General features: G+C 43.4%; 1 protein-coding gene across 2 annotated transcripts; it reads right to left on the reverse strand.

Annotated features, from left to right (window-relative positions):
* Nucleotides 1-2,021: 2,021 nt before the first annotated feature.
* Nucleotides 2,022-46,632, reverse strand: ELL2 (elongation factor for RNA polymerase II 2). Of its 2 annotated transcripts, none has more exons than XM_040541120.1 (12): nucleotides 46,438-46,632; nucleotides 36,423-36,470; nucleotides 22,055-22,176; nucleotides 18,744-18,907; nucleotides 16,211-16,470; nucleotides 13,328-13,452; nucleotides 13,092-13,185; nucleotides 11,163-11,739; nucleotides 8,914-8,983; nucleotides 6,593-6,764; nucleotides 5,446-5,490; nucleotides 2,022-5,317 (listed from the first exon to the last, which is right to left on the reverse strand). In XM_040541120.1, exons 1-12 carry the CDS (start codon nucleotides 46,564-46,566, stop codon nucleotides 5,201-5,203), a joined length of 1,923 nt encoding a protein of 640 aa, XP_040397054.1. In that variant the 5' UTR covers nucleotides 46,567-46,632; the 3' UTR covers nucleotides 2,022-5,200. The 2 variants fall into 2 exon arrangements, with proteins under 2 accessions (XP_040397054.1, XP_040397053.1); XM_040541119.1 differs by having other exon boundaries at nucleotides 11,157-11,739; nucleotides 46,438-46,624.
* Nucleotides 46,633-72,089: the final 25,457 nt, after the last annotated feature.

The following is a 72,089-nucleotide window of genomic DNA, read 5'->3' on the forward strand; positions in this document are numbered from 1 at the left end:
CCTCCTCTTCTCCCCATACCCTGCTGCAAAGGCCAGGGAAAGTGTGTAGGGTCTGTTAACCTCACCCCATCCCTGCTGAGAAACCGGCAGGCTGCTGGTCTGGGTGCACCTTGGGCACTGCCAGGGGCTTGCAGGGGTCTTGGGACTCAGCTTCTTGCACACCGGGGGGCTCCACCATGTGCGAGCAGCACGGGGAAGGTGGATCTGCCTGGGTTTGGGGTTTGTGACTGAGGGAAGAAGGCCAGGTGCTTCTTAATTGGAAAGACTTTTCATGCAATCTGGACATTTACCTAGTGAAGTCGAGGTGAAGACGAACACACAAAGTTGTCAGCGGTCTTTGTTCAGGATGAAGGCTGGAGTGCTGGCTGCAGGCAGTGTGTGTAACCAGCAATCACATTGATTCTTTTAAACATCCAGTCATGCTCAGGTAACTAGCAAAAATAGCTGAAAGAGGCTGAACCATGGCAGCCCCATTATCTGAGCAAGGCAGAGAAGCTCAATTTCGTACATGAGATATTTATAAAGACCATGGTGTCTTTTTACGTACGTACATGCTGCTTCCTGTGATGAAGGCCTTATCAGTGTCTTACGATCTAGCTGTTTTCTGACACTACAATTATTCTCCAAGCAATGAATTGAGGCAGTTGGAGCACCAAAGAAAGCCGGAGCTGGCGCAGGCTGTGTTTATCAAGCTGCCAGAAAATCCACTGCTTTTCTGCCAGCCCAACGTGCGACACGCACACCCTGACCACGCTCTGCGAGGAAAGCTCTGCTCTGCACCTCGGAGCACCCCGGCTGGGGTCGGTGTGGGTCAGAGAGGTGCTGACACCTGCAGTATGATGCCCAGAGAGCAATTTCATCTTTTCTTAACATTGCATTTTTAACCTGGTGTCAGGGTTATTAACGGAGATGCCTTCAGCATCTTAAAGCTGATGACAACTGATCCGCAGGCCCCAGCTCAGCATCCCATCAGTGACAGATCCAGAGCACGACTCCCAGCTCCCCGATGCATTACTGAGCGCCAAGCCAAGGCACAGCCCTGGTGATGCTCCTAGGCTTACCACTGCACCAGAAGTCCTCCTGCATAAGGCTCCATCCGCATGGAAAACATGACTACGTCTGTATGTGTCATCAAAATTTAAGCTTTTACACACGGTAAATGTAACTTACTGGGTTGGTAACTTTTCAAAGTGAGAACTTCAGAAGTGTTTAGGTTTTAGGGTTTCAAAGAGTGTGTGGTTTCTGGAGGGGTGTTGTCTTGTTTTTGGTTCGGTGTCAAAATGACAGCCAGAAATGCACAGGACTACTACACGTGCAGAATTTACACATTCAAAAAGCAGTTTAAGGGCACAGTGAAACGTGAGCCAGAGTAAAGATATCTGCTTCTAAACCCTTCATTTATGCATCAGGTTTGCATTTGTAACCAACAATTACCTGTGGGGAGCAACACAAGCATCCAGTACTAACAGTTACTGACCAACAGGCAAGGAAGCTCTAGAGCCTGAAATTCAGCCAACAGTGAGGAGACCTGGGAGAACGCTGCCACCTCACCTGTGGCCATGCAGTGCTGGGAAAAAAGCCCTGTGGCCTTTGACAGTTTTCCAGATGCTCTATTTTTCTGGACCCGAGTGTTTTGCGAGGATGGTGTACTGTGCTTTGTAATGCAGAAGCAGAGACAGGAGTAGGAATAACAGCCACTGCAATTTGGCATGTGAACATTTTGCTCTTTCAGGTTAGGAATTGCTCTCAGCATCACAAAATAAGGATCAAGGGTCATCTCCAGCTGAGGAAAGGGAAGAGAAAGAGGCCAGATGTTAAGCTTGGGTGAAAGAAGAGACTAGCTAGAAGCAGAAGACAACTGGAGCAGGGTGCTCAGTTGAGGCTGGCACAATGCAGCTCCTGCTCTCCACCACCATTTTTCTCACTTCCATGCCCCTCAGCAGCAGGACATGGTGGCAAGGTGACGGGCCACCCACACCCCAGGAGAGCCACCCCCAGACAAGGACAGGCCCACACCTCAGTGTTGCAAAGTCAACATTTTATTGAACCTAAGTTGATGCAGAACAGAGGGGCAACAACGGCTCAAGTGTTCATTGACAGAACGCCCCCCAGGGTCTTTCATGTACAGTTTTAATACAGTTGGTACAGAAACGATTGAAAAAGTTTTAGAATACTCTCCAATTCAGCAAGGGGGATTCACAGCCCTGCTGTAAGCCTTCATGTTCCCAGATGCTGTCCTCCTTTGGACAATTCCATATCCTTGCCCAGAAGGCAGCTATGGAATTGCTGCCCACATCCCTCTCCCCTCAGGTACACAAACAGAGGGAAGCAAAACTTATGAAAAGAATCATACTTCAAAGCAGCCATAGATCTTCACATGAATCAACATTTACATATCCAGAAAGACTGGTTGTAACATCACTATTTTAGAAAAGCTAACATATGAGCAAAGTTACAATATCGACACCTTAACCTGAATTCTGTTTAAAACCTGTTGAAGCAACTTTGCCTCTATGACTTACCCATGTGTTTCACAAAACACTTGCAAAATATTTTATTATTACTTTTTGGTAACTGACAAGGTCAAATGAAGGCTCGGAAGCAGTCAACAGTGATCTGCTTCCTGTGATAGTTTGGAGATACTGTTTTGAGACAGTTTTCTTTGGGCATAGATTCCCTCCCCCAAACCATAGCAAGACTGGAACACAGTCGTCCTCCGATTTTTTTCAGTCATCTGGACAGGCTGATGCCTCCCTCTTGACTACACGTTTTTTCAAGCTGCGGTGAGATCCAGCTTCCAAGCAGGAGCACATACAGCTGCCCCTTCTCTACATCAACTGTTTGCTCTGGGCTTGCTGTAACCCCAGCCAGGATGACACCATCTGCAGTGCTTGTTCCTCGGAACGAGCTGGACACTTGCATGGGACAGGCAATACAGTCACAGGCCCAGCTTCAGTGGGTTCTCTGTATCTGACGAACAGGAACAACAGCTCAAGGGAAACAAGAGATATGTATTGCAAAACAGTGCTGTAAATCTGCATAGGCTGTTGGGTATACTTGCAAGGCTTAAGAAATGCTCAATGCAAATGGGCAAAACCTTCAATTAAGGTCTTTACAGTAGCTTGTCAGGTCTCATGATTATACACAGTGGACCTCTCAAGTACATTAATCCCCAGCAACAGATACACAGGCTGTAAACCAGAAGATGCATGCAAATACAGATCAATCTTTTTCTCATAAAAGGAGAAAAAATAGTTAACGACACTGGGTCTCAGTTACACAGTGGTAGCACTACAAATGGTAACAACACAGCTGTAGAGCAGCACTGCATGTACCACAGCGGCAGCTAAAGTCAGATCTGTGCATACAGTTTATATAAAGAGCACTGCCAGGGTGGGTCCCGATACCAGAAGCTTCCCCTTACTTTAATCTGAGCAGTTGCTTTGTTTCTGGGTTGAAATGGAGCCATCCGGTGCAGCTACAGTGCAGTTAGCAGCCCCTGCACTCAGACCTGGGCACTGCTGTGTGCATGCTCAAGATCAAGCTCCATCTTTGGGCCCAGAGGAATGCAGCTCTTGACAGGAAGCAAGAGGTCTCCCCTTCACTTTGCCATTTGAAATGTGCAGTATAAGCCAAGGGACTCAGAGCCAACTTGGTCTCAAAATACGTAACAGAAGTATAGTGTTCATGCAAGAGAAGGGAGGATGCCTCTTGCACACTATTTCATCTTCACAAATGGAAGGTATCTGAACCCACAAATTTAAGGCAAAAATTCATATCCCCATTTACCTGAATGCATATTTTCTGACAAATCTCAAACATTTTCTGGTTTACAGTGACACACAACATTTTTATTTATTTATTTTTTATGCTGGAGATAAAGTTTATTGAAGATACTACCACAATTTTGGCAAATATTCCAAAACCAGATTTGTAAACATAATGCTTCCCTTTTCAATTGGCAGCATTTTGAAAAGACAAAAACAATAAAACAAAGATTTTGCTCTATTTTGACCAGATAACCTGTGTTTTCACATGACAAAGCAAGCAATAGTTTAAATCAAAATAAACCAAAAACTGCATGAAATGAAAGTTTGTGCTGTTTGGTGATCACAGTATTTCATAGTTAAATACATCTGTTTGTTACATTCCTGGCACCCAGGACAAAAATCTTTAAATATACATTTCATGTAGGCAATAGCTTCTTTGCATATCTCTCTTCAAAAAATACTTTATAGCAGTATATAAATAGGTAACCTACATGCTTAATTTTATATTCTTGCCCCAAAACTATATATCTGTTTAATTTTTGTAAAGTATCAATTTTCCCAACATTAATAAAGCTGGCAAACTATTGAAATGAAAATGTTTTCATCTTCCATAATAGAAGTAGCAATTTTATAGGAAAAAACCTACAGCAACACTCGTCAGTTGTTTTAACCTGAGCGTTTGGCCTACTTAGAGTAGCAGCTTTTTTTTTTTTTTAATTTTTATTCCCCATCACGCATGCTCACACCCACACATTCTTGCACGCACACAGTACAGGCACACACTTTCAGACACTGGTAGGCCACGTAGTGCTTCCCAGGTGCTGCAGCGAAGTGGGAAGCAGTGTAGCTAATAATTTAACTACACTAAATACACACAAGCAAACACCTTAAGGCAACCATTGCAATGGGGGTTTGAGTTGCAGTGATGAGTTTCTGTTGTAACAAGTATGGGCTGTATATAGCACTTATATACATGCCTCTTTAACCCTCCAAAACAATGTGATTTTTTTTTTTTAATTTTTTTGTGCAAATTTCTAAACCTTCTACCATTTAAGGCAAAGAGTTTGCATTAACAAGAAAGGTCAGAAAAATAGCCTTATATTTATCCAAAAGTACTTCAGTTTGCTACAATATTTTCTTAAAATGTGCACAACTTCATAGTAGATGTTGTGCTGGGATCCCAGCACCTACTAATAAGATGGATTTCAATAGACAAACTAAGTCTTGAAGAAAAGAAGGGACCAGAAAAAGCAGCTTCAAATATGCATATAAGCAACACCAACAACAACAGAAGTAGTCAACTCAAGTATACTAATACTGAAACTTTTGTAATGCAAAAGTTCTAGCCTCTTAGAATCTTAGAGCAACTCATCTGGAATTTTAAATAAATAAGCTTCTGTTCATTCACATGTTCTGGTCCAAGCAGAAGACTAGTGCCATGACTCTGCTTGCCGTTGGTCAAATTCACCTATAAGTCTTTTAATATGAGACAGCTTGTTATGTAGATATTCACATCTATATTTCTCTTCATGGTAGTTGGGACTAGACTGCAAATATAAAAAGAAAATTAGGGCATGAAAATATTTCTGAGTTTAGTATTTCACATCCTTTGCTTAAAAATGGCCTCAAGCCCATCTCAGCAATTTCTAACTCCCACAGACCTTGTTATACATACCTGTTGTATCTTTCGATACTCTTCTAGGACTTCCTCGTGAAGGATCTTCAAGAAAAAAAAAGCGAAGACAATAATGAAGAACTTTTCACTGCTATTAGAAAATGTAACTACGTAAAGCAGTAAAAATGCAGTTTTATTCAAGATATTTTCTTATCCAAGAGCCATCCCTCCCCTGTACTGCAAAAAACCAACCAGACCAACAAACCTAGGAAACAGCCCAGATCTGCAATTAAACCTGTAAATAAGCAACAAGAAGAGAATGTGTTTGAAGATTCCCTTTGTGAAGTCATTCATGCCACTGTAAAATACTTGTGTTCACAGACAGCTCAGTTGGGTGGAGTCTTCAATTAAGGACTACACAACTCCTTGCAGGGTTTTGTGAAGCTACAAAAGTCAAGAGCTAGTCCACACGGAGTCAGACCACGTATGTGAGTTCTGCAAGGTTTCTCTCATTTGTCTGACCGAGCAGTACCAACTATTTTAAAACACTCCTCCTACTCACAAATACATTTGCAATCTGTCAAAAAAGCTTATAAAAGGTAGCCTGATACTACCAAGAACCCTCAGCATACACACAGAATTAAAGAATACTGGTACTGAACAGCTGAAATTTGCATGTCCAAATGTCATCCCAGGCTCAAAAACTGGAATGCTGTGTTTTTAGTACCCTTCTTTGCTAAAATTTTCAACTAGGGTTTGGGCCAACCACCTAGAAGCTGAATATGTTTGTCGCTGTAGGTCCTTTTACGTACATGTAGTTAAATACATATTCCTTCAAATAACAGAAAACAGCTGGTCAGCAAAGCCCAGGGATTATAGCTGCTGTTCTCTGTATTTCTGTGCTTCTCCCTCATCAATGTAGCAGCATGTCACTGGGACACTGTGGGGCAGTTAGCAAAGCCACTGCCGATCTGGTAACTCCAGCTATACGACCAGTCACTTGGTCTCTCCTGAATACTGAACTTTTAAAACCTTGTCAATACAATTTAATGGATTACTACACTGAAGCATCTGCCTGTGCTGAGAATGTGGACTTTTGGAAGAGATGAGAGAAAAGAGAAACAAACGTGTGTGGTTTTTTATTTTTTTATTTACCTATTACCTTTTATTACTCTTTAATATTTATTTATTTATTTATTTTATTTACCTGATATTCCTTAGACCCTGGAGAAAGCTGTTTCCTTTGTGCATCAAGCTTCATGAATCTCCTGGTGATATTCTCCATCCGAGCATGCAAATTCCTGTATTCATCATACTCGGCATTGAAGTCATCCTTGTAACTCTGGCGTTGCTCATACGAGACTATAGCTATGTATTTTCTAATGGAAAAAAACAAGTGTGTGTATAAGTGTACACCAAAGCCATTTCATAGTATCAGACAGACGTTGTGAGGAAAGGATTAACTGCTGCACTCTGCCCTTCTTTACCTCCTCTGCGAGGAAAGACTTAACTGTTCTCCTAGAAGCTAGGAACTGATTGCTTTGTGCCTGCCTAGAGCTGCAAACACAGACCTGGGCACTTCTGCAGGATGTACTAGGAGCAACAAGCTGATTATATGACAAAACACCAGAAGTGCTGTTTTGAGAAACTTCAATTCCAGAAAAGAGCAAGGTCTCAGGGAGACAACAACAAAGGACTGGAGCAAACCTAAGGCTCACACCTGTCCTGCTGTGCCTGGCAATAACAGAGAATGACCAGCGGACTCAGGACTGGTGTAACAATGTGACTGGATGTGTTTGGATAGAACAGAACAGAATTCAGAGACCAAGTCCCACTGCCTGACCACTTCAGGACTAACTGAATGGCAAGTGTCAATTCAAGTCAAGCTTTGGCTTTTCTTGTTTTCTCCATGCAGATGTGAGCTGCTGCTCTCCACTCTCCCTGTGAAGCCTGACTTTGTTTACAGAGGACATGTATTTTCTTTTTCTGCCCTAGTTCAAGGAGCTCCCTGTTCAGCCAGGCTGGTTTTCTGCCCCACTTGTTTGACTTGCCACACACCGGGATTGCCTGCAACTGGGCTTTTAAAAGGTGGTTCTTCAAAAGCAACCAGCTCTGATGGACTCCTAAACCCTCTAGAGCTGATTTCCAGGGATGCTGCTGACTAGTTCCCTGAGTAGTTTAAAGTTTGCTCTCCTATAATCCAGGCTGGCAACTCTGCTGACCTTTTTCTGCTTATATCAAAAATTTTAAGCAACTAATTCCTCATCACTCTGGCCAAGACAAACACCTACCCTCACCTGCTCCACAGGGCCTTCTCTATTCTCAACAGATCTATGAGGACACCCCCTTCCTAGCTGGCTAAGTGTTTGAATTCTCAGCCCAGAACAGGAAGCATTAAACTGCTGCCCCACAGTGTCAGAGCTACCCTCAGACTGCCCACAATGCATCACTGCATTAAATATGCAGAAGCTATTTCTGTGTTACAATGTAAAGAATAATCCTCTTATAGAAAATTATTTTTAATATTTTAATAAAGCATTTAGGCGACCTACTGATTCTGCTATTATGCCATTTCAAAGCAAGTTCTTCAGTACTTCTTATTGCAATGAGGTACAAAAATTTTCACTATATAGCAAGTGAATTTTAATTTTTGGGCATCTGACGTGACAATCTGCTACGGAGCTAAAATTAAACTCAATTGGGAAGTCTTTCTTCATTTGTAAAGACTGCAGTACCCCAATCATTGCAGATACGCAACATTTCATATACAAGTTTAGCGACTTCGTACTTTTTTTTTGTAGTCATAATTAAGAAGCTAGAATTTGAATGGAGGTTTCTTGACCATCTCTAGGCCCCCGTTTTATAATTTTGTGGTGAAATTGGGTATTTTGCTGTAGCTTCCAATTAATCAGTGGTCATTTACATGTAAGCTTAAGCAATAACTTTGATAGTTAATTCTGCTAGTTCGCATTTGTTGGTGTGTGTATACAATTTACTTTGCAATGCTGGACTTTAAATTTGCTAGTTTTCCCTCCCCACCTTCCCAGCTTAGATGTACTTTAGATGTCCTAAGTAGTGAAAATACAGGAAACATGTTCAAACTTCACGTACTGAGTAATTTAGCATTCAAACTTCCTTCTGGATTGCCTCACTCCTAAACAGAAAGCAGCACATGTTCATATGCCTTTTCATTTTGGTCTTCAGGAAGAGTGAAATTATTATATTTTTTTTTAGTCTAAACCATATTAAAATTGTTCTTAATACTTCTTCCCCCTCAAAACAGTTAAGGGACAGCCTTAGATTTCGAAACTTACAGGTATGCAAATAGGGCAGCTGGTTGACTTAAATCAAAATGTAATTTTAGAGTAATCGCATGTTCCTTTAGAGGAAATTGTCATTTTAAAGGAATTTGTCATTACCGTAAAATTACATTTTGGTAATTTTTCAGTTTTGTAGCTAAACTAGAGTTTTTACGGAAGTAGTTGAAAAACCATCTGTAAGTGGTATGACTATTATTATTTTACTCACATGAAATAGTCTGGTAGTTCACTTGTCGATGAAGGAGGATCTGTGGAGGCAGTGGAATTTTCTTTAACTCCTGTGGAAAAGCAGAATTTTGATGCTCATGATAAACAGCTTTTTAATAGAGCTAAACAGTACCAACCTGATGGACTGGAAAAAAAATCCTTTAGAGTTTTATTCTCACAGTGAATTACTGGTAATAAGCTCTACGCGTTAATAATAGTGCTCACACGACCTTCTCCACAGTAGGCAGCACCGGAGTTTACAAAAAGGGCATGGCTACTTTATTCCACAGGGTCTGCATGACCAAACTATTACTCAGAGGTCAACTTTTCTTATTTCAAGACATGATGTGGCATCTGCACAGCAATTCAAATTAGGCAGCAACAGATGTAGTCGCACAATAGAACAGAGTTTGATATATACCAACATCCAGGCTTCTGAGGATGGCAGTAAAGAGAGCAGAAAGCTGAAGTTCTTTTCATGCCACGTTTTTGTCCCTCCTTCCCTACCCATTTTGGATATCCAAAGTTGGATTAAATTTCAGCACTCTTCTAGACAGGAAAGTCAAGAGCATTGTATACGGGTTACTGGCATTCAGGCTTCAATAACCTGCAACAAAGACTTGTTCATCAATTAACGTGGCAATACCAGGGTTGAAAGTTATTTGCACTTGTAAATTGCTCTTTTGCTCTTTTAGATGGCATTGTGAAAACATAGCACATTCAACCTCCAGTACTTCTTTTTAAAGAAATGTTTCAAGACATTTGTCTTTTTGACAAATAAGAAAAATAGCTGGAACAGAAAGTAAGGTTCAGTATCTTTGTAATCTGCCTTCTTTTCATTTGGGGTTTGTTGGGAAGCTTAAAAAACATACAATTCTTTATGGTAATCACTATCTTACATCACTGCTGTTTAAGCACAGTATTTCTGCCAAAGCTCAGCCATTTTTACCAAGCTGTAAGCTATCTGAACAAAGTCACAGGAAAAGACAACTTACATGGGTTCTACTGGATTAGTTTTAATATTAAAATTATCACAGGGTATAAGCAGGAAGTGTGGTAAAAAATAGTATAAGAATAAAATTTGAGAAAAATGCAAACAGTAATATTAATAACCTCAGCATATAAAATACTATTTCTGTGAGCAATTTGGCTGTGAGCATTTCACTTCCAAAAGCTCAAGCATTATTTGTTTAAATGGCTAGAGCCATCTGAAAGTTTCAACATAACCATCAACTTGAAGGTTAATATGGATCCTTACTTCCGTAGTCATTCAGAATTATGTTACTGGTACCTGGAGAAAGATGTTCACATGTCTGTAAAGTCAAGCATGAATTATTTTCAAGGCAATTCCATGTCACATGTGGGCAACTGGGCAGTACGTCCAGGGTAAATGCGAAAAGACCGTCTCAAAGCACACTTATCTACACACACAATCCTTCAGAGGAGCACCCTGCATGCTCTGAAGATTCCTTTGGGCTGTGATAGGCAAGGGCCAAACCCGACTTCTAATTTGCTGAAGTAGTAGGTTCTGTGGCTAAAATGGAGAAGAGCTTACAGCACTGTTCAAACCAAAATTCTAGTAAACCATTTTCCAGTTTACATAGGTTTTAGACAACCCAACAAAAGGTAGAGTACCTTGAACTTTGTCTTGTAATACCTGATTAAATACATTTATTTCTGATCCATGTCTTTCAGTAAATACATATTTCAGTAAATAGTATGCAATACGTACATGTGACAAGCTTCTCTAATCATATGTTATTAGAGCACAGGCTTTAAAACCTGCTGATTAAAAAAGTAAAGTAAATTTCAGTGAACTGTCAGTTTCATGGAATTCAAGTTAAAAAAATTATTACTTGTGTTTTTCTAGCACCTAGCCCTTCCTTTTAAAGGGTTACAGTTCAACAGGAATCCATATAATATTTCTTTGTTCTAACCATTTCAGTAATGCAGAGTGAGAATTCTTAAAAATATGCCTAACTTTAGGTAAGGTTCCAGCAGAACAACCTCAGCATCTGTTTTGGGGCTTTTCTTTTTTTTAAAGCTAAAAGATAAAGTGTAATGCAATGGCAGACAAAAAATATGATTTCCTAATTCATGATCATAAGTTCGGGGTAACGGGAAGGGACTTAATATAGAGCAAGTGGAGGAAACAGACCATTCACCTTTCCAGCCCCCGTTTTTACCAGCACCTTTTCACAACAGTTACCCATGTAATGTTTAGGAAAAGCAGCGTATGGATACCTTCACCTGACTCCAAACTGGAGGCGTTTTTCAGCTTGGCAGTTTCTTCTTTTCTAAGGTCCTTCTCCTTTTCGCCTGCACTCCTAGTGTCCTGCTTTTTGATTTGGTCCTTCTCCTTATGCTTTTTGGCCTTCTTCTTGGATTTTTTGTACAATGCTGTGCCGTTCTCGCCTGCCGGCACGGTATGATGCTCCAACGGACCGTCAGCAGGCGCTGGGGTTCCTGAGGGAGTCCGAGAGGTATATTTTTCTTGCTGGTCCTCAAAGATGCTACTGCTGTTTTGGCTGATGCTGTCTACGGGCAGATCTTGGGTCCCGCGCCCCTCAGGGGTGGTGGGGGAACTGGAGCTGGCGGTCTGGGGTGGGTTGGAGGCAGGCAGGTGCGCGGCAGGCAGGGGCAGCGGGGCGGGCGCCGCGGCAGCTGGTGGTGGGGCCGGGGCTGCCGGTGGTGGGGCCGGGGCTGCCTTCTCGCTGGGGGCAGGAGGTTGGGTGCCAAAGGATGGCTGGACTCGGTGGGTGAGGTGAGAGATCCTCGGCTTCTTGTTCATCAGAGGGTCGATGAAATCAGAATCCAAGAGGCGTTTCTGAAAAATAAAATGGATTATCAGAATTCAGTTTTGCTGCCGGTCCAGACAAAAGCATCTCAGAACAGGCAGATCTTGAACACGCATCCCACACCTAAAACAATGACTGCCAAGCAAGAAATTGATGCAGCTAAACACGTAGCTTGTTTACACTTAGCTTTTAATCTTACGGCTTTGCAAGACTTCGTCCAAGCCTACAGCTAAGGCTGTAGAAGGCTGCAGCCAGATGAGGAGGTCAGGTCCCTGTGCACTGAGGCCGAGGGTCTCCTGCAGCTGCCACACCTCCTGGCCACAGCAGCTCTGAGCAGCGCTAAAATATCTTAACCATGAGAGACTTCAAGTCCTCTCCCATTTATCGTTATGCACACACAAGCTCACGTAACCAAATTCCTTCAAGTTTTGATTGCACTTACTAACATGCAGTTTCAGTCACAAAAAGAGTTGTGCTTTTCCGTAAAGCGATGTGTTTTGTATGGAGTTTTTTTTAAGCACTTTCTAAAGAGTTTGTATTGTCCTGTTTTACTTTTTAGAGAAACAGGACGTAAGTATGTTAAGTTTGAAAAGGCTGGGAGAAGGCTGATGTACCTCCCGCTGATCCAGACCTGCCCTTTACCCTGAACCACAACAAGTATTTAAACGATGCCAGGAAGAAGAAAAACATTCCCTCAAACAGTAGATCGCTATTGTAATTTGTCCTTATTCTAGACTTTTCTGAGCATTATATTTAAAGAGCAGCACAAGGATGTTCGTACAGGTTTGATGTATTGTAAGTACCATATCACAAAGAACCCTGAATGCATGCAATTGTGTAACAAATATTTATATAAATATATATAAACAATGTATGTATGATTTTCAGAAGACCTTCCCACACACCAAGATAACCAAGTTGTGTGTCAATACAAAATTATTAAGTATTTAATCAGAAAGTATGCGACTGCAACAATAATGGGTAGCCAAGAAGTTCAGCCTCTACAGGCAAGCTTAGCTCCTGCAAGGTCAACATGCTATTGACAACGACATGCTAGGCTGATGCCTCAACTATTCAAACACTACATGGATAGCTTCTGTGAGATCTAGGCTTATTTACAAGATAACATGTATTCAGAAACTGTTTTTTTCCTGAAGATTTTAATAAACATAGCAGCTCGTGAGCTATGTGAGCATAAGGTTTAAAGTCTTTGACAGTGCAACCATCTTAAAAAAAATGTAATTGCCCAAGTAGAAATAAGTGCTTCAGTTTTTCGTATGAGAAAGACAATACTAGCGCTTTGCATTACAGCTTTTACTCCAACATAAAAGCCAGTTAAATCATAATACATTGTAAATAATGTTAAAAAGCCACAAAATACCTGGGAAGGAGAAGCTGATGCAGCATCTTTATTTGAAGTTACAGGAGATTCCAAATGACTGGTGCTGGTGGTATTCTGCGATGAATTTACTCTTCTGTAAGATTTACCCATATTTCAGGTTACAAGGCAAACACATCCATGCCATAATTCTTTCATTACTGGAAAAGCACACACTCCTCATTTCCCAGATTAAAGTTTCTAAAACTTATTTTCCTTCCCCTAGAGACTGAACTTACCTAGAAAGTATTAATTCCAATGACTGTTTATCAACTTCATTGTATCCAGGCCAGTCTTTTTGAATGTCTTTAAATACATAATCCTTCAGAGTGTAAGAGTTATCCTTGGGATTCAAGTTGGCTACCTACAGGCAGACGTTAATAAAAGAAAAAAAAGTTCATTATACTTAAACACAAACCACAGTAGTACAGCAGAGCTAAATCATCACTGAAAACAAAATCAAGCACCAGACTTCTAGGTTTTAGAGGTGAAGATCAAGTCGTTCTCATGTAATGAGCACCGATCCTCAAAAACATGGTCAATTTTGGATACATGAAACATGCTCATGAAAATCTCTCTGCGCCACATAACCCTGTTTGAATTTAATACAGCACTAAGAACCATGGCAAGCTGTGTCAAAACTGCCCAGTCTTCACTGGTACAGTATGTGGACAGGCCTGATTTGTAATATTGTTTTCTGTTAAGGAGCAGAGAACGCACATCCCCAGGTGCAGATTCAGAGCTGTTCCACTTCAGGAGGACACAGGCTGTTCCTGTGTCTGACACCACTGCACTGCAGTTGCGGAGCACAGCTGTTCCTGGGCAAGCATCTCCATCACCACCTCAACGACCGCAGCACGAGCAAGAGCAGCTTGTGTGTCATCACTTGCCTGGTAAACAGAATGGTGTTTCTTTTCCCCAGTGACTGCGCTGCAAGGAACTACAGCTTTCTGTTGAAGAGGCTTACAGGATAACCGCACTTTTTCTTTTACTACAAAGATGGATTATTCTGCCACACAAAAGGCTTACAGATGAAAAAAGGTAACTGTGGTAACAGTTGTGGTATGTGGTAACATATCTAACAAGTTCTATTTTAAAACCAAGATTTAGTGCTAAAGGACAGATGTACAGATGTACTCTTCCTCTTGCAGGCACATGATTCATCACAGCAAGTCACTGTCGTAAGAAAGTCACGTGCCTCTGCAAATAAGGTGTTAAAATATCTTCCCTAAGAAAAACGCAAAGTATACTCAAAAATTTCAAGTTAACTAGCAAAACTTCAGGACCACTGCCACCCAAATTGCTGTTTCAGACTTCCTCCTCTGACACCTGCTCCAAATTTCTGAGAAAACAAAGAAAAACAGCATTGGTCCATTTGCCTGATACAAAATGTTCAATTGCTCTGTGAAAAACCATCACCAGTTTCTGCAGCTTTCACTATTTTCTTCAGCCTGGTGTTCACTAAAATACGTAAATGCTGATGCTCAAAGAAAAAGGATTTAAATGTGTTAGTGGATTAAGCATGCTTTATTTTCTGATGTACTTTCTGATATATTCTCAGACCTGAGTTTATTTTTTTTATTCTTTAATACACTATAAATAAATACTACTAATTTGTGTCTGTGTTCGAGTGTCCCCTGCTTAAAAATAAGTAAAAGTATCCAAGACACCCAGAAACTAAACCATTTGTTAAAAATTGAATTAAAGCTATATTCTCAGAGAATGAAATCTGTGAATGTTAGATCTTAGCAAGTTTAGGCTCCAGATATTAGATTCCTCTAAAACTGATTACAAAGATAAGAAAAATTTGAGCAAGGTTTTTCATGGTGTAGTGCTGCTAAGATGATCATTTTTGAATGCAAACTAGTACCTTCAGGCAATTCACACTACATATAGGAAAGAGACTCTAAAAGTCTCTTGTAAATGTTGCCAAAAATAATGGGATAGCAGAATTTTTTTTTTTTTTTAGTCTAGAGAGCTGAGCTTCTGGACTTTTAAAATCAACTTAAAATATAAAATTAACTATTTAAATTCATATGTAAGAATGCAGCTTTTGTTAAATTGCACATCTTCAAGGTGAAAAACTACCACTGCTTTGGGCGAACAAAGCAACAATACCTTACGTATTTGAGCAACCAGTGTTTAAAATTCAGTGTAGGAACAACCAAAACTGCAGAAATATTAAATTTTCCTCACTGTAGTAGTTTTCAAAACTATCCTAGATAGACAGAAAATGCTCCTAGCTTACACTTGCATATACTTGCATAACTCAGTCACAGTCTATGGGCACCAGTAGTATTAAAAAAATAAAGTCAGCATCCACTGCATATTATTATATCCTAATGAGCCTTCTCTGAACTGTTTGAGTAGAAAATGTATCACTCTTGACCACAGAATTTACAAGTTTCACCTTGTAAAACACTGTAGGCTTACTGGTGATTTTGATGAACATGATGAAGAAACAAGCAGAACTTAACTCAGAGGAGCACTGGAAAAGCTACTGCATAAGAAAAAAGCCTGCAAGAATGATAAAAGCAGAATTCATATGATAGCAAAGAAAACCTTTGCTCCAATGAGGACCACTACCTTTCCCATTTACTGATGGCTGAGACACCCCTCAACGGATAGCAGTTCTAACAGGCCACAAGAGGAGCCAACATACCATGTACAGGCCACCAACTACATGCACATGAAACACTAACCTACTTGATTACTGACTTCTCCCCATAAACTCATCACAACAAATATTAAGTACTATGATGATCTATTTCAAGCAACTGAGAGAAAGTAAATTCAGTTACTCTCAATTAGCTGGTTCAGCAGCCCAAGCAACATAGAAGCATGGGGAAAAAAGGCAGTAGGAGCAACAAAGCTAAAAAAAGTGAATTGCTGCCTACCATCCTAGAAAAACAAAACTACCCCCCAGATCTTTCAGTCTTTCCTTCCATCACCTTGGCTTGCATTTTGAGCACCCTCCATAGTGCCTTTTGAAACACTTAAATGATGAGAAGATTATTTAAGGTGTTTATTATTTTTCTCATTTAAATATGGGAGTAACGTATCCCTAAATCATGATTAAAAGAACAGCAGGAGGAAAAAAATGCTGGCAACCATAATCTGACCTGCTGCAGAATAGCTGCAAGGGAATTCTTGTCCTTCTGGTTGACACCATCTCTCTGCAAGCGAGCAAGTAACTCTGGTTTCTTGTAAGCCTTCAGTGCCAGTAAGTGAATCACCCTGTCCCTGTACGGTCGCTGAGAAACAGTATTGTTTGTATGAGTCTTCCGTATTGTATTTGCTGGGTTTATGGGTGTCGACCTCTTCCTCTCAGGTGCAGCATCTGGAACACTTTGTGGTGCTTTTCTGATCTGTACTCTTTTTCCTAAATTAAGGATAAAACGAAAAAAAGTGTTACCAGGGATGTCCAAAGTAGCCAAGGAAATTGATTTTAAAGAGATTTCTAAAAATGTATTTACTTAGCATTTTAAGATCTACTGGCATATTCAGAGAGTAAAGATGCACCAGGTTCAGAATTAAAATATTATTCAATACAATAAAAATCAGGTAAATGAGTCATAGGAAAATTTATAGATTTATTTATATAGGTGCTGCTTTTATTATTTTTTCAGTTTTATAGCTTAAGCTCTGAAGAGTGCCTAGGAAGACAAGTCTAGAGAAACAACTGCACCACTGATTAAAGAAACTACCAGCACTTGGTGTTCATCACCTGAGTTACTCATTCTAAACAGAAATCTTCTCCCCCTCTTATTATGTAAGCCAATATACATGTCACCAAGTTTGGCAGAAAACAATATATCAAGAACCTAACAGTTCTTGGGACTATGCCAGAGAAGTTTAAAGAGAAAGCCTGCTCAGCATTTTGGATCAAACTACAAAGAGGCACGTTTCTCAACTGGAGGAACAACGCGAGTGCTTGCAAACAGTGCATCCAGAATGTAAAAGTAACAGCGCCCAACCTGGATCTGAGCTTTCCAGAAAAAGCCCTCAACTTCTCTACTCAGTTTTTAAATAACACCTGCTATAGAACAGAAAGAAAATATAAAACATAAAATTATTGTAGTAAAAAATGTTGTGATCCACCAAAGGATGTGAGGCATTTTTCTGAAGCTAACAAGTCATGTTTGGTACATGAGGGAGGCTAATGAGTATGTGTCAGAACATCTGAAGCTCCACCTCTCCTCCATCAGACATGCTTGGAATTCAAGAAATTTCTGGAGTCACAGGGGAGAGACCAGTACATAGCTGTGCTTATTACTGCTATCCCCAGGAACTGTAAAAATGTATTTCCAGTGCAGGCCAAACCTTTATGATCTTTCTGCCCTTGGTCTTTGCCCTTCTGGTTGTCAATAACAAACCTAACCACACAAACACACGTGGTTACATTTTCAGAGCAGCATGAACTTGCCAGTTGTCTACTGAATGCATTACAAGTGTTGTGACAAGGTAAAACCAATTTAGATGCGCGCCTCCTGGCACAGCAGATAGTGGAAGTTGCATTCAGACAAGCACCTGCTTAAGTCACATCTCTGAATCACTTAAAAACAATCAGCCAGAAACATAACCACCCATTACCATGAGTGACAACCCCAGCTCCCTAGCTGTACTGTATGCAGAGTGCTGAAAGCCACCCTCACTGCTCTAGCAGCACCCAGCCTGTCCTACCTGGGCTTCGCCTGTGCCAGCCTGAAACAGGAACACTCCCAAACCCTGTCATTCTGCTGCTGCCCATCCTCAGGCCCCATTTACTTAACTTAAAGCGTTCGCTCGGGGTCTGTTTAAGCAGCCAGAGTCACACGGATGATGTGCAGGTAGAACGGTGCTTCTCCAAGCAGAAGGTGTTGCAGCTCTCACCCTGCATTATGGACAACCCACCTGGCGCCCCTGTCCCAGTGGGAACCCGTGCCCTGCCCGACACCCACAGCGTGGAGGCTGCCAGTGCTTTGTTTTGCACTTCTAGGAACGCTCTGCAGGCACAGGAGTCAATCGTCTTCACTCTTCTTGGGGAAACTGTGCTCAGTGCAGTGCAGTAACACACAGTGCCACCTGAGAGCTTTTTGTTCTGTGCACAACTACAAAATCCACAGGCAGATGCCAACATTATTTGACTTGAGAGGTGTTTTTTTAATGGAAAAACAGTCTTAAGGTAACAGTTGCTCAATCATGGTGAAGACAAAATAAATTAAATCTAATTAGCATCAGCATGTGTGAAAAGCATTTTTTTCCAAAGTAAGCTTATGAATCTGTACAAGAGGCTTCCGCAGTGTTGCTTTTTTTATGTTACAAATTCAGGTGATGGTTTAGTGCAGTATTTAGATATTCAAGATTGCTGTTACAAAACAAAAACATTAGTTACTAAAACAGAGAATGTAAGTGCATGGGAAGTTAAAAACCCTCAGATCAACAGTCAAAATTTCAACCAGCCCAGCAATATGGGAACAAGGAAGGAAAGGCTGGCAGGTTTTTGGGAGGTCAAAAATAAAAAGCTAACTTCTGAATGCAGCAACAGGAGATTTTAAATCTGTGATGTGAGAGCGAGCCACCTAGAACTAAGACTTGCCAACAGCATGCCAAAAGAAATAGTTACTGAATTGGAAAACTTACAGACATCTAGTAGAAAACAAAATACAACCATACCTAAATATGGTCCACCAGGCTTAATAACCTTTGCACTTCGATTGCGTGATTCCTCTTCTGCTTGGGTCATGCGCTCTCTGGTCATCTGATAGGAATCATTTGTTGCACATACTGTAATTTTATTCTGTACAAATCCCAGGCAACTCAGTTGCAAGGCTCCAGAACTACAAAAACATTGAAAAAAAATGAGCCCAAGCACTATTTCAAGTCCAGAAGTATGGTTGTATTAGAAACTTAAAAACCTGTGTTAACAGGCAGAGAAAAATGTTTTTCACTTCTGACAGCTAGCTGATACATGTTTCAAATAATCTCTGCACACCCAACACCCAAATTTTATCCATGTTACCTGTCAATATAATCACAATGTTCTCATATAACCACATTTGAGGGGCAAACTCACGATAGTATGAGTGGCTGTACTAAAAACGACAGCAAAGTACTCAAATTACTATGTGAACTGAAGTAGTTACATGGGCATCCTAAAAGCTACGTGCACATTATGCCTTACAGGCCTTCTGAGTAATGCTCAGCACCTAGTTAAGCACAAATTTGAAAGTCGCCAGCTTCCTCTGCCTGCCCAAGTCCAAAACCTTGCTCGTGACTGCCCAAGTGGCCCTGAGGTTCAAGAAAGCAAAGCCAGACCTCCCCTCAAAGCCTGTATGCTAGCTGCCACCCCAAACTGCTTCCTTCTGAGGTTCTCCTCCTTTTTTGCCAACCCCGTGTATTTGACAGCAATGAGCAGTGCTGTTGGTTTAACTCTGAGGATTTGTATTTTATAAGGGACACTTAAAACAAAGCCCTGCACAACAGAACAAATGGGAGGGCAGGCATGGTATCTCCTCAGTAAAGCTCAGATGGGCATCAGGTTTCTGAAGGGGCCCGGTCCTCTGGGATGCAAGTGCCTTGTGTTTGTACTGGCTGCAGACATCGGCAGCGGCTCACTGACGGAGCTGCTGGCAGAAGCTGCAAAATAGGTGAAGAGCAGCGTTTCCCCAGAACCGTCTTCCTGTTTCCCCTGGATCAGTTTAAATGCACTCACACTCATCCAGATGAGCACGTCCATGGCCTAACAGCAACTTAATTTAACCTTAGTGATTACTGCTGTGAACAAGTATTTTGTGCAGCAGAGCACTCATTCTGACCAGAAAGAGGCCGACAGACTAACCTAGCCCGAAACACTTTGAACAACCCTAAAACGCCCCAGTTAAGGTTCCAAAAAGAGAGGTTGAGCAACATTCAGCATCTAGCTTCTCAGCTTACCAGGTCGTTTCTGACAGTCACAAGACTGGACAAAGCCAAGCCACTGAAAACTGTTTCAGAATAATACAGCTTCAGTTTCGTCCAACTGGAGCCCAGAGCTATTGGAATTATTTCTTGCTCCCAAAAACAGCACACGTACAACAGAAAGAGATTGTTCTTGCCGTCCAGAGCGCAAGCTCTACGCATTGCACATTTCCTTTATCCATCACAGGGACTCAGCGATCTAAGAAGGACCAGCATGAGCACCGAAGCATCGTGCGCCGCCCAGTGCATGTGGCTTGCTGTCACTTCCCAGGACTGCAGCAGCCACACAAAGTTCAAGAAGAGAAAGGGCCCCACTGGGCAAGTCATCTGCACAGAACAGCTCCCATAGCAGCTCGCCCCAAAATATTCCAAAGACAAAGAGATGGGGCACAGCTCAGACCTCAGAGAAAAGGCTTATACTATGGGAGCAGCTAAGCACTGACCAAGACACCATGCAATTCCCCTCCTTGGACTATTTTCTGAATTTGAGCAAGTTTTGAAGCCAGACCTGCCTTGAGCAGAAGGTCCCTTCTGTATTATTTTTAAATGATTCTACATAAAATACTCCAACTAACTGAGAGCTGACTACAAAAGAACTCACAAAAACTAATTCAAACAAGCTTTCAAAACAGATTGGCAGAACCGCATTAAAACTACTTAGGCATGTTATTCAGACCTAAAGCAGCTTAAATTTAATCTTTCCTATAAAATGAATTCAGTTCAATTTAACAGAAACTGCTCCTTCCCGAACAAAGGGGCCACAGAGATGCTCAGTGAAACACTTGAGTCAGACTTGAGGACCGCTACACATTAGGCTTGCCTGCACAAGGACCCCGAAGCAATTTCTATCAGGAGCATGAGCTGTCTTCCACAATGGCCCTCTTGAAGGCCACTTGCAGGTTTTCTAATCAGGAGCTGGCAGCAGCCTCAGCGCACCAGGCACACAGAACTTCTATCGGACAGAAGAGGGGAGAGGAAGCAGGACTCAACCCTGCTGCTTACTTTGTGCCAGCCTCAGCCACTGTCTGGCCCCTTTCAGACACAGCTTAAATGGGGGAGGGGGGGAAATCCACCGAAAGGCACCACCCCAGGCACCCCAGGTCTGCCACTGAAGCATTCAGCTCTCAGCAGTCCTACCAGCTGCATGAGTTCACAGAAAGGCTGCACTGCAGTAGGAGAGAACTAGCACAGTAAGTGAAAATGTTCGGAGATCTTCTGCTAGGCAGAGCGCTATTCAGTCAGCTCATGTTCATACTGCTGGTAAATTCTCCACCTAGACAAACCCCAATTTCCAAGGTGAGTGCAGAAGCCTTTCTGCGACCAGAACAGGATCAGCCCCTTTCGGAGATGCACACAGGGCTGTCTGCTATCAGCTTCCCAGCTCAGCACAGGCTCTGCTGGCAGCTTCCTACGAATGCGTGGGGACATGCAGTGGTTCTGCACCACCGACCCCACCAGCACCACACTGAATGCCTTCTTCTAGGGCCTGAGGCTAGCCTGGTGTGAGAACACGGTGCTTGCTGGGCTGTTAGCTAGACCCTAACACTGTTCACTTTGACTCAAACGAACCAGGACAAGGCGCTGCTGTATTACATTTGGGTTCTGAAATGTGGTGGTCATGCAGCTACGGGTAGGTCACTGAGTTATGTGGTTCTTAAAATAAGACAACTATCCATCATGGCTGGCCTCCTAGCAGGCTGCCAGCTATAATCATATTTACATATGGTTGGAGAATGGACCTGGTCTAGCTTGGATGATACTGAACTCCAAATGCTTTTAAAAATAGCTCTAAGGGGTGAGAAAGCACTCAAAAGGCTACTCTTTTTAAAAGCAAGACCTAAAGAATTCTATGTAAAAGCAAGTATTTATAATGAGCAAAAAATCATGCTACTGCTAGGAATCTTTTTTTTTTTTTTTACTGCAGCTCATCACTAAGAGCGTGCCTCTGTTAAAGGTTTTTGCTATATGCTCAAAGCCACAGAATCTACTTAAATTTGCCATGAAAGAAAATGTTAAGTAAAACTTACCTTGAGACAGTTTGCTGGACACAGTCAAAGCTTCCCTGAGGGTTATCTTTGCCAACATTTGACAAGTAGAAGTTAAATGTATGCACTTCATTTGGGAGATCAACTTTGGGTATTTTAACAAGCTAAAAGGAAAAAAAAAGTTTATGTAAAGACTTCAATCTACACTCCTTTGCTTGTGATTAGCTACAGTCATAAGAGTCTTCATAGGATTTACTTCTCAATGAGAAAACGCATTTCAAAAATTTTAGTATGACGTCAGTGACATCACTAAAAAGTCTGATCTGGCATAATTCTCCCTCCAAAAGCAGCACAGGCTATGTGCTGCTGTTGTAACTGTACCAGAAAAGCTACAGTCAGTCGTTTGGCACCTAATTCAGCAAGACATACAAGCAGCAAGTAGTCCTTTCCAATTAAGTGGAATTACTACGCATGTACTTAGCTTTAAATGCAAGTGCCTGAGCACAGCCAAACAGGCTGAAGCTCGGCTAACTCAACAGAGCAAAGCAATGTGCACAGCCCAGCTCTGTGATTTACCTGGTCCTCACGAAGCACATACAGCATTCAGCTACAAGAAACAGCGACACATGAATTGTAAAACTTCTACGGATATCAAAGGTGAATTTCAACTCCAACAGACACTAAAAGCTCTTTTGCTCAGTTCTAGAACATTTGCATAAATACGAGATGTAAATAGTTGTTGGTAAACTCAGTCAGATATAATAAAACTTGATTTCCTTGGCTGAGCTAATCACTTAGCACAGGATGTGACGCACTGTACCAGAGCTGAAAAATATAAGTGTGAGGAATCACTAAAATGTTTATTGGCATAAGCACATTTGAAAAATGTGCTGCTTTACAAACAAAACCCTGAAGCACAAAAAAAGACCGCCATCCAAATACTTTGTTCTGAGGGTAAAATTAGGCTGCATAATGTCTAAAAAGCTGTTCTGAAATTTGCTTGAATTTTTAATGGAATATTAAGTAAAAGTGACAAGAAAAGGTATTTAGAAGTGATATTCGACAGCCTTAAATCTTTCTCTTATCATTTTGCTTGTGAATTTGGCTAGTCTTTGTAAAAATCAATGTCATTTTGCACAAAGTACTAATATAAAACTAGAAGACTCCAATAGTATTTATATTTTAATCATTAACATTGGGAGAGTTTAGCAACAGCTCGGGGCAATTGCTGGATAAGGAGAAAGACAATTTACCCGAACATTATTCTTTTACTTAAGCCTCAAGTAGCTGTATTCCTAAAAGAGCAATTTATGCATTTGCAATAAGAATAAAAATAAAGTAAGTTACCAGATCCATCATCATGGGTCATGCGTGCTACCTTACCTTTCAGCTATTACAAAGGTTACTAGAGAGTAACCATCAGTCTGAAAAGATCACAGGGATGCCAGTGACACTAAGATTCACCTACATTCTCTAAAACTAACCACCACTGATTGAACGTTTCAGCTTAATGATTTTACAATATATACAGCAGGTGTGTATGCATGGAATTGATAGGACTGTAAGCAGCGGACTGAGGATTCAACCCATCGAAGAAGAAGATGTTTTGTAGCCCGATGTAGTTTCTGGAAAAACAACAAATATCAATCTAAGGCTGCCAGTCAAGAAATACAACCACACATATTGAAGTAGATAATTGTTGCTGTGTATGCTTTCAATTAATTATCGAAGCTTTGGGGATCTTATTTTTGTGTTGATCAGCTGAAAGAATGTATATCCATGCAATCGCCTTAACAATTAATATCTATAACCAGAATATTTTTCTTTAAAAGGCTGGATGAATTACTGTGGATATTAAGTCATAGAACAGTCAAATGTTTTGATGTGATAATGTGAAGATGGAACTTGGCCTAAGAGTACGTTTAAAAACATGTTTGTTGCTCTTCCACTCCCTTCAGTGAAGCCTTATTTCTCCTAATGAAAGAAGACATTGACAAGGTATGGAGAAACATACAAATCTGCCTCCTTGCAGGCAGAAACATAACAGGCTGATCACCAAAAATGTTTTACCATTTGAGCAAACTTAAATACACATCCTGAACTTATCAAGGCTTCCTGCAGCTCCCCATCCTGCCCAGCTTTGTAAGAAAAGCACCAATGATGATGAGGGAACCAGCTGTTATCACCACTGTGACAGGTGTCTTCTCACCAGAAAGTAAAAGATCTAGAAGTTAACTTTCATCCTCACATTTTCAAAATAGGTTTTTCAAAAACTTTGCAAGAACTAGGTGATCACTCCTCAGGCATGCCCTGAGTTAAGATAGAGGAATTCAGCATTGTGGGAGAATACTTCTGTGCTTGGATATTTCAAAAAATGGCAGTGCAACTAATCTGAGAATAAAAAATTGTTTCATCTTCAGTTCCAAAATTATTGAATTTGTAATGCAGCGGATACAAGGCTCTCATTTTTGTCGTTTTCCTTAAGAAGTTCTTACTAGTTACAAATAGGAGGCATTTTTACAGAACTCAGAACAACAGTTAGTGGTGAGAGGGGCTGCTAATTGAGTTCAATGCCGTGTTTCTTACTATTTGCAGCTGAATCCAGGAAACTGAAGGACCCAGCAGATGCTTTAGCAGCCTCTGAAAAGGACTCATTCAGAGTATCCACAAAGTCAAAAGCTTTGTCCCTTAAACAAGGGAAATTACTGCAGAAAGTCTGTTGTATTTCAGATAAGCCAGTTCAATAAACTTTGAAAAAGCTCTGAGGGAAAGAAAATGCATTTTAAGTTACATCAAATGCAAATAAATCAGATAAGCCGATTTTCCATATTATGCTTCAAAAGTGAAAGCCCAAAAATTTAGGAAACAGAACAAAGTATAAGTATTGAATCTGCAGGTAATACAAAGCTGGCAGGGACAAAATACCTGAGGATGGAGTCAAAGTAGTCTTGAAAAACAGGAGAGCGACTCTGAAAATGGGCGCATGCTGCCATTCAAAAGCAGCTGTGCAAGGAACCTCATTTTAGAGCAGAAACATGGGGACCAGCCAGCTGCAGGAGCAGCTCCACAGAAAACGTGCAAACACAAAAACTGCAAGAGGAAGCAGCAGCTCGAACTGCAGCACAGTGGCCTGTGCCCTGCACCCGGGAGCTGCCTCTCTTGATCCTCTTTCCGGCTCTTCAGAGATTGCTGCTGCTTCTGCAATTACTCCATTAACTTGCTGACAACTTCTAGGTTTTCAAAAACTACTGTCACCCCAAATGCTTAAGATCAAGTTTTATTGCTGTTGGCATATTTGCCATTTCCTTCTGTATCTTGCAAGACAAAATAACACTTTAAATTAGTTTGACTCATCAGTTTCTGCAAATAAGCCCCCTGTTTTGAATAAACCAGCCAGCTTTTACACTATAAATATATACCATATAGTTCTGAAAATTTCAATAGGCTGTTCAAGACTTTTTGGTTTAATCAGAATTAAGATACTGCATTCAGCTTCTGAGAAGCAGAGTAGCCACAAGTTTGTTTTTCCTATTTGAGCTATACTTGTAGAAGCAGGTCAAGGATCCTTTATTAATAAAGCACATATTGCAACTGCATTAATCCGTGACAGAAAATAAACTTTTATTCATATCAGGAAGCTGCACTGCAAGCCAGTTGTTAGTGCTTTTATTCAGAAAAGCTGCTTTATATTTGTATTCCACCTTCCACACATACAGAGCATCCCAGCTTGTAGGTGGCGGGCACCACCTTGAAAGCAATTTGCTATATCCTCCCACGGCAAAGAAGAGTATTTCTAACAGCAAACACCCACCCTGGCACAATGCATTAGTCATAGCTGATCTGTGCTCTTCCCCTAGAATGGGGTAAGTCCTTGCTGCAGACCTAGTTTATCCCTGCCAGCAGACAGACAGATGGAGCAATGAAAGACGATGAGAAAGCCCTGAAGAGAAGCTGCATATATGCACACCTTAACCAAAGAATCACTCTGGTTGTGTCTAGACAAGGAAACAAGGTCACCTTGAAAACAGGTGCATACGAGCGCTGTTCAAAACAACTTCTCCCCCTCACTTAGGCACTAACCTAGTGAAATGAACCATGTGTCTTCCCCCGAACATTGCCCCAGTTTCAGGCATGTTAACAAACTCATCTGAATTGCCATGTCTGTAGTCTGTATACTTCCCAGGATACGTACCAGCACGTGAAGACAGAGAATCATTTTTCTCCTAGCAGATTTCTCATGCACCCAAGCACATTTATCCTCGTTCACACACCTTTCCCTATTTCACATGGGAAGCCCATTGTGCAGAACATCTCCACAACCAGACAGTGCATCAATATAGCCAGCTACGATAACACTACTCCATTTCTCCCACGTCATTTCACATCTAGCACACACAACTCACGTCCCTGTGTCCTGGTTTTGAATGGGATAGAGTTAATTTTCCTCCTGGTGGATGGTATGGTGCAGTGTTTTGTATTTAAGATGAGAACAATGCTGGTAACACACCGATCTTTAGCTGTTGCAGAGCAGTGCTTGCACTAAGCCAACGACTTCCCAGCTTCTCACACTGCTCTGCCAGCGAGGGGCTGGGGAGGACAGAGCCAGGACAGCTGCCCCCAGCTGCCAGAGGGATGTCCCATACCATGGGGCATTGTGCGGGACAATTATATGTGAGGGCTGGCCAGGGGGCTGCTGCTGCTCGGGGTCTGGTTGGGCATTGCTTGGCTGGTGATGAGCAATTGCATTGTGCACCTCTTGTTTTGTGTATTTATTCCCCCTCCCAGTTCTTTAGGAAAGAATAGACAGTTTAATAGGAAAAACTATTTTTCTTTCCTATTAAACTGTCTTCATCTCAGCCCACAAATTTTACTCCCCCCCCACAGTTCTCACCCCCATCCCACTGCAGGGGAGCAAGCAAGTAGCTGCGTGGTGCTCAGCTGCCTGCCAGGTTAAACCTCAACACCCTGCACAGCCTTAAGGCACCGGCTCATTTCTGGCTGACATCCAGCTCAGGTCTGGCTTAAAAGTTGCCTCAGCTGCTCTCTCATAGACTATTTATCAGTTGTGGATGTAGCTAAGACCAGCACTGGTCTACTTCAGAAGGTAACTTATGCTTTATAAATCCTTTCCTGCATAACACCTATTCCTGCCTAAAATTCCCAGCACACCCGTGACGCTAAGAGTTTCACCCACACGTTGCTTCTCCTGCATGGCCAGTAGACAACACTGGGAGCATGCAGACACTGCAGGAAAACAAGAAGCTAACATCACAGAATTGCAGGGGTTGGAAGGAATCTCTGGAGATCATCAAGTCCAGCCCCCTGCTAAAAGCAGGTTCCCTACAATAGGTTGGGCAGGAAAGCCCTCAGGCAGGTCTTGAGTATCTCCAGAGAAGGAGGCTCCACAACCTCTGGGCAGTCTGCTCCAGCACTCTGTCACCCTCACTGTAAATAGGTTTTACCTGTGTTTGTGTGGAACATTGTGTGTTTTTTTTTGGCTATTACCCCTTGTCCCATGGCTGCACACCACTGAAAGGAGCTTGGGCCCGTCCATTTGCCTCCCGTACTTTAGATATTTATAAACATTGATCAGATCCCCTTTCAGCCTTCTCTTCTCCAGGCTGAACGGACTCAGGTCTCTCAGCCTCTCCTCGTACAGGAGATGCTCTGGGCCCTTATGCAGCTTCTGTATAGGGAGGCCAATACTTAATAGTTTTTCCCACCAGGTTTGACTGAATTTTCCTGCTCTCTAATGATCAGCTGTATGTTTCAAACCCTTCCCTTCTCATGCTTCCATTCTGCTTTACTTTGGAGCTGTCTCCTCACACTGTTTTATCACCTGTGCCATCACCCCCATTCTTCCCGGTTAAAGAAGAAGGAAAAGTCTTTAATGAATGCAATGATTAACAGGCTTTGTGGAAGGTAACACGTGAAAAAAGGTGGCCATAAGCCATCACAAAAGAATTATTACCCAGTTCTGGGAACCGAGTAATTTCTTGTTTAGCCTACAGAATTTGTATTACTTCAACAGAAGCACATAGAAGTCTAAGTATTAATGTCAAACATCTCTCTAGGCTAACAGAGATGCAAAAAGCCTCAGTTTTCTAGATCCTTTTCTAGATCCACACTGAAGAGACAGGAGTGGCTGAGCAGATCATTCTTAACTGATGGCAGCTGCAGGAAATTTGCTCCTTCTGCCCCGCACTAAGTTTACATAAAGAAAATTATTTCATCTGTTAGCATACAATTCACAGACAAATTTAATTATCTCACAGAATTTCTCTCACTCATAGATTTTTCAAATGAGTTATGCTAGTGCTTTCAAGTACTGCAGCATGGACAAGTCACAGGGGGCATTGCACCTAATCTGAACACATCAGATGCCTTGGTTCTGTCACCAAAAGGAAAAAAAATAAAGATTGTTACTGGTGCCTGAACCTCCAGTGCTGATGTGATCTCTTAGGATATTCATATGAGGAAAGACTGTAACACTGTTCGTGCCCATTTAATGCAGTAAGGTGTACTCTTATAATGATGAGAAGCCAGATAAATGTGCTGCCACCGAGAAGCACAGCCCCACCATCACACATTCCTCCTGCCTCCCTTGGGACAGCCCTGGTATTGTGCCTGAGCCAGTCCTGCACAGATGCAGAGACACAGCCCTGCAGAAACCTACAGACAGATAAAAACAGAAGTTTTCTTCTAGGCTAGCTTTATGAACCACCCCACTGCAGCAACAGAACTTGCAGAGGGGCCTTCCTTTCCTAGAGCATCAGTAGCTACAACACAGAACAACTGCTGCATCAGAGGGCAAAAAGAAGTGCCGCTAAGTACAGTAGTGCATAAAACAGTAAGACCAAACCTATTCATCTCTACACAGTGGGAGTTACCAAGATGCCAGCTTGGATATGCTAGAGGAAATTCCAGTAAGGAAGATCTGAGTTGGTACAGGGCTCTCTTGAAATGAAAAGAAAAAAACACCCCTCACACTTTCAGCACAGGACAGAGAAAACAAAAATGGAAGAACAGACATTCTGTAGAGGTTTATTCCCAACATTGTTATGCTGCTGAAATTTGAGATTTTATCGTAAAGTGGTGAGGCTTTCTTGATGCAAGCAGTTTGGAAGCAAAAAGGGAGGTAAAGAGCACTTTTAAGTCTTCTAAAATGAAAATAAGCTTCCGTGTCCAAGAGACAAAAATCAGGAATCAAAGCCAACTCTGACAATGTCAACCCACTAGTCTGCGTGACCTGAAAAAAGCCATGCAGATGGCTGTCACCAGAAGGGCGCTCTGTGGCACACAACAGACACCCTGTTTCCATCTCCTTCCTTTACCCCACTGCTGGAGCTCAAAGCCCACATCTGCAAAACCTCACGCATCCCCACACTGGTCTCAAGTGTACCTGAGGAGGCTTGTGTGCCCCAACCCAGCCCCACTGTCATCGCCTACCAGGCTGGAGCACTCAACACCAATGTCAAGAGCTCTTGACCCTCTGTAGCCTACTTTAAAAAATTATTTTAAAATGTCTGTGCCCTCAAATTGGCTTGCAACTTCGTACCATTCAATGGGTTTAGTAATAGAGGACATCCACTAGAACAACTCATACCCTTGACTTTAATCCCTTCCTCTTCATAATTGATTTCTGGATCTATCATTATCCTCTCTCGCTCCGAGACATCATCCTCATTGGGTCTCTAATGTAAGAGCAGTTTTCAGAATTTTCTCTGAACACTCCTGCGCAGGCTCCCTGTTTCCAAAAAGGACTGCAAATTTTTTTGGCTCATAGCTTTTCTTAATTTCAGTCCTCTTTTGCATCATTCCTGACAATGCCGCACACTTGAGAGTACCCTGAATTCCGGGCAGGCATATTGTGCTCTCCAAGCCTGACTCATTTCATCTCATTTGCTCCTGAATACATCTACCCACTCTCTCCCTCTTGTTCTCCCACAGCCGGCATCATGTCATACTGGTTGAGGGCATTCGCAGCGCCTCTATTTTTGGATGCCGCTGCTCAGCAGATGTTCAAGTCCCCTCTTCTCTCTGTTCCTTCTCAAAACCATCCCAACCCGACCACTCTGACCAGCTCTGCTCCCCCAAGTCATCACCTACTTTCACGGTAACGTTTTGCAGCCCACGAGCCTGGACTGAGATGTGCTCCCTGTCCCACGCACCAACGCTCAGCTCAGCCCGAGAGCCTCTCCCAGATCCACGACAGGATCGTGGCATTCAACGAGCAGCGGCTGCAGAAGCCAGGTTCCTACTCTGTGTGACAGGTAGTGCATTTGGGTAAATGCATTTCCTTAGCTGCCCACCCAGCTGAAAGTTACCCACAGCTCTTCTTGACTGACACTTCATTTGCTGGGAGGCGGCACATGCAGTGATGTGCTTCTGTTCAGCAGGGAGGCTCTTCTAGACTGTACCAATTCCTGTTTTACAAATCCCGCAAGGGATGGATTTTGCTATGGCATCTTCTGGCTCTTGACTACAGCAGCTTTTGCCCAGGCATCCCTGCCCCACACTGACAACATTGCTCATTCAATTGTGTTAATACAGGTGTCCAGCCTGAACCTCCAAGGAGACGAAGGCATTCCAGAAACCTGCTTGACAATGTTGAAGCCTCAAAAACTCCTCCTAAACATGAAAACTATTTTAGCATTGGCTTCTATTGCTTTTGTTTTAATATTCAGAATCCTTCTTTTTGCCAAATGCTGTGTCCTTCAAGGACCAAACCTCATCCTCCTCCTTTGTTAGAGCCAGACTAGAGAACATCCCTGATCAATGCCCCTTTCTAAAGGGAGATTAAGATGCCTAAGCCTCTCTCAAATAACATAATTAGGCATGGCTGCCTTGCAAACAAATTTAAGTGTCTTACTACATAAAATTTGTAAAAACGCTCCATTTGAAATGCATTTCACCAATTACACTGATCTGTAGACAATGGAGTAACCTACAGGGAGAAAACTTCCTTCTAGTTTCAGCCTCGTCTCCTCCCTTCCTTCCCAATGCTCTGGCCTTTTTTCTAAAAGCATAGTGTTCACTCCCCAAGGTGCCTGCCATTTGCCTGTACAGGTCTCGGCACTACGGACAGTGCTGTTTTCACCCAGACAGATCATGACACCAACCAGCTACAGGATAGTTCTCCTCCAATGGGGACTGCAAACCACCGCGGGCTGCTGGCAGAGTGCTGCAGCTGTGGAACGGCACGCTTTAGCTCTGTGACCTTTCTGTGCTGTTGACAGGGGTGCCTACAGCCCTTTCTCCCCTCTGACAGCCGCGCATCTCTTCCCAGAAGGATATATGCTTCTGGCTAGCAGTACAAGAGGAGGCAGTTCTGCAGGAAAGAGCAGTAACAAGCACTCACTGACACATTTTGGGCTTTCTTGGCCAGGGCAAGGTGGACAAGCAGTGTGAAGGGGGATAACACAAAGTAATTACAGTTGGAGAGAGGACCAAAGGCAGGTAACTACTGTCCCCAGACTAGGGCCAGAGGACACATTTCAGGGAAAAACAAGCAAGTAAGAATACCACCACGCTGACTCATCTGTAAGGACACCACAGAAGTAATACACTGTAAAAACTTGTAGAAGAGCAGGCATTTTATATTGTTTTTAGAAACGTGTTTTTATGCAAAAGAATAAACCACAATTCCTGCAACATACAGAAGAGTATAAAAGATTCATTTTAAACTGCAATGGATAGTTGAAACTAAACAGGTCTAAGATACCTTTTGGTAAATTTTTAGCAGACACTGCACAGCTGTTTTGTTTCCAACTTAAATTTCCAAGAAGGTGACGAAAACAGCATTATTTTTGCTGCATGTTATACTAATCCTGTTCTGCATCTGGCTGCCTGTAGCTTCCCCAAAAAATGCATCCCTCTCTTCCCACCCCAAAGTTTAGCACTGTTGTTTCCACACACAGTCCCACTCCCACCAAAACAAAGGCTCTTGCCCAGCTAGAGGTTGGTTCATTAACTGGATGCATCGGTCCCAAAAAGTTGTACCCCGGACATTCTCAGAGACCTAGCTGGTGTCTCTTGCTCGCTGTAAAACACAACAAGCAGACTGGGAGCTGAGCAGCACTTCAGCATTTAGATGGAAAGGAGTGCTTTGGTTTAGTTAGCTGATACCACAGCAAGAATATTTCCCTTATTATTAAGTCTTCTGGAAACCATCAGAGTGGCAGTGATACATATGAAATCAAGTATCATTTGACAAAAACACTGAAAATGTTAGTCTAGAAAGATATATGAATGAACATAATCAGGTCTTTTCAGACAAAGGCATTAATTTCTCAAGAGCCACTAATGCTATAAGCTAAAGGACTGAGCTCCACAGAAAAAAAATAATTTTACTCTGCAGAGCATATGAAGCAGTTGATCCAGTTACAAGCCAACTTCAGCATACTGCTCAGCTCCCCAAACCGGACAACTGGTTTTATAAACTCCGTGGGAAAGGACAAGCATCGCTGTGCCTACCCCTCAGCAGACAGAAGCTGAAGCACAGACGCGCTGAAGGCACGTGCACTGCTGCAAGAAACTGGGCAAGCTGTCAGTTTTTTATACAGTGTGCTTGCCACAAATTTTGTGTCTAAGTAAGAGGCAAATTAGCACATTACAAGACATGGCAGAGAAAGTTAAAGATGCAGGAGTGAAACCACACGAGGAAGGCATGCCTGTTTAAAGCTTACTGTGGACTGTATACTGGAGTAGAAACAGCAGAGTTGTATTTTCTTTTGTTTTTAAACTTATCCCTACTGCATCACAGTGAAAAGTCAGTTGGCAATACTGGAATTCCCCAGGGATATTGCATATAGAACAACATAGCTTCTACATTACCCAGACTGACAACACGTAAACCAAAATGTTTAATTACAAAGTATTTCCTGAAAGCTAATCTCTGCCATCAGAATGACCCACGTCTTGCCTTCCCCTCTGCATTCTCCACTTAACTCAGAGTACCACACATTATGGTCCAGACGGTTCAGGGGTGAGATGCTCCAGGAGGAAAGTTCTCCTCCTCAGGGGCTGATTTGTGGTCTGGTGTGTTCATTTCAACACTCATGTATATTTTATCAATGACAGAGTCTTAGCTCGGTGCAAACTGTACGAACACTGTTTCAGTGGTTATTATACTAAAAGTGTCTAGAGGTGAATTACACAGCATGCACAGGTGATTTATTATTGTTTCAAATGCACACCGTCTTACTGTGTCCACAGATTTTCTAGGGCACCTCTGAGACTGCCAATACACATCCAATGCTTTTCAGACGCCCTCAGGGCAACACCACCTTACAACAGAAAAAAGCTAAGCTTGCTCTGGCAGAAATCCGAGCTCCCTGTTAGAACATACCCACAACCTAAAAGCTCCTACCTTGCCCCTTCCAACCTAAGGCTCCTGTCCAAGCCCCAGCTTCTCAACTCCTTCACCTAACATGGTTCCAGACCACTCCAAGCCAGAGCACTCCTTGTTTCGCCACTTGAGCCCTTCCCATTACCCATGGAAGAAGGCGAGTAGGACGCCTGCAACTAGAGATGAAGCACTTCAGAAAACAGATTTTTAGGACAAATCCAGCATTGTATCCTGGATCTACGCAGTTGCCGATTTCCACAAATGTCCAAGGTGATGCTGTGTGGTGTATGGGCACTGAGGATCATGCCCTAGGAAGGAAAACGCCTCTCAGGGTGGCCTGGCCTGCAACTCCGCAACTTCTGGAAGCACCCAAAATATACACGAAAAGGAGTCTCATCATCTCCATTAACGAATTTAAAATACTGCCCATACTTTAGATACTTAGGAGCTAAGAATATCCTGGAGTAAGTTCCTTAGTTTGCATTTCCCTAATCAGGCGTAGATTCGAGAAGCACCATAGGAGATTTTTGCTTCTGTAGCACACAGCGAAGTCCTGTCAGACGTTTCCATCTCCTGGAGTGTGGGAACAGACCTTGCTGTCGCGTTCTACAATCAAAACCTGCTGGCCCAGGTTAACTGTTCTAGAGAAACAAAGATGATGCCATTGTAACTCAGTAACACTCGGCTCTTTAGCCATCTTCAGAAGTGTTTTTGCACTGTTAGACGTTTGGTAACTGATAAAGCAATTGCTTTGTAGTGACTTAAACCCACGCTGATACGCTACCAAGTTACAGACAGCTGTGTTGCCTCTCTCCTGAAAGAGGATTCAGGGAGCTGGGGCAACTACAGTGTTCTGTGGATCATGCATTTTTGTTAAACATGTATATGAGTTCATATGTACGCGTGCAACCATGGAGGTGGACAGAAGAACAGGTTTTTCTGTTTCTGCCTGACCCCACAGCATCCTACACTCATGGGTGGCTGGCAGTGTCCTCCCCTCCTGTTTTCTACCTGGCAGAAGCAGGAGGAGAAGTGGGAAGAGAATAGGACATGGAGAGCCTCCATCCCTCCCTGGCCCAGACCTACAGCAGAAAGCGGAGGGATGCAGCATCACCACACTGCAGCAGGAGCTGAGAAAAAAACAAGGAAGGAAAACACAGGAGCATTAATCCCTGCAGCCCCAGTTTCCTGGCAAAGGAGCGTGGGCACCCCTATACCACCCCAGCCCAGACCCCATGTGCTCACACTGCTAGCACAGGTTGTCAGCATCAGTTAACAAACCATCCTATACGTAACTCCAGCATCCCCTCCTGCTTTCAGTGTTGTCCTGGGCTTCCGCAATGCTTTGCTGCACTGACATAGCAGAATGCGGAGTGCTGCTGTGGGGATGTATGTACATCACATATGGTGGTGATGTAGGTGCCCGGTGCACCACAACAGCAACAACAACAAACAGATCTTCACAGATGAGAAACAAGGTCTCCTCCAGCGTAGTAGTATCTAAAACTGCATATAGGGCTCCTGTAAGGCTGTTACTAAAGAACACGGGAGAAATAAGGACATGAACTTTTGCAGAGAAAGAGAGAGTGCAGGCTAGATAAAGTGCACTGGTAAGTTTTGTTTTGCAGCGTACCACTTTCTAAACTTTGTGCCAATAGTTAGGTTAATTATTTATAACCCCAGAACTTATTTTGAACTAAGCAAAACCATAACTTTCTCCAGGTTTTGTAAACAAGAACAAAACACACTCTGCCGAACAGTTACGTGGTCACACACAGGAACACAGGAAAAGCAGTGGAGTGCCAAAAGGGGATGGTGCTGCATTTCTCTCCACTGCCTCCCTGCTTGTGAGCAATGGTTGATGAGATGCTCGACATGAGCCAACAATGTGCGCTTGCAGCTCAGAAAGCCACTCGTACCCTGGGCTGCACCAACAGCAGCGTGGCCAGCAGGGCGAGGGAGGGGATTGCCCCCCTCTGCTCTGCTCTCGTGAGGCCCCACCTGGAGCCCTGTGCTCAGCTCTGGGGCTCCCAGCATAAGAAGGACACAGCCTGGATGGGGCTGGGGGCAGCCTGGGCTGGTGGGAAGCGTCCTTGCCTGTGTCAGAGGAGTTGGACCTGGGTGCTCTACAAGGTCCCTTCCAACCCAAACCACTCCCTCATTCTATGATTTGGGCAGACTCTGTGGGCTATGTGAGGGAAAGGTGACCCTGCCAGCAGAACCACATCCCTTACACTGATTCCAATTGCCACTCGGCCCAACTTACGCTGGACCGAGACTGTAGTTTCAAATACTTTGAGCAGGATTACTACTTTACATCAGAATAAAGGCTTTACCCATCCTTCTCTCATCCCTTCCTTGGTGTATCCACACAAGCACTGCATGTGTAGATAGAAAACTGAATCAATTACATGATCTGAAGTAAGGTTAAGAGGCACAATCCATGTTGGTCTTTCACAATGAGTCTTTCACAACCCCTTGAAGTTCAAATATTAAACCTAGTATCTTAAGATACTCACAGATCACAACCTGCATTTAATTTTATATTCAGCTTTAGCTCTCCAATTTGCACTTGCTGACTGCTTAACAGGACATATGCCCTTTAGGCCACATTTCCTCATTCTTTTTCCTTCAACTCTATCAACAGGCTTGAAATATTCCACTCTACATTAGTTTCAAAAAGGTACAAGAACCACCAATAGTCCATGTTATTAAAAACAACCCTCTCACCCCCAAAAATTATACATCTGCTTTATACCTTGAAACCAAACACTCCAAGTCAGTTTTGCAATATTACACCTACACTGCTTAGTTGATGACTTACAAGTTACACCCTTTCCTTTCAAATTTAGGCTAGCAGGTGATAAAAGACAAAAAAAATAGGTATACCAACAGCATGACTCTTTTCCACTTTTAACTAAAATTCTTCAGTAAATAAAATGAAACGTAGTGTTAAATGTATCTTGAAAATACCTGTAGAATGCTTTTTTTAAGTAACTAATAGTAGATAATCTATGCTGGATTTGTTTTCCTGATATAACAGAAGTACAAAATACTCACCCCTTGGAGTCCTTGAAACTGAATTGAAGGTTGAGAAGAAATAAGATCCTGCAAGAAAAAGAAAACAAGTAAAATGTAAGCAAACTGCAAGTCTCTCTGCACCTGCAGAATGTATTTTTCTGCACAAAGAACACACAGTGGATCCGTTGACAACCAGCCTCCTTCTCAGTGGCCATACCATGGCTCAGTGCCTCCACACATGCATGCCCAGGGCTCCTGCCAGTGGTCTTCCGCATGGCACCAAGAAGCTTTAGAGTGGATGTTTTATCATGCTTGGCAAGGATGCCTGGCTATCATGGGGTAAAGGGGTGGGCAAGAAAATTAATGCTCTGAATTGTTGAGTAGTATTGCTGATATTGATAGAACTTTCCCCTATGCATGAAAACAGTTCCAAAAGGAGTGCTTTTTCCCCCTGTCCCAAACTCTGCCTTCACATCCTGGTCGCTTACAGTTTTGGATGTGCTTAGTTTCTGAAGAGCCTTTGTTTGATGATACCATTTTTACATTTTCTTGAGTGCTGGGCACCCTTTGGTGCTTTTCCACTCCAGCTCAGCTAATGAGGTAGATTTCATTCCAGAAATTAGAAGAGATTGAACATAACCAAGCCAAGTAATTTAGGTCTCCCCCACACAATCCTCATTCCTTCAGCAAGGAATCTACCAAGAGACATATGCAACGGGGCCAGAAATAATAGTAGCCACCTCTCACTAGTCTCTATAATTTCACGTCAGTAAGTGCAGCCTGCTCCTGAACAGGATGCAAGGATGGAAGCATCCTGCACCACAGTCCATGAGGACTTGCAGATATTTTGGGGCAGGGGGCCAAGGAGACTGTTAGTTGAAAACAACTATTCTTTGTCACAGGCTAGGTTCTGGCCAGATCTATTCCTTGACATAGCTCACCGCACAACAGCAAAAACACCACTGCCAGCAGGAGCACGCTGATAAGAATATCCCATTTTAGCAGCAGTGCTGACTGTGCTCAGCTTTACTGAATCCTGAAATTATGCCGCTGGACAGAACAACATATGGCCTCTGTGCTGACTGGCTCGACTTACTAGGCTTTGTCCATAGGATTTTACAGTGAGATAGTCAGCCTCCTGCAAACGCTTACACTGAAAGAGCTGCACCAAAGGATGAAATTCTCATTAATAAACATTTTGCTCCAGAAAAGCAAGTGCTTATAGACTGCAAATTGAGGTGCCATTCAGGATCACAAAGCTGCGTCAGCAGACGACACAGCTCGGCATCACTGGAAAAGCAAGCTAGGCCCAGCTCCTGTCCCCTCCTGCTTCCAGCCACAGGTTCCTCCTCCCTCCCTCGCACTTGTCTCACTTCTCACAATAAAATTCACCATGCTCATCCAGCAGCAGATTCCCGAGTTTGGTGATGAACTGAACCTGCTCGTGCCAGGCGACAGCAGAGGCAGGAGTCAGGCGTGCACAGCGAAGAGCCGGGCACCACCCTGCCAGCAGCAACAAGCCAAAACGGGTGCAGGCCACCTCATAACTTCACCCCCAGCTCTTTAACAACGTCTGTGCTTACTGTTCATGACAGGAGGCTTACACAGCACCTCAAGTTGCATAGCAGCCCGCAACACATACAAACTTAAGCCTTTAAATGGATTGCTAAGAACTAGTTTGCTCTACAGATCTTCCAAGTCAAAGCTGGAAAGTGCCAGAAGCCAGACAAGTCGAATTATGAATGGATCTGCTTGTCCAGCACGTACAAATAAACTCATTTAAAAATGCAATGGGGGTACATATATGAAGTCTGACACTGCTATAAATCCTGACTTATGTCCCCGGCGTCAGCTTTCTGGAAGGAAATTGTGTTCCACACAGAAAGTGACGTATGAGAGCACTTCCCCACACGCTGAGTCAGACATGGCAATGCAGTGGTCACGCAGGCAAACGCAACAGACGTCACCTTCTTACACAGGCTCACAGAGCTCGACATCAGCTAGTTTCTGATCCAGAGAAAGTGCGCTGGCTTAGCCAGAAACCTGCTCTACTTCAGTGAGAGAAAATACCACTGAGAATCTAAATTTAGCAGAGTATCAGAAGGCTCTCACATCCTCAGTGGCACGTTATCTGGAGCACCAGACTACCCTGGTGGGGAGCAGGGAACGAGACAGCCTTGCAGCCAAACCTTCTGCTGCCGACGAGCCTGACGCTTGAACAAACATCTCGGCACAAGCCCCACAGCAAGCTCACACCAGGCACAGTTGTAGGACCAGACAAATGGCTTTTCTACTTCTCATCTCTTGCCAAGTCATCATTCACTTTATTTCATGTCCTGTACCCCAAAGTTACTCAATCTCCTCTGTATTTCAGCAAGGAATACAAATTGTTGGAGAAAGCACAGCAGCATGCTCTCTGTAGGGAGCACAGGGGCCCTGCCTCTTTCCTGTGCCATCCACCTCGTACTTCCTCACACCCACCTACATTAGATGGCACATCCCCAATTAGTACTTTTTAAATCCGTTTATGCACTTGCTGTCCATGAATTTGCCTAATCCTTTTATGAACCTGCTGATACTGTCTGCCTCCAGTCTCCTCTGACAGCAAGGCAGAGAAGTTACCATCCTCCAGGTGAACGGACTCACTGGCTTTAATTTTATCTACCAGTTTTATCAAGTGCCCTCTTGTTCTGGCACTGCATGATATGAGCATTATCAGCTCTACCTTCACATTACCTACCATTTCTCAAGCTTCAGCCCCTTATCTTTCACTCCAAAATGAAGCCCCAGCCTTTCTGGACTCTCAGGAGGGCGTAGGCCACTACTACACTCCCTTGATCACTCCAGAGGAAGAGCAGAGGCCAGCTCTCCTCCCTCACATCCTTCTGCAAATGCAGAGATCAAATTCTTACAGGGGACTTGAAACATGGGTGCCCAAGAGCTTTAAACAGCAGCTCAGGGACACCTCTGCACCGCTCTATATGCCCTCCCCGACAACGCCCAACTTTTTGCTGGGTTTCCTGGCTGCTAATGCACTTTGATTTCAGAGGACTGAAAAGGACAACTCCAAGATCTCCTTCTGTAGTTGCAGCTGCCCATTTTAAGCCTAATTCCATGCACAGTTTACTCTCTCTCTTCATTAGTTAGGGGGAAATCATATGGCACCTTTTTTTTTTTTTTTTTTTGCCACCAGTGAAGAATAATGACATCTTTCTGGAGCTCCTCAGCATCAGTTTCTCCTCCTGCTCCCTGCCCATGAAATCAGCACACCTCTATTTGGCCAGTCCAGCCCAAATTTCTCAGAGTGTAGTCCTAGAAACCTCATGGTCCTGAGTCCAGGGGGCAGGCCCAGAATCCCACCACAGTCATCAAAGCAAGCGATCCTGGAGAAGCTGTCAGTACCCAAAACAGCTGAAGCGATATGCACATTGCCTCAGTGAAGTAGTAATAATCAAACATCAGCTCAGTTAAAAAAAGAGCTACAGCTTCAGCCACATGCCACTACTTCCATCTGAAAAAAATTAAGATAAATTCTCCTACAAAGAACTGGTTAAAAAAATACCTAGAGCTGCTTCAATCAGATCATAAATCTCTAAATGGGGGGGGGGGAGGTGAAAAATTTGAGAGCTACCCATCTTATTTTCTCCAGGTTTGCAGTTTTGCTTAATAGTTTTTGGGCAGGGACTATGTCTGCTTGCAAGACACAAGATCTGCGCACACATATGGCGCTTGGCAAATAACTCGGATATTTATACGGCACCACCCTTGTATACAAGGTTAATTATCTAGTGTTTTTCAGGCATGTTGACTTACAGTGAACAGAAGATGCAATTATATCAACACATTAGAGATTGTGATGTGTAATAGCTTTGTATACATTTTGATGATTTTAAAAGAGTTACCATGCAGAAAGGCTAGGACATGATATAGTTGCAGGATGACAGTGTCAGCCTAAGGATTTTCCCTTCTCCGCTCCACAATCCTTCAGCAGCTTCTCTCTCCTACCTCAGGGCTTACAACTGCCCACTGAGCCTGTAAAAATTTACTTGTTAATTCACAGCATGGCTATACATCAGCATAGCTTAGACTGAGGAATCAGAGGTCTCCTCACAAGAGAAGAAAAAGTATTTGGACAGAAAAGACTGTAGGGCCTGAAAAAGTCTATTATACTATTACACAGTTTCACTGCCACTGAGGATTATTCCTTACCTACACATTCCAGCCATCAGATCTGTCACGTCACACTTCCCAACTACTACAAGGATCGAGGAACTGAAGTAGCCAGCTAGGCTTCCTTTTAATGAAGTTAAGAGAGCTAACTCTCATCTCCAAGCATTTAATATATTGAAACAATCATGCTGTGAGTTGGCAAAGCCATTTTAATGCATGGATATGGATATGCAACCTTAAGTTAGACTCCTTTGGCATACCCACCCTGATTACTCTTAAATTTACATGGTGAGATTATGTTTTTTTTGTTGTTGTAGTTTGCTTTAAATACACATCTTCACATGACCTGGACAGTATTTAGTAGGCAGAAGAACGTAAAATGCTGACGAAAGCTGACATATGACATAATAACATACAGTAAGGACTTGGTTACTACAAAAAACCAGAGACACAGCACCCATAGTCGTATCAAGAGTACTTCTCAAGTACCAGTGCGTTTATCCTCGTATCTGCCATAGGGGGCTGTTGTTTTATTAACACTAACATACAGGAAAGATTACAGTCAGCATTATATGGTAGTTCAGCGTGTCATATGTGAAAAATCCTGGTTCAGATTCAACTGACACCGATAGCTCCTGGCTTCTTTCACAGCAACAGACCAGCTTACAGTACACACCAGCCTGAGCAGAGCCTGCTGCCCAAGCCAGCGCTTCCACTGCCCAGTGCTGTAACCAGAACCACGCTGGGGCAAGACGAGCAGAAGGAGCCTGCAGATTTGCAGGGGGAACGAACCGTCTTGGTTTCAGCAAGAGAGAGATTCCTCAGCTCAGCACCTCTCCTGGGTGCTCATGGCCAGTGCAGCACCCCCAGGGTTAGGCAGAAGCAGCCCCAGCACAAGTAAAGCAGTGGATGTACTGGCTCAGAAAATGGAACTGCCCTTCCTAGGGAAGCTGGCAAACAGATCCAATTAGTTGTCTTGGAAAATAAAGTTCTATTCTAGCTACATGGCCATCTACTGCTGCAGAGCTCATAGCTCCTGAAACAGGAAGGTTTCCTTCCTCTTCCCTGCTTTCTCTTCCCAGGAATCTGTTCCCTCCAGCACTTGTGGATCTCTTCCATAAACTCAGCTCACTAACCCCGAACAAGACACTCTGGGAAAAAAAAAGTTAAACGGGTAGTTTTTCCGAATGAAAAGAAACGGATTTGGATTTTTTTTTCCTCGTTTCAGGGGCCACGAAACCTCAGATCAGCTCAAGTCATCTCAATTTCACTGCAGATATTCAGCTCCACTTTGTCTTCACTGAGTAGACGCACTGGGTGCCAGCAAGGCGCTAGCCTTAAATCAACTCTATAGCAGGAACAATCTCGTTCGTTCAGACAGCATTTAACTGCCCTAAGTTTTTCCTGCAGTCCCATGTCTCATCAACCACAATCTTCTGACACCTGAAACAGGATATACATCCTAGTCACCTTCATACCAGATCTCTGATTTATCCAGAGCAGTCTGTCCTGTGCATTAGAGACATGGATTGTGTAGGAAGATAGTGCAGCAATAGGAATGGAAGGGGGAAAAAAATGCATTTCTTTCATCTGAGAGTAGATGCGCCGGTTTGGCTACAGCACTGCTCACGCTCGGCACAGCAGCTGCCCTTCTACCCAGTTTGGTTTCCCGCTGACGACACGAGTCCTTGCACCAACACCACGAAGCCTGCGCAGGAAGGGGAGCCAAGCAAAGGACAAGGACAGCAAGAAGGGCTTCTGGTTTTCTTTAGCAGCAGAGCTGGCTTACACACTTGCCAAAAGACAGCAGTATTTTCCAGCCAGCCAACAGGGCAGCAGCACAGCACATATCCAACTGAGGCTGAGGTATGAGCTGGGGTGGCACCGATTTAACAGACCAGGTTATCTCCATTCTCTCCCTACCATGTGGAGCCAGTTGTCTGCAATGGAGGCACAAGCCCTTGCTGCCACTGTGTTCTTAACTCAGCTGTTACGTGGTCTCTCTCTTCTACTCATCCATAGAAGTTGTAGGGATTACGATTTTTTTCCCCGCCACTAAGAGATTTGTCCCAAATCAGACTCACAACTTGATGACACAGCAAAAAAATGCAGAGTAAGATCACCCAGTTCTTGCTACCATAAGAAACCAGGGGAAAAAACCCTGCAATCAACCAATGATGAAAATACATTTATTATGAATACTTGTATTGCTTAAATCAATTAACTCTGCATTATCAAGTGCATCATCTTAAGAGAGATACAATCTTAGATTTGAAGAAATCAAACCAAAACAAATACTGAATGTATCATCAGCACTCAGTGTATCTAAGTGGGCAACTTAGAGACAAAAACAGAGACCTCAGTTAGGCATATCCCCTCTTTTCCAGGGAGCTCTCCTGCAGCTTGCACTCTGGTAGCAAGAGTATCAGTAGCAGATTTTTACTTTTTCGGCAACAGCAGGAGGGAATGACCAGGGGCATTCCCAGCTCCACTGCAGGCGCCAGACTCTTCCGCACACTCCCACTCCCAACAGGATTTAGAGTTTCTTCCCTTAACCTCCCACAGTCACGCTTTGGTTCGCTGCCAGCTCATTTCACCCCCATCCTCTTCCCTTTCCCTTTGAGATTTAAGGGACAAGAACCAGCAGACCTCAGCCCCAGCTCCCTACTCAGAGCTCCTATTAATTCTTGTCCCCAGTTTTCTCCATCCTTACCAATCGACCACAGCTCCCATTTTGATTTTCTCTTTTCCTAGGTCTTGCAGTCTCCCATTCCCCCTCCAGAGATCCGGCTCCGGGTCAGTCCCCCCGATCCCATTAGCACCCCAGCTGCACCACCGGGGGCAGCCACCACCAACACAGCCTGAATCTAACTGCAGCACAGCTGCTGGCACATGCAAACTGCAGCTTGGATGAGACTCACGCTAAGTCCACCTTCAATCTGACTGACAGGCAAGCAAAAACCAATACCAAAGATATTTGCCCCATCTACAAGGAGAAGTGCATTCTCACTCCTGCAGATCTCTAAGAAGATGAAGCCTTGCAACAGAAAGTTTCCTAACCCCCAGCCCAAACCCTAGCTGTTCGAGGCAGACATGAGTCACAGGGAATTTCAGCCCTGGTAAGTGAAATACAGCAGACTCCCATGACACCACTTCAATTGCTCCGAGTGGGGAGAACATCAGATAAGCACGCATTTCATATGCTTATTGACTCTACAACCTCTGCAGCTGGAACGTCCAAATGATTATTCAAAGAATAAACACTTAGATGCGAGACAGATTCCTAAGAGCCAGAATTATCCCTGGGTTTAGGAGGCTGAGATTTTAGAGGCCAGAAAAAAAAAATGCTTTAACAGCATTCAGAACAACTTCGAGATTTACAGTTCCTTTCACCTGGAGAACCACAGCTGGGACATAACTGCAGACATATCTTTGTTCTGCTAAAAGCTCTATCAGCTGAAGACACTACAGTCCCCATTGCCCTGCAGGGACTGCTCAGAGCAGTGTTCCCTAGCCTGCTTCAGGAGCAGCTGGCAGATTAGGAGAGGCCACCAGCAACGAGAGTGATATTACATGCTGTCGTCAAACAGTGAGAGGCTCCATCGTGCATTCTGTTTCTTCTTCACCTGTTCTCTTACACTGCTTCTGATCTTCACATGGTAATCCAACCTTCCAGCAAAGCCATCAAAAAGTGATTTTGCTGGGCTAGTTTCTGCATGGAGGGTAGACCTGCATGCTATATAACTTGAGCTCATCTAATCAGGTAGCTGAGCAGAACTTGGTTAAAAAATAAGTGGTCATCCTTTATATTGATACCACCGTAGATGATGCTCAAGTGCTTTAAGCCATGCTGATCAGCACTAGTGAGGCAAACCCAAATAAGAACAACTTCCTGCACCACCTGCATCCAGCCCACTCCATGTGTCGGGAAGCACAAAGGTGAGCAGGGAACCAGGACCTGCCCTCACCTACAAAAAGCTACACAGAGCTGGCCTGCTGCAGACACAATCCCAATTCTGCACGTGGAGTGGAAGGGGAAGCTGAATTCAAGAATTTAAGAGCTGATTGTTATGCAAGCTAAGAAAATCTTCAGCAAAGAAAGCAAGACAGAGTAAGTGCTTCAGCCTTTACAGAAACTATTTAAATTTGAGTGTTAAGCAATTAAGCATACACAGCCTGCCTAAGTTCTACAAGTGATGGCTAAGTAGGTCATTTGAGGGTTATCATGATTCTGCACATCTACATGCTGTTTGAGATATTACTTGTGTTACACAGATAAGATTCTTCTGCACAGAGCAGAGGCGATTACAGAGCTATAGGTCAGCTTCCCTGCATTCACTTAATAACTTTCTCAAGTTCTCAGCAACACTGATTTTAAGCCTTTGCTACAACTTTTCCAGTTGCATGGTAAGAAGTGAAACAGGTCAGGGATACAACCCAGCACAAAGCTAGAGAGAGGAACAGTATTGCCAGCTACAGACCATAGTTCTGCCCTCCTGGGGCAATGGAGGGACATGTGCACTCGAAATTCACAAGCTGACCTATTTAAAATGGAGACAACAGAGGCTGGTAACTTCTTTTCTCTTCCTCATTCCCTCTGCCCAACATAGATATTGCTATTAAATATTAAAAAAAAATAAAAAGCATCTCAAATAAGGTAAGTCTGAGGACCACCTCCCCAGCAGTGTCACATGAAGGGTGAGTGCAAAGTGTGGAATAGTGCAATTTGGCTTGCTAGTTTAGAAGATGGCAATTTTTAAAGGCAGAAACTCCAGAGGCTGCAATATTGAAGCTCAAAGTTTTCTGGTCTGCTATTCTTTCAGTTGCCACTATTCCAATGGCATGTACTGACTCCTACAGGATCAAATCAGGGAACGCAGATCTGCAGGAAGAGTTGGAGTTCCATTTACTAAAGTTAGAGAGATGAAGAAATAGTGAAACAGGAAGCATTTCAGTTTTTTTCCTGATCATAATCGCTATAAATAGTTCTTTATTCAGTTCACAACATCGTGAGGATTAGGCATTTGCTAAAATTTGCTGGAAAATTATACTAAGTTGGAGGTTGATTCTGCTTCAGAAAAAAAAAAAATCAGGTAAATAATTTACCAGCGCTGTTTCATAAATTAGAAATAATTAATCAGCCTTCCCAGACGCGCTACCTGCAGCGAGGAAGCTCCCCCCTCACCACGCGCCGCAGCACCCCGAGAGCCTGGCTCTGTCCTGCTCCCCCCGCGAGGGGCCGAGAGCCGGGGCGGTGGGTCCGGGGGTCCCCTCCAGTGTGGGAGGCGTGCGGCACCTGCCTGACACCGCCTGGCACCCATGGGTGCCCACTGGGCGCAGGGGGAGGCTTCGGGAAGCCTGTGCCGTGGGGGAAAAGGGGGAAAACTAGGACGAAAGCTGTGCGCGGAGGGGACAGGCTGGCAGCGGCCAGCACTGCCCGGCGAGCCCTGGGGGGCTGCTGCTGTGTCAAGGAAGGGCTGATGCAAGGGAGCGCTTTGGGGGAAAAAAATGGGTAAAACAGAGTAAGGCAAGGTAAAACATTAGTAAAGTAAGATACGGTAAAGGAAAGTAAAATAAAATAGAGTAAGGCAGGGTAGGTGAGGTAGAGTAAGCGAGGTAAAACAGAGCAATATAAAATACAGCAAAGTAAAATAAAATAGAGTAAAATACAGTAAAATAAAATACGGTAAAGTAAAGTAAAATGGAATAAAACGGAGCAAAAAGCCCACAGTGAAACAAGACAAGATAAAGCGAGCCCAAGCGAGCTTGAGCGACCCAAGCCGAGCCGGGAGGAAGCCCAGGGACGGACGCCGAGCCCCGGCCGGGGGCTCCGTGCCCGGGGGCTCGCCCCGCTCCCGGCCGCCGCCCGCCGGCCCCGGCTCACCTGCCGGCCCTGGTAGCTCTCGAGCGCGCGCACGGCGGTCTCGGTGAGCTTGACGTGCAGCACCGTCACGTTGCCCGCCGCCCGGCCGCAGCGCACGGCGTAGCGGCCGCCCTCCCGCAGCGCCGCCATCTTACGCGCCGCGCCGCCCGCCCGTGCGCCGCCCGCCCGCGCCCCTAATGCCGGGACCGGGCCCGCCGCCGCCGCCGCCCGCCGCCGCCATCGCCGGCGCCGTGACGTCACGGCCCGGCACGCCCCCCTCCCGCCCCGGCCACGCCCACTGGGCCAGGGACGTGTCTGACGTCACCGGTCGCCGGGCGCGTGACGTCACGGGCGGGGGGGCGGCCGGGTGCGGGGGTCGGTGGTGCTGTGTGTCTGTAATGTGCCGCCTGGAAATGCGCCTTCATTTGTGCTTGTTTTGCTGTTTGTAAATTCTCTATTGGTACTTACTATTCGCGTTTAATATACCATTTGCAAAGTTACTATTGCTATTTGCTGTGTGTGTTTAATACACTGTTAGTAAATTTACTATTGCTGTTCACTATTTCAGTTTAATATACTATTCGTAAATTTACTATTGCTATTTACTACATCTTTTTTTCATTCCCCACTTGCCACGCAGTCCCGTCAGCCCCACGCTGTACCACTGTACCTCTCAGAGATTCATGCCTCGCAACCCCCTTCCTTCACCCTCGTTCTTCACGCATACGCCCTTTAGCTTCCATTTATACTGCAGATTGTTTCCTCGCCACGCAGAGCAAACAATGTAAAGTAATAATGAGAAATCCAATGGCAGTGCAGCCCCTGACCCTATAATGCCCGGCTCTATCCACACGGCTGCTCCTTGTTCGGGGATGTCTCCAGCAGCCCCGTGGGCTGTACGGGTACAGGTACAGGTACGTTCCTGCCAACGCTGAGGCTGCCCGTGTATGCGGGACAGGCTCTCAGGTGCGTGGACGTCCCTCAGCACCCCGCGCCATCACACAGCCAGCAGCACTGCAGGGCCTGCGCAGCGTGGAGCTGGTCCCGGAGCTGTGCCCAAGGCGTCCCTTGCCGAGGGGACTGTGGGGCCCGTACAGGCATTCAGGAGGCAGAAGGAAGAAGAGCGTGACATCCCGGCCCTTCAGGGACTGCTCGTTTGTTTTCCTTCCGCTTTAGTATTTGGTTGGCAGAGGTTTGGTTTGGTTTGGTAGGTTTGAGGGGGCGCCGGTCATGGCTTCCTCAGAGATCTGAGAACAGAGCAGCCTGCCCCAGGTCACAGCTCCAAGGCTTTTCTGTCAGCTTCCCAACAGCCCTATTCTCAAAAACAGTCCCCAGAAGAAAACCCTGTGTGTGGCCCAGTTAAGTCAACAGCCTCACATTCACTGCGCTGCAGGTTTTGGGGTCTTTACAGCTTCCCTATATAGGGAAGAAGATGTGGTCCTGCCAGTGCATGAAGCTGCACCTGCGTAATTAGAGGTGTGACTGTGTGCTGAGCTGCTTAAACTGGTGCAGCTTTGTAAATTGACACCTCCAGGCTAATGACAGAGGTTTTCCTTCACAGCAAATTGTTTCAGCTTATCTTGCAAACGTGAATTAAGAAGCATTGGCCCAAACTGCTTTAGTGGCGGATGATAAGTGAAATAATTTCTTCCACTGGCACAGAGAGATATGGATGGAGGCATTTTTTTTTTCCCACTTGTTTAAAGTGCCAATTCCATGTTCAGATGAGCTTTAAGATTTCTGCAGTTTCTAGATCATCTGATAACTATTTATTTCAAACTGCATTTTGAATGTGACGGGGTGAGAAATCTAATTTCATTTTCAAAGCATAACTACTGTTTCTTTCTGATGGTTGCTTTCCGTAAATAGAGGCCAATACATGCAGGCAAGGTTCGCTTACGTTTTGTTGTTGTTTGAAGTGGAAAAGGAGGATGTATGAAGGAAAGGAGGTGATTATGCTGCTCGCTTTGTATATTATTTCCTCTCCCATGGACTGTTTTACTCTAGAAGAGCTGTTTGGAGAAAGGAGCAGTAAAATAAGAAGCTTGGTAGCTGAGCAACAGAGTAATTCATCCACTGCATATCGAGGTGTAACAGGCTGGCATCTGCGGAAGGGTTGCAGGACGGGGGGGGATATGGAAAAAAACAGATATGATTCAGAGGTGCACAATTATGCTCACAGAAAATATAACAACCAAGGGGAAATGACAGATAAAAGCAGGCTATTTTCATTCCTTCTAGTGCTTTTCCTGTGTTTCATCCAGCACTGAAATGAGCCAAAACACTTTTCAGTGTTTCAGTGCTGTGGCACATTTATGCACGCACACAATTAACGAGCAAGCGTTAGCAGCAGGGCTAAGGCATATGGCATTTCAGCTCCCGTGCTACTACGGCACTTGTTTTCCTTGACAGGTGGTGGGGACATGGCCGTAGTTGCAGTGATGCCGTTGCCGAAAGCAGGTAAGGGTTTGCCTGGTGTCAAGAAGTGGGGCAGAGGTGGATGTTTGCTGCTCGCCTCCTCCAGCAAGGTCAGAGCTCGAAGGCCCAGCTTGTGTTTTTTTTTTGGGTTGTCCTTCCTCAGTCTGGTAGTGATAGCTGCTGCAACCACAGATCAATGGGTTCAAGGTTGCACACTCCTACTGTGGGGTGTAATCATAACAGCCGAGTCTGGGGGAATGTGGGACAAAAACCAGACAAGTATTGGAAATTGCCTCTATTGTGCTACCTGTATCACCAGCAACATTTGCTGCCTCGCTTCTTGTTCTTCTTTTTTTTTCTTCTTCTCCTTCTAATAGTTTTTGTAATTTGTTTTTCATGGCTATGTGATGACATCAAATTCAAAACCCACTGAAATATGTGGCCTGCTTGGATAAACAGGATTCCTGAAGTTCTTTTGGCTTGCACTTACTCTAATGAACATGCTTCAAAAATTAATATGGCCAGTGTTTGGGAGAAACAGCCAATTACTGTTAAAAAAGCAGCCACTTGCATTGCTTGCTCCTTCTTTAATGTTCTCCAAGCTCTTTGTAGTTTACAGAGCAGTGGAGGCTGCAGCGATAATTCATGCTGCTGGAGGAGTGGTGAATGATGTGGGCATATTTTGTGGTCTGTCAAGAAAAGTCTCCATTTCCTCATTATACAGGTTAAAAATATACTTCCACAGACAGTGGGAACAAAATCTTTACAGGTACATAAGAAGTGATTGCTTAGATTTTGGTAGTCTTCGGTAGTAATATAGCTACAAGAGTCCCAATGTGTTGCCTTAAAGTTTAATATTTCAGTTGGATTGATTTGCAGTGTTGACTTTCTAATCTCCTTCACCACTTGTCTATTTCTTGCATTCCACTCATAAAAATGCCATCTGCCATACAAGCTATGCCACATTACGTTCTATACAGCCTGTGTTTTCCTAGCTATCACTGTATTCCCTGAAGACCCTACATGGGGTTGCTCATCACTAGCAAAAAGTGATGCCTTCCCGTCCTTTGTTAGCACCACAGCCCATAACACACAGCCTCCGAACACACAATTCCTGTGCATTCCCAGTCATCTGTAGAGCTTCCATGTCAATCTGTGTGATGCTACATGTTGGACTTGCCAAAATTTGTGGTTCATGGATTGTTTTTGCTGCTACTCACTGGCTGAGTGAAACTTAATCTTAAAGGAAATAGACTATAAGAAATAAACTATAGGAAATAAAGGCTATAAGAAATATAGAAATAAGACTATAAGAAATATAGACTATAAGAAATAGACTATAAGAAATAAACTTCATCTTAAAGGAAATAATGAAACAATCCAGACAAAGAATTAGTTGGTTAAACACTGTCTTATATACAAACAATGTTGCATGAAAACTATAAAACACCTACTGCATTCAGTGCCCTCTTTGTTGTAGTGGAAGTCCCACAGCCGTGATATGTTTTAAATTCTGCTGGATAACGTGGGGTTGCTAAGGTAACCAAGATTTGGATGAAGAAGTCGGAAAACCAATCAGACATTATACACTTCTGTAATCAATTATATACTAACGTAATCATGTCAAGGCAATTTGACATTTTTGAAGCAAATCTTGTAATTTTGATTAGGAGTAGCTTCAGATGCAAAAGAACAGATTTGTGGAGTTGCCTGAAATTATCTAGTGATTTGTTACCAAATTACAGCTAAATAGTAGACAGAGGGGAATTTGTTTTGTGTAGGGTTGAGACAGGAAGACATTATGATTTAAGTTAATATTAATGTTCAAAAAGTTGAGTAGAATGAGATGGTAGTTCGTGGGAATTTGTTGTTGTTGCTGCTGCTCTGTTTTACTTAACTCTTCTGTATTTTAGGCCCTGATTCCAGGAGGCCAGTTCTGTTGATAGCTCAGTCTGAATGCAACTGTTTGCAGGACAAATGGTAAACTAAAGTCATGTACATATAAAGTAGAAACGTTGTCCAATATTCTCTCTTTGCCCTAAGAACGTAGTTTAATTCATCTGGTACTCTTAATTTTACCACACTGTATCTCTCCCAGCCTCGTTCATTTTACTTGTCAGTCACAGAGGCATCAGGTGTTACCCTTGGTGAAACATGGAGGTGTTTTTACTGGGAAGATGTTGCAGCTTGATGCTTTTCTTCACGGTCTCCATACCCTGTCTGAATGCCTCCACGAGCAGCTGACCCTGGTTGAGGGAGGCTAGAAGCTTGAGCCTCCCACCCGTGGCAAGAAGAGCTCCCTCGGGCACTGAACTCCAGTGGGAATTGATTTGATTTAGTACGTTAATTGGTGTTTGGATAAATGGTGGACACAGTCCTAGAGGTTTGCAGCAGTTTACCAAGCTGTGAAATATTAAGTCCCATTCTAGGGAGGCTCACACCGGACCACCAGCACCTCCCTCCCATGATGAAATGCTGTAAACCCATATGAGATCCCTATGACTATATGAACCTATGACAAGGCTCCAGTCGTCTTCCCAGTGTCTTTGATTCTGTCTAGCGCTTCCAGACTTAAAAATAGACATAAAATTAAGTCAGAAGCAGTCTTGCTATCCTGTGAAAAGCAGTAGAGGAGACAGGCCTAAACTCTGGTTTCCATTCACTTTACAAATATGAGTAATAATCTGTAATATTCGTGGTTTCTCTCATGAATGAACTCTTTGTGATTACACTTTCTGGAAATAGCCACGTACAAGCCAAATGTTATTAGAAGAAAATATACATAACTTTTGCTTTCCACTCTTTGCTTTTGGTTTTTAGAGATGAAAGGAGTCTGTAATTGGGTAATTTTCCCAAAACTGGGAAAACAGTACTGTGATAATGCACTGTAAGAAGTAAAACTTTTTTTCTCATAAGAAGGCTACCTGATTTTCATTTTTTTCTCTTCATTTTGAGAGCATGGAATCACTAACAGCTTCCAGATCCCCTGGAATCTCTTTTAATACCACTTTTTATCATATCTCAAGTCAAGTAACTTTAGTTTCATTGCTTAAATAAAATATAGAAAGAAAAAAAATTCCGAAGGATTTTTTTCACTCTGCACCACTTTTGCTTAATTCTAAACATACCAGCCTTGTGCTTTCTTATGGAAGAGTTCAGCAGCTAAACTTACTCCTTGTTAAAACACATTGTTGAGTCCTTATTGTAATTTCATTCCATAAATAGAACCACGACCTTTTTGCCATATGATACATGTCTTATATGTCTATGTTATGCTGGAGAATCATTAAGCCAATTAGAAGCATGTTTTTCCTGACTATAATTTCTCTGAGACTTGCAGTCTGTAATTTATATGTAACTCGGTATGTAGCAAGACATTTGTGGGTTTTTTTTCCTCTTTCCCTGCATCACTCTTAAAAATAAAATTGTCCCAGATGGTTAGATACAGTTCTTGAAATAGGGACGTGCAGCTCTCGGTTTCTTACAAAGTAGCAGTTACTGCTGTAGGAACAATATTTGTTTACCCTACTTGCTAGAAATAGTCACCATTCAGACGCCCTCAGCTCTGTCAAAATACCACAGTTACTGTAATTTTGACAATTAGAATTGTACATCCCACTTTGCTATTGTTTATACCATTGGGTAATTGTTGGCTAGTCACCCCTTCCTACTTTACATAGCACTTTTAAAAATATTACTTTTTTCTCTTTTTTCTTTCTTTCTTGTGTTTTAAAGTAACTTTTCTTCTCTGTTCCTCCCCCGCTCCCCTTTTCTTTTCTTTTCTTTTCTTTTCTTTTCTTTTCTTTTCTTTTCTTTTCTTTTCTTTTCTTTTCTTTTCTTTTCTTTTCTTTTCTTTTCTTTTCTTTTCTTTTGTCTTCTTTTAATTGTAAGCTTGAAGCTTTTCTACTTTGTAGAAGGGTAGTTTAAATTTAGACATAGGCTGGAACTGCTGAAACCAGCTTATTTATGTTCAGTTGGTTCTTGTTTACATTTGCTCTGTAAAGCTTATTCATTCACCCAGAACAGTTAAGTATGACTTGGAATGTTTGCCTTCCACATTAGTTTCCAGACTTTAAATTTGTGTTATACATTTGAAATGAAGACAGAAGTTTTGTTGGAAAAATCAGGTACTGCAAGTGATCTACAGCATTAGACAGTTGATTACACTGTGTTGGATTATAAATAAATAAATGCACTCACAAATGATCAAGAAAGGAAAAGTTGTCATATACCAACAACTTTATCCTCTGGTGTTAGGGGTGAAATTCTGATTCCAGTTAAACTGCTGGAGAAGCAGCTGATGACTGCGGAGGAATGCAGATGTCATTCTAAGGACCCTTAGGACCAGGCAAAATAAAACAAAGCCAGCTGTCTTGGCTCTGTCTGATCCTTTCTCCTCCCAGCCCTGACCCAGCATAAGAATGCTTTATGACTGAAGCAGAGTCAAAACCAATTTAATTTCATGATGAATGCATACAAAATCCCAATACCAAACTTGGGGCTAGAGTTTCAAGGGTGCTTCATATGAAGGAAAACTGACTTATGATGGAGAGCTGGTGCATACCACAGTCATGCGAGCATATAAAAGCCAAGACAGTGGAACTTTGTTCTTGCTTTTGGCAGTGACTTACAGAGAACATAATTTCTTGGCACATAATAATCATTTACCTGCCTTTGTAGTGCCTTGAATTGCTCTAATGGAAGTTATGCTGCACACGCGAAAATATGATTATTATAAAATGTCTGCCTTACTAAACTGGAGAACGAGAGCTTGGGATTAACTGTGTTGTGCACTGACTAATTAATTTATCCCTAACCCAGAAAACCTTTTTCTGAGTGAATTATCATTCCTAAGAGTAGTTTCATTGGTAGAAAGCCACCGACTGTGAAGTCCAGCCTAGGATTAATTACTAATTAGTTCTCTGGGTGCCATGAGGTGATCACGAAGAGGGTGCCAACCTCCACAAAGGGCCCTGCTGGCAGTGTTATTCCTGCAGAACCTCACTGCAGAGGTGCCTGTGCTGGGGGCAGGGGCTGCTTTCGTCCAAAGGAAGGACCCATACGTCCACGAGCTTTGTTCTGCTCGGGATCCTGCAAAAGGAGGAGCAGGAACCCTCTGCCATGGCAGCTGGCATCCCTCGTGGGTTGCCCTGTGGCCGGCACTGCTGGCTGCCCTGCTGCAGCGCCACAGGAGCAGCCGTGCTGTCCAAACGCCGAAGTGAACCATAAAGAAAAATTAATAGCAAATGACACAGAGACATTCTGCTAGCCCTGCTTTAGTATCCTGAAGTATATCTTCATCAGACTGACACTGTTCCCAAACTTGGGAACTGCTTGCATGGAAAGGCCTCCTATGGAGATGCCAATCTTGCAGGCTCTTTCTTAAGACCCACCATGTATACACACATATGCGTCTATTTCCAGGACACCCATGGAATAAATCTTACAGCTTCACTTTCATAGTAGGTCCCTGTGGCAACTCATTAGCATTTCTCTAAGTCACTTATTGTCATCAAAATCCTTAATGAGTTTGCTCGGGATTTCATTAAGTTAGGAGCAAATCTAATTAGCTTCTTGGTATTAACCAGAAGGACCCTGTAGCTCTTTCTCTGGACCAAAAACTTCACTGACAAGATAAAATTAATGTCTTCACCTTTCAAGGACACCTGGCTTGTAGGGGACATGAGGCTCTGTCCTGAAGGGATCCTTGCAAAGAAAGCCGTAATTCCTGGGGGGGTTCCCCCTGCAGATCTCAGTGCTTCCTCCAGGCATTCACGGCCTCATTTTCCAATTTAAAAGTTTCTTGTGTAGAACAGTCCGTTTATGGGTTGCTCAGCCATCCCCTCAGTGCCTGCAGATGTGTGACAAATCTCCTTCCAGCCCATTCTCCAGGGGAGGCAAGCATTCAGACTCCAGGAAATGGTATTTTTCTTAATTTATATACCTTTTCTATACTTACTTTTCCCTCTGAGTAGCACGACAGTGCTCCTAGCACTACATAAAGTCCCCATAATGCAGCCTCCTCCCTTAGTACTGCATGGTTGCTCCTCCATGGGGACGAGCCCTGCGAGGATGCTCAGCCCTGGTGTCCCCTCTGTTCTTGTGACGAACCTGGCGTGGCTATGCCTCCCTGCTGGCTGCAGTGCAGACCTTGTCCAAATACTGCAGTGGCAGAAATGCAGTTTCCCCACCTCTGAGGGCATGGAGCTTCTGTCACCTGTCAACCAGCTTCGTGATGGCCAGGGGCACCTGCGGTGCTGCTTGGGTGCTCTTGTCCCCACCTCCACCTTTCACATGGCTCAGTTCTCCTACAGCTATTTGTCTCATGTTCTTAGTCCCCAGAATGACGACACATATGCAGCCCCCATGCTGTCAGTGTTGTGCACAGCAACAGAATCTATATGTATTTACCTAAGTTTTCCCTGAAAAACGTGGTGGAAATATGAATTATCAGTCACCATCTGTTCTTCAGCCACTTCCATCTGGTTCTTTTAAGGGAAACGCACTGCTGTGGTTAGATCAGCCACAGCACTGCTGGTGCTCACCTCCCTGGAACAGCACATTGCTCCTGCTTCAGTGGCAGTGCAACCATGGGATCATACAGACCGGTGCACCAATGCTGCTGAAACAAACCTTTGCCAAAATACTAGTTTTCACTTATATCAGGAAGCTGAGTTGGGTAACTGTGCAGGAAAATGATTGCTGGTGCAATCAAAAGCAGAAGGAATAGAATATGCAACAGGAGGCTGCGCAGAAAAAGGCATCCAAGCCTTCTACTAATAGTCCTTACTGAGGCTGGACTGAGGAAACTGACAAATCCCAGGCACAGAAAGAAGCCTACAAACAACACTAACCATGACACTTAAAATAAAGTCAGTACCGACTGTATTGAGGATTTGTGCTTTTCCATGAAGTCTCTCCACTTCTCTTCCTTATGTTGTTACTCTGTGCCACAAACACGAGCTTCCAGGCTTAATGCATTTGCAGTCCAACACAAGTGCTTTTGCAGAATCCTATGGATCTTTGTATACAAAATAATCAGTCTGAGGATCTGTGGGAGCTTAGTAAGCCTAAAAATAGGGACAGGTACATTTTCATGACGAAGTTATGGTAAGTGTTATAGAGACAGCAACGTGCACGTCCTACATTGATTGCAGAGAGGGCAGCATCTGGGTAAAATACACTTGCCGAATCAGAGCAGCTTATCAGCCAAAGCCTTCTGTGACGCTCTGGCAAGCCCATGTCCAGGTAATCGCTGACGACTATTGCATCAATGGGGGCCGAACAGCAAAGAAGCCCCAAACTTCACAGTTGCTGCCCAGAGGCGCGCATTTGGAACCAAGCCGGTAGACAATGATTATCTTTTCAGCTGGTCACTCTGCAAGATGCCCGTAAAAGAACTGGTGCAACCAGTTTCAGAGGTTGTATGAGAAAGTCTGGCAAATGGCTGACTGCAGCCAAAGAGCGACAGTCATTTTGGAACACCATCCTTACAGTTTGCATTGGGTTTTTGTGCAGGGTTGCAAGCCACAAGACACCGATGATGCACTCTGGAAATCTGCTTTTATGAGGGAGCAGCTCACAAAACGGAGACAAAATCAGTTCCTGCTCCATGCTGGGTCTGTGCTGATGGTGCACCTGGGTCTTCTGGTGATTTCAGCTGGTGGTGAAACGAGCTGTTGCTGCTGCCTCACTTCCTCCCACAGCCAAAGTGTGCTTTGCACAACAGTACCTGCTGATCTCATGGCTTGACCCAGTTTGGACTGTAATCAGCTGCATGGAGCCCAAGTGCCTACGTCTATGTCTGGGTTTCTAAGCAAACCTCTGGAAACACCTCGGTGTCTCTGCCAGTATAAAAAAAACAACCTCAAATGCAGCTGTGATGACAATAAAGTTAGATTCTTGCTAGCCCACCTCTGAAGAGCAACCCATTTCACTGCTTGCAGTACTTGCAGATGGTTACTACTGGATTTTGCAGCTGTAGGAAATTTCTTTCATTTGGCTTGGTCTTTGTAGGATTATTTGCAGCAAAATTCTGTCAGGGTAGGGTTGAAGTGCAAAGTGATCCAGCAATACTTGGAAATCTTTTTAATGAGGACAGTGGTCTTTCTCTAGAAAATTCAATCAGACTCTCAAAATTGCCAACTATTTATTAGTATTTTTAATGACTAAACTCTTTGGCATAATGGAACCTTTCTTCCGTAAGAAAGAGAGAGCATTCAGTACATTGTGAAATCATGATAACAATAAATATAGGCTCAATTAAAAAGATGGCTGTCATTTGCAAACAGAGGAAATAATATCAAGAAGTATGATTATGAACCTTTCAACTGTAAAGTCCTCCTTTTGGGATCTGATGCATAACCATAGCTGAAGTCAAAAGGGCTGTTCCTTGGAAATCTGCAGTAGCAGATAATAAATGAAATGTGAGCATGTGAAGGGAGCAAGGGGCTCCCCCGGGTGTACTTACCTGGGAGGATGGGAAACAAATCAGAAACAAATCAGAAAACCATTCAGCATCCATATTAGATCCTGTTTACAGCAGGCCCCAAGCTCAACTGCTGGTTTAAACAGTGTTGCATGGTAAAAACCAACAAAGGTGAGAAGCATGACCCAAACAGTAGTCTTAACCTTCATGAAGATATAATTAGATAGCTTCCACAGTTTTTTGTGAATGCTCTTCAAGTGAGCTTACAGGATGTATATTAAAATTAAATTAGTGCGCGATTATTTGTAGGATGAGCCTTTGTTTGAGCCTGAAAACATATGAGTGTTTGACAAAATCTTTCTTTCAGTTTTGGCCTCTAGATTACAGATTGCTTCATAAAATTATAGACTAGTTAATTATGTTCCAGCTAGTAGGCTGAAAGTTAAGGCTTTAATTTATTAATGTTTTATGTAAATTCAAATAACACATTAGTTACCAGTCGTGGAAATGAGCAGTGAAGCAAAATGGCAATACTTCTGAATGTATATACATCATAGGAAATGTCATTATCTCCTGTTAGGAGCTGGAGCACAGCCACTCGACTCATCTGCTCCATGCAGAAGAGGAATCTGTCTGTTCTGCCCCACTAAGCCATGTGTGGACAAACCCACAGTATCCTACAATGCTCAACACGTTTCTTGAATCTCGAATGAAGAGAGACACAGATCTTTCAGAGGGGTTGAGAGGAGCCCCTGGGGGCTGGAACAACTCTCTTGTGAAGACAGGCTGAGAAAGTTGGGATTAGTGGGCTTAGAGAAGAGATTGTGCTCTGCGGAGACATTATAGCAACTTTCCAGTGCCTAAAAGGGGCTACAGGAGAGCTGGAGAGGGACTCAGTGTCCGGGGGTGTAGGGATAGGACAAGGGGGAATGGCTTGATACTAAAAGCAGGTAGATTTAGGTGAGCTAGAAGGGAGAACTTTTTTACTCAGAGGGCAGTGAGGCCCAGGCCCAGGCTGCCCAGAGGAGCTGTGGCTGCCCCATCCCTGGCAGTGCCCAAGGCCAGGCTGGATGGGGCTGGGGGCAGCCTGGGCTGGGGGCAGGGGGCCCTGCCCATGGCAGGGGGTGGCAATGGGTGGGCTTTAAGGTCCCTTCCAACCCAAACCATACTGTGATTTGAATCCTGAATTCTGGAATCTCTTTAGAGAGATGTGTAGTGAATGCCTCAATTTACAACCCTTTTATCTGTGTTTTCCCCATGGCCTGGACTAAAACATGCAACCATGTATTTGTACGTTTTCGAACAAAAAGAGCAGCTTGTTTACTCAGGTGCGTCTAGCACCAACAAATGCATACTTGTTCTGGAATTAAGTTGAGCTGTGAAACAGTTAACATCATTGCCAATTAAGTGGTCAGGGTTAGACTTCAAAGCTTCAGTCCCTTGTATGGGAGAAATTCACACAATTTACTGCTGTTGTTTCAACACATTTGATTGCCAGATCAAAAGATAACAGTGCTTCAATTTGCATTGCCATCAAGGGCAGACTCAGGCGTAGAGAGGCGAAGGACTTCCAAAAAATGTTGCCCAAATATCTGTGGCAGAGCTGACAGACAAAGCCAGTTTTCCCAGTGGCCAGTCCAGCATGCTGTCCAGTAACATGTCACATTATTAGGGCATGGTTTGAGTTATGGGAGAATTTTTATGGCTTACTACTGGAGATAGCTGAGGGCTGTTGCATTAGCATCTCTAGGCTGAGGGATTATGGAACTAACAGTCTTCCAACAGGTGATGGACCATCGCTTGTGATTTTTGCTCCCTAAATGCAAGATATAATAACTTATTTTTTCTTTGAATGGGAAGGATAGCAAAATATTTTGCAACTGTGCTGCTACTTCTCCCATGAAGTTAGCTGTGATGAGCAATTCAGGAAGTTCCTCAACGGGGCTGATGTGAAGTGGGGGCTGATGTCCACAGTGCTGTGGATTCGGGCACCCAGGTGGGTGCAGCCCTTGAGAGGCTGCCCTCTGCTCGGACACGCTGAGACAGACATCTGTCCATCTGTCTGTCTGTCCATCTGTCTGTCTGTCCATCTGTCTGTCTCGGTGCCATCAGGTGCCGCACCCCTTTAAAAGTCACCCTGCGGACGGTGTGCGTGGGCTGTGGGTGTGTGAGTGGGGTCTGCAGCCCTCCGTGCAGAGCAAACCCACACATCACAAGTAGCTTTGACATTTGGAGGAGCAGGCAGCGTGGCAAAGCAAGAGAAAATTAATTGAAATATTTAGTGGTGCAGAAAAGTTAGGTGTTCAAGTAAACTGTACTTCAGGGCTAAAGGGAGCATGTTAGGGCTTATTCGTCAGCAACGTTGGTTTAGAATGAGTTTTAGAAATTAAAACTGAAAAAAAAATAAAGAAAATGTACACAAAAAGCTTGCTAAAATAATTTCAGCAGATTATTCTAGATCAACAAAAGCCAGGAAACAGGGAATTAAGATTAACTCACTTTGTTTTGCCTAGAGATTTCAGTAGTCTCCAAACAGCAGGCAATCTCACATACCACATATTTCATTCGTGCTGCAAATTGGAGACACAGAGCTAAAGATGGAATTCCAGCCTCTGAACAAAAAAAAAAAAAAAAAAAAAAAAAAAAAAAAAAAAAAAAAGAGACAAAAAAAAACACCTGACTTTTTACACTTTTAATGAAACAGTATGGCTTTTGCAATTATTCCCATTGTGCTAGTCTGATTCTTCATGATAACTGTGATTTATGGTTCATTTGGAAGGAGTTTAAGATATTATCTTGGACAGCCTGCTAGCTCTGCTAAGGTTTTGATTAGTATTATAAAGGCTTGTGTTGCTTTAAAACATTTTTCAGATCAACTTTGTAAAACATACCGTGTACAGGAATTTATTCCAGCTGCTCATGAGGGTTTAGGTTGCAGTATACATAGCTGCTGTTAAGACTCACACTTCAGAAATCCTCATTCAGTTTGTGTCACAGCGTGCACAAGAGGTAGCGAGCATTGTGTTGCAGGCTGATAAAAAAACAGACGACAGCACATGGGAAGAAATCATTTCTAAGTCAAAGAAGTAACATTATTTGTATGTTTTTGCCTTTCAGCAAGGAAACTGGTGACGGCCTTGCTGAGGGGATGTTTGTGTTGATGTCAATTCTTGCCTGGATCGTTACACACCTGAGTGTGTCGGCACCATTCACGGGCTGCATGTGAGCTGAATTTCTTCAGCATGGGGAGGCACATCAGAATAATTCTCCGAAAATATGCTTTGGTAGTGGAAGCTGTGTGTAGCCACGGTCCTGCTCTCCCAAACTGAGCAGAGCAAACAAAGCAGAGCAAAGCAAAAGACAGGTTCACAAAGAGCTGCGCCTGGTGCTGCCATTGCCGCCCTGCCCCAGCAACAGCAAAGCCTCTATCTTTACGTCTCTTTTAAAAGCCTGTAAGAGTTGTAAGAATTTTTTGTGTTGTGCTGGAACCAGGTATCCCAGCCCATCCTTCCATGGTCTTGTTTCTGAGGCTGTAAGATCAGCTCTTGGACAGAGCGACAGGGTGGGAGCAGTAGTTGGCTACAATGATGTGTATCTGAGAACCCAGAAACCTTGTGGGGATGGCAGTGAGGGATGGGGAGAGAAAGGAAAAACAAAAATCGCTGTGGTTCATACTCGGTGCAAATGAACTTTTTATATTCATTTGCACCCACCTTTATTTTTTTGGCTGAAACTGTCGGAAGCTGCTAGAGGAATTTATGTCTGGTTTTCAGCTTCCAACAAGCACATAAGCTATTCAAAGTTAATTTTGATTTTTCAGGCCAGTTGTGGCGTTAGGCTCTTTTCCACCACCCAACAAAACAACAGATCCTAAAGACTAACATTGGGCTTCCTGCTGATCCTGTAAAGTGGAACGTGGGACTTGTCTTGAGCTGGCAAGCTGGTGTTAGTCTGCCGCGCTGGTTTGCCAGCTGAAAAAATATAGCAGCTAGATGCCATTTGATCACTGCGAAACACCAGCCTGGGAATTTGCAGCAGCCAGGACCAAAGATTAATGACTTTCCTTGTCTCTGTCCGCCCGCTTACCTGTCTGTGGCATCTGGCACCGCAGCACTGGGGAGATGCTGGTGGAGGGGGAACATCCCAGCGGTGCTGGTGGGTCATCAGCACGTTCACACTCAGCGAAGGATCCAGGGTGGTTCCCATGCTAGAAGAAAACTGGGAAACATAACGGCACGTAGTACTTCTCATGTTCTCATTGGGCTAACTGAAAGGTTTTTTTTTTGGTTTGTGTTAATCCTTCTGCTTGTGCTTTCATTACTGTGTGGTCGCTTCTGTTGGGGCAGGTCGCACAGATAGCTGTGCGGTGGCATTTGGACTGTCACATCGTATGTGTTCAGATGAGAATGCATGCCTGCCTCTGGAAAGCTCTGACTTATATTGTTTATTAATTTTTAAGTGCTTTTCCTGTCTTAGCAGAAACCACCTGCACACACTTGCGATGAATTTTTTGAAAGCTTGTCTTATATATATTGTATGTGACCACAGCAGGAAAAGACTATCTGCTTGAAGTGGTATCTACGTCTCCAGAGCCTGGTGGTCATACCATGAGTCTCCTGAGTGACAGAGAACAGAGCCTGTGTTTTCAGACACCAAGAAGAAAAGCTTGAAAATGGGAATGGAGCGTCTATTGCTGGCTGCCTGGGAAAGTTTGTTCTGTATTGCCAAGATATGCATTTAAACCTGTCTATTTCCTTGGTGTGGTCTTCTATGGAGGTAAGAGTGCCTGCATTGGCTGAAGAAGGGCTTGGGTTACACCAAGCTGGCCCTGCTGCTGCTTCTTGGCCTACAGGCAGGCAGGGCTCGGAGGGGTGCCAGCGACCCCTCTCCACTATCCTGCTAAGGCTTAACTCTCCTCTTTTCCTTTTCAGTGCTGTATAATTTTCAAGAGGATTCTTGTCTTATTTTCCACCTTAAATCTCTGAAGAATACCAGTTTTGGTCCTGCCTTTTGTTGCTGAATTGCTCGGGGCAAGGGTAGGGCAGATCCGAGAGCTGCCCCATGGCTTTCACACCCCAGCTGGCAAATGGTGAGGTCTGCAAATAAAAAATAACTCTGGATTTTTCTCCTCATTATTCTTTCTCAAATTTTCTCCAAATAATTTATTTGTGCTAGAAAGTAAGGGTGAGGTTAAAACAGCAAATGAAGGTCTTTTTCCTGTTATCTAACTGACTTTTATTGACCATCTCTGGGGTGTTCTACATCTGCAGCCCCATCTAGTTCTTTCTGTGATGGCCAGCAAGTGGAGAGTGGGTTAGTGGAGTTTCTACCAATTACTTCATAAGATGATACTCTTTTTAAGATTTTTTTTCTCCATTCTAGCCAGCCTTTTTGCCATAGAAAAACTGCATTTTTTTCACTGCTTATCAAGAGTCTGGGCTCCAATAAGGGCATCTTTTCATATTAACTTATACACATGAAAACGTATGTGAGCACTGAAGCCTCAGAAGTGTTGTGTATGTGTATGTGTATGCTCAGCCCAGTCACTCTGTTTTCTCTTTCTAAGATTTTAACCTTTAAGGTTTTAAGGTGGGGTCCTAAACTTATTTTATTTTATTTTATTTTATTTTATTTTATTTTATTTTATTTTATTTTATTTTATTTATTTTATTTTATTTTATTTTGTTATGTTTTGTTATGTTATGTTATTTTATTTTATTAATGTATGAGGTGTGTGCTGCCTTATTCAAACCCATCATTCAAAGATTAAGCAGATGCTCACCTGTGCTCTCTGCACCATAATCTCAGGCACCTTTAACTTAAAATTTTGCTGTAAATAGGGGGACTCTACACCCTTAATGATGGGCAGGACTTTCCCAAGAACTATATGATCAAAATGCCTTGCCCTTCCTGTGCATGTGAGCTGTGCTGAGCCTTGGAGATGATGAGGTAGAAGAACAGGTTTATCAGCAAAATCTGAAGGTTTCAAAAGGAATTGGTAGGACTTGTTGGTAAGAGAACCTCCTATTTGTCCCTTTTTTCTTTTTCATGTGCCTTGATAACACGGGAACAGTGGTTTGGCTGAGCCACATTGTCACCAGGAGGCCTTTGCTGCACAGTAGTTCCGCCATAGCTGCGTCGTATGTCGTATGCAAGCTGGGAATATAAAGCATTGGATTATTCATGTACAAAATTGGTTGGTCTTTAATATGGCATAGGTGGCTTCGTTCTAATACGTCACTTTATTAAGCACTCAGCTGATGCTGGTTTGACGTAACAAGCACTTCTAGTACAGGTGTGGAGAGTTAAGTCAAGCTTGGACACAATTTTTAATCAATTACTGTCATATGTTGTATATTTTTATGGTCTAATCAACACAAAGGTCTGTGAACCAGGATGCTCTGATGGTGGTTTGTGTGATTGTGTGGCTCCCTGGGCACCTTCTGGCCTCAGATGGTGCTGGTCTTGTACACGAACACTACTAGGAAAGCCTGAATAAATATTAAAACAATCTTATAATCATGTTTTTGCATATAAGGGTGGGGAAGGATCCTCACGCAGAGGAGAAAAATTACAACAATAAAAGCTGCAATACTTGGAAGCCACCATGTTCTAGTCCATGGAAGGAACATTTCACCAGTGTTATTCCTGCTTAGGAGGCTTGTTTTTTCCTTGACTTTTGTTAGCACAGTAACCACTAAGTTAGGATCAGGATTATTCTGTTTGCTGGTGGCTTACTGTCTTTATTAGTTTTGCATTTCCTTGTCTGGAAGGAGGCAGGAGAGTTTCTCAGAATCTGTCAGGGCTGAGTACTAACACTTGTCTGCAGTGTTTTTCTGTGAGGCAAATGATATTCTTAAGCTGAGGCTTTAGTTATTTTGCTGGAATCCAGACTTAGATGTTGTAAGAGAAATGTTATCCTCAGAGAAGATCTAATTGAAAGTTTTCCATCAAAATTGATTTGTCCAGGGGAAATACTGGTTATTTTTTTTTCAACAGTCTGGAAAAAGCACAGAATACACAGCCCTCGAAGTATTTTAGTTTGATATATGCTCCTAGATACATCGTCTCCATTTTTAAATGGAGCTAGCTGCCCTGATGTACCAGGCCAAGGGCTTCCAAATTTCCTGCAGTAAGATCATAGTATATTATAGGCAAGGTAGACACATTAGGGACTCTGCCCGAGAGACCAGGATCAATAGACATGAGGCTGTACTTAGGGTGACTCATGATGGCACTGTTTCAAATTCAGCCAATTTAAATTGCAATATTTTCTTTTTCATTGCAAATGGTGTCTCCCCCCCGCAACCCCCACCAATGGAAAGCATCTTATTTTCAATTTTTTATTTTTTTTCTCCCTTCAAATCCATTCATACAAATACTGGTGAAGAAATCAGACTTGCCTGAGCACATCCCATGGTCAAGGCTCGAACTGTAGCAATGCCTGCACTATTGACCAGTTTTGTTTAGCGTTTCTAAATGTTGGTTTGCATGCTGAATGTTCACCTCTGTGTTAAATAACACTATTCTTTTATGCTATACTTTTTTATAATGCATATAATCATCATCTTACCCTACATTTGAAAAAAACATTTTTTAGGAATATTGCCCAGCTCTCTGTGGTAATTTAAACAGACTTGAAAAATGTTGTTTGAACCTCAGATGACTCTAAGTTTCGGAATAGTCAGATACGAGAATTGTGTCTGGACCTGTTTCTAGACTTAAAATATTCAGCTATGCTTTTAAATATGCAAAACCTTCCTCAAAAGTTAACTACGTAACAATGTTATTTGTTGGAAAAAAAATAAGAAAAAAGTGAGATTTTAAAAAAAAGGATGAAGGAACCTTGTGGTGCTGCAGGAAAACCGAAGCAACAGGGCCATGTAGTGATGATGTCTCCAGTGATGGGTACTCATATCAATAACAGAGTGCACCTTCAGCAGAGTCAGATACCATTGGTCCCTACTGTCCAGTCCCTACTGAGCCTGCAGATTCAGTAAATGTGGGGGTGATAAGAACAATAAAAGAAAAGAAAGAGCTAAAAAGCCATACTTGTTTTGCTAAGACGACATTAAAATATTTGTGAATTTGGCTCCTTAGCTTAAGTTCTTAAGCTGGAGACTCAAGCCTTGTCTGTTTTGTCTGAATATATACAAATAATTGGAGGATGAGAAGGCTCGTGACCTCATACATATCCAAAAAGTGCATAAAAAGATCTCCATCCCAATGCTGGAAGTTAAAGATTGCAGTGTACTCATCCCCCCCAGTCTCCAGGCCACTGGAGGGCTTAGCACAGAAAGGTGCAGGACCAGTAAGCCATGCTGCAGTGTGTTGTGACTGCAGAAACAGTGCTTCTGTCCAGTTATCCAAGCAGCTGCAGTCACACTGTCCCAGCTGTACACTGGACCCTAGAAGAAAAATAGAAGGAAAGAGTAGTAAGGCATGGAATTAAATGAAAAATGATGTAAGCAGCACAGTTTCAATCTCAGGTTGATTGCTCCAGACTTATTTGTCAGCCTTCATTGATAGAAATGTGCATGTTTATGGTAAAAGATTTGCAATTGATCTAATCTATTTTGACCTAAATGAAATGCCGGCTTGTGGTACTTTGAAATACAGACATAATAAAAAGCATTACACATTAAACTGGTTAATAACGGGACCACAAATATGGTTGACAAAGATAAAAGGACAAAAATGTCACGTTGGAAAAGATGCATGGAAAGGGCAAGTGTAGAATGACAACTACTTCTGTGAAGCAGAATGGGTACCTTATGAGAGAAACCATCGCTGGGTTAGCTGAGCACAATGCGAAGTGTGAGGGGATCACGGCCTGTAAATTCATCCATGTCAGTGTCTAGGAGGCAAAGGAGCCATTTAAGCTAATTGGTATTGTTGGCAAAAGAACAAATGGCTTTATGTTAGCTGTGATGAATCTGGAAATGTGGAGAGAGTAAAAAACCTCACATCTTCTTTTGGGTCAACTTGAAAACTTGAACTGTAAGAACACACACACAAAAAAAAAAAAGCACAAAAAAAAAGACTTCAGATATTAAAAATAAATCTGGGCTCAGATTTTCATGCTGCATTTTGCATTCTTATTGCACTTGCTATTTTCTAAAGCAGCTGCTACAATTGTGGGTGAGGAGTTCAGACTCCACAGTTTAAGCCATATGTGCTCCACTAAAGACAATGCAAGGAAACCTCATGCTCTGTTCTTCTATCCACGTTAATTTCTACGTTTGGCCTTGGTCACTGCATTTTGTAAAATTTGTGAAACATACCTTGAATAGAGTAAAAAACAAAACAAACAAACAAACAAAAAACAACAAACAAAACAAAACCCTCTGACTTAATCTTGCAAGAATGTTATTACACAAAAAAAAACAAGTGTTCCAGCCTTATGGACTAGATTTTTATTTTTTCATGCTACAATGACACAGAGAACAAGAGTAGCCCTAATATTTATAGGTTAAACTAAATAGATGCTGTGGCACTTCAGCCACCAACCTGAAGAAACAGGTAGCTTTTCTCTGATGTCTGCAATATCTGAATATGTGAAGATTCTCAGCGATATCACTGGAAACCTTTTTCATTTGCTATCACAGCAGGATCTGTTGCTCTGACAGGAGATTACAAGTCCAGCAATCATGGTAAACATACACAGCCTGAATTATAACATTTGAAAGTTAGGGTACATTATTAAAACCAGTGATGAGAAATGACAAGGTGGTCTGAAAGCTGAGACAGGGCTTCAGACAGGAGGCCAGGTTACCGTCACCCTCCCTTCTGGGCTAGAGCTGTTGGTGGAGCTAGGCAGCGGGGCATTTCCACTTCAGACATCTGGTTTAAACACATGGCCACACATCCTGTAGGTGAGCCCCGCGTGTACAGCTAGCTGCAATACCACAACCAAGCTCTGAGGACAGATTACTCTAATTACCAAGTGATTCTAAGTATCAGGTTGTTTTTTGCAAGCAGGTACCATAGTTTTTTCCCGTGATGGTATGTTTTTTCCCAGAATACCAGTTTGAATTCAAGTATTTGTACACACCAAAAGAGATGTTGTACTAAGTACATGTGTTGCAATTTTAAGAAATCACTCTGTTGTCCCAGATAGGAGTATCTGTGGAAATGCCATGTGCATCAGAAGCTCCACGTATTCTCTGAGGGCTCCGTGAATCGCAGTCTGAAACTGTTACTTCTTTCTCCGATTTGCATTGGACTTGCAGACACCACGAAGACATTCCCCTGCAGCTCTGCAGTTACTGACCGAGCTTTATTAGCAAAGACTGAGGGAAAACTAAAAGGCTATTTTCACTGTGAGTAGGGACAAACTTTTGCAGTTAATTTCTCTGACTACAGGGAAGCACACTCAGTAAACAGCTTCTAAAGCCAAAGGCTTGCTGGCCAGGCCCATATGAGTCTACTAATTCTACTGACTTTCTGATGCCAATTTCTTGGTCAGTTGGCTCAAGAAAATTCCCAAAGCTGGCCCAGTCTGGGATTTATATCAAATCCTCCAGAAGCACTGTATGGAATGTCGCACATTTTTCTTTTCAGTGCAGCCGCTGTAACATCAGAACTTTATTTCATGGCACAAGGACACAGGTAGATACAGTGATACATCAGACACTGTTGTGATAAGATGAATATGCTTTGCAGGAATAAATGAGATTTGTGGCCATGATACTTTTGCAGTTTGTTTCACTGCCTGGCAGACAGAACTGAGCTGTGAAACTGGGACAGTGGAGACACGCTTGGAGACGAAGTGCTACATACAGGCTCACAGGCAGAAAGCTTGAGAAACAAAGAGATTGCTCACACATTAACTAGGTGGCCTGAAGTACATTCATCAATTTTAAACTATCCTCTAAATTACGTTTTAACTGAGACATATTTATGACCGGAAGGGGCCGTCTGGCATCGCATGCGGCTGAAGGCTGGCTGCCTTCGGGGGTCACTGCCCCAGTGTGTGCCTGGGGTGTCCGCAGGTGCTGGGAGCCCCATGCATGCCTTGGAGCTGGCACACACCCATGTGTGCTGCCCCTGCCTGGCCGGAGCCCACTGCTGCTGCGGGGACAGTGGCACACGGGGCACCTCAAGCTCCAGCGGGTGCCAAAATGAATGGGTGGCCTGGTGCTAATTAGCATCAAATGTCATGACTCAGACAGAGGTAAATCCCTGGGTGAAGCCGAAGCGGCAGATAACGATCATGGACTTTACTAATTAGCAGGCTGTGACAAAATCTGCAGGTAGAGTTATCAATTAAATCCCCTGCCCATTTCTGCTCTGAATGACAGGCTGCAGTCAAAAGCGCATTAATGCACTTCTCCTAAGGGAGGTGATTTTTCTGGTGAAAGTGAGTCCCGCATGAAAAAAGATTAACCATCCAGAGGAGTCTTGTTGCTTACCATCAGAACGTGCTCCCACTTCAGTTTAGGTTTTGATTTTGGTCTGTTTGTTTCTATTTACATGCTTTTGCTAAGTGTGGAACACATCTTGAACAGTTGCTATTGAAGGGTGTAGAAGAGCCACTCTTTAAACAAAGAATATAAGATATTTAACAACTTATTCCCAAGAAACCCATGACATAATTGCAGCGAAGTCTATTCCCATCACCTTTTAAATTCAAAGAGCAGAAGTGCAGGACACGAGGTTCTTAGCAGGGAAAGGATATGCTGAAAATGCTGTCTTTCTATAACAGCAGATTCGTTATCTGTGATTATGTCACTGTGAGGCTTGCGTTTAAACACTGGCTTCTTGATGATTGTTTGCTCTTAATTAGCGCACAGGCTAGATATTTTAAAAGTTTTTTCTACCTTCTAGCTGGGAAGCAATGTAAACAGCATGTCTGAACAAAACTTTGTGCTGCTTCTCAGCGGAATTAGCAGATATGGCTGAACAGCAATTAAACTGTTGATTTTAAATAGCTAAAAGGGAGAGAGTGTTTGTTTAGCTATCTGCTTAAAGAAAGCTGAAATGAGAGCTGTGGTCACCCACAGACAAAACGAAAGCTGTCTTGAATTTCAAGTTTAACCACTGTTGCATCCAAAGGTTTATGGGTTATGTCTACCTTAACTTTCAGCAGTCCCTTAACTTTTTCAGTGCCTCGCTCAATTTATAGTCAGCTGATACGGAACCAGGGAAGAGTACAGATTTGTGGGGCTAGATCCATTCTCATTCTTCCTTTCGTCTAAACATTCTTGGACAGCTATCAAGCGGTTCTGATTCACTCAGCTTTTGCACAGTGATGTTGCAGTGTGCTCACAGGTTTGGAAACCGTGGCAGCTCCTGAAGCTTACGTTATTTCACACACACACAAAAAGTTTGCATAACAATTTAGAAAAGCAATGGCTTTAGTATCCTGATTTGAGAAAAGAACGCCCTGCTGCAGACCACCTCAAGGCATTTCTGTGAGTGATGCCAGCTGCACTTCTGTGGGAACTAAGAAGAGCCCATGGGATCGATTTGATGCAGTTATTCTACTTTACTTCCATACACTGCCACATCCTGAAATGAACTCCAAGAGCACAGATGCCCATAAGCTGCACTGCCTGATGCTCCACTGGGATATGGCCAGGGGAACGGGAGGCTGACACAAAAGTTGGGGTGCTAGTTCCCACTTAGTTAGCTGCTCCAGCAGCTGCCATGGCACTCTCCTCCACCTGCCACTACTTACAAGGCCGTGCATCCCCTCTTCCCACCAGGAAGCATTGCCCTGCAAGAGCATGTAGAGGAGAAGCCGCCACAGCACTGCTTCACATCAGCTTATCCCTCACCTAACCCTGGTGTGCTCCTGTCCACAGTAGTTGTGGCACCAGGAGCCTCTCGATGCACAGAGCCACATGATGCACACACAGAAGGTGTGCTCTCATTTACACCTCTTCACCCTCAGGGTGATGTGGCTGCATCAAAATGGCTCTGCTCACATGTGGAGGAGCGTTTCTTTATGCGGAGAATCGGTGTAAAGAGATGCTTTCCTCCTTCACCCTTCTCCTTTTGGTTGTTTCTGCCCCGTGCCAGCATTTCAGCTTTGCTGCCTCAATTGCTCGTGGGCTGCATGTCGGAATAGGTCAAGTAATTAGGTCAGGTCACTGGTAAAAGCATAATTTTTAGTCTCAATCAGCTAATTGCATGACCATGCACCTGGCTGCACTGGCACAGGTAAGATGGGAGCACAGGTGTGGGAACAAGGAGGCAGCAGCTCCCCAAAAGAAGTGTCAGACTCCACGCTTGCTGATCAAATACCCACAGAAAGCGCAAAATGGGAGAGAACCAGATCTTCTGTGGCGTGCCTGAGCTGCTGATGGTGGCATGCACACCCTGAAGGTGGTGTGCGGACAGATGGGAAAATATTTTATGCTCATAAATGTTTATTAAAGCTCCTGCTGAGTTCTTCCCCTAACTGTGAGCCAGCCAGTTTAAAAATAGGTGAAAAAGGAAGCTGGGGGTCTGAAGGATTGTGAGGCTACCACGGGATGCCGGGAAGTCGCCATGCCTACTGAAGCTATCAATAACAAACAGTCGCAGGCTAAAAAGAAGCTGGTAACAATGATTTTCCTAAGAAAATAACTAAAGAGCAGGCTATGCAAAAGTTTCTCTGGTTTGAGGAAGTGAAAATGCAGCTTTTAAAAGCTGAAACCAACCAGCCGTAGCTGGAGGGGATTCAGCAGTCCCGCAGAGGAACGCAGCCCTGCTGTGCGACGTTTGCTGCAGAGGTATCAGAGTTTAAGAGTATTTTTCCTGGCTGTGCTCTGGCAGCCTGTTCCTGTGCTGGCCCTGCAGGAGCCAGGCAGGGTAGTGGGGCATCACTGGAAATGAAGTAAAGCGGTAAGAAATGAGGGGTAAAGCATGGGGAAAGCAGTGAGGGGAGCACACAAATGTACAGGCTGTACATGTGCCCAGCCATGTGGCTCAGTCTTTTTACATGTGTAATGCAAGGTATATAGAAAACATCTATTTAATAAGTCGGTAATCCTTCCTGGGCATCTATAGAGCACAGCCAGAAGTTCTGGTGTTGTATCACTTTCCTCCTCAACATTGTCCATGGGACCTGCTGCCAAGGGGCCTCTGATTGAGATCCCTTGCCCATCCTAGGGTCCTAGCACTGTGTGATAAACTGTTATCACTCCTCTGCTGGCAGAAACCCGTCTGATGGACCCGTGTCCAGGTCCATATCCTGTGGCAGTGCTGGTCATGCGCAAGGGATGGATACTGCCCTACCACTGAGCCTCCAGCCTTGGTTCCCTGTTGGGCATCTGAAAAAAAAAATAATAATAATTTGAGGCTGTCAACTCCTTTCATTGAAGTTTGGGCATGAGGGCACACAGGACTCTGGTCCTCACCTACCAGAAGTTTGCACTCTGCCAGCACTGCAGGCAACACTGCACAGCCGTCATCTGTTCTCCTCAAAAGCACAGCTGGTAAAACACCAGGGATCTGCAAGGACAATGGTGATGCTGGTTTGCCTTCTCTGTGAGTTACATAGGCTTAGTGAGATTACGCTTTCCTCTAAAATTGTTTTAAACTTTCTGCTGCATTCATCCACTACAATACTTCAGACATTTTTTTTCTTCTCTCTTTTATTCTTCTCTCTCTCTCTCTTTTTTTTTTTTTTCTTTTGGCTGAGCCTACACCACTGAACGTTTCAAATTTATTTGGTCTGGACACTGAACTGCATGAGGCATGAGTCAGTGCAGCTGAAACTCCTACAATGTAAAAAATGCCTGCGAGCTATTAGTGTTACATGCCTGCAGCAGATTTACCAATGGGGTTTCATCATTTGTTAGCGAGTGTGCAACTGAAGCAAGAACAAGGATCTGAG

The sequence above is a fragment of the Cygnus olor genome, chromosome Z (genome assembly GCF_009769625.2).
Source record: "Cygnus olor isolate bCygOlo1 chromosome Z, bCygOlo1.pri.v2, whole genome shotgun sequence".
NCBI classification, from domain to species: domain Eukaryota; kingdom Metazoa; phylum Chordata; class Aves; order Anseriformes; family Anatidae; genus Cygnus; species Cygnus olor.

What these genes read in the sequence shown, in the direction of transcription:
- ELL2 (XM_040541119.1), bottom strand. Translation starts at nt 46,566, where the DNA reads ATGGCGGCGCTGCGGGAGGGCGGCCGCTACGCCGTGCGCTGCGGCCGG. An exon ending in CATCAGCTTCTCCTTCCCAG is followed by an intron (nt 11,740 to 13,091) that starts GTATTTTGTGGC and finishes TTTATTTTTCAG; the next exon opens with AAACGCCTCTTGGATTCTGA. An exon ending in CAGTTTGGAGTCAGGTGAAG is followed by an intron (nt 8,984 to 11,156) that starts GTATCCATACGC and finishes GCTTTTCCACAG; the next exon opens with GAGTTAAAGAAAATTCCACT.